This window comes from Leucoraja erinacea, chromosome 18 (genome assembly GCF_028641065.1).
Source record: "Leucoraja erinacea ecotype New England chromosome 18, Leri_hhj_1, whole genome shotgun sequence".
NCBI lineage: Eukaryota > Metazoa > Chordata > Chondrichthyes > Rajiformes > Rajidae > Leucoraja > Leucoraja erinaceus.
In genome coordinates, this window is record NC_073394.1 from 5,991,359 (window position 1) to 6,063,447 (window position 72,089).

The following is a 72,089-nucleotide window of genomic DNA, read 5'->3' on the forward strand; positions in this document are numbered from 1 at the left end:
CAGATTCACCACCCTCTGACTAAAGAAATTTCTCCTTATCTCCTTCCAAAAAGATGGTCCTTTCATTCTGAGGCTATAGCCTCTGGTCCTAGACTCTCCCACAAGTGGAAACATCCTCTCCACATCTACTCTATCCAAGCCTTTCACTATTTTGTATGTTTCGATGAGGTCCCCCCTCATTCTTCTAAACTCGAGCGAGTACAGGCCTAGTGCCGACAAATAGTTTCTCAAAATCAATTTACTTTAGCAATTATTTTTAATTGTTTCTAGGTGTTATCTGTTCTTCAACAACTATTTTAAATGAATTAACTTTTTTACCATGTTTATATGTTACTTCAATAGTACTTGGATGGGAACATACAAGGCAAGGTTAGCAGGTTTGCCGATGATACAAAAGTGGGTGGTTTTGCAGATAGTGAAGATGGTCGTGAAAACTGGCAGCAGGATCTTGATCGATTGGGCTGAGGAATGGTTGATGGAGTTGAATGGAGAAATGTGAGCTGCTGCATTTTGGGAAGTCTAACATGGGCAAGACCGACACAGTGAATGGTAGGCCTCTGGAGAGTGTTGTAGAGCAGAGGGATCTAGGTGTGCAGGTGCACGGTTCCTTGAAGGTGGAGTCGCAGGTAGATAGGGTGGTCAAAAAGGCTTTTTGGCACATTGGCCTTCATCAGACAGAATATTGAGTATCGGAGTTGGGAGGTCATGTTGCAGATGTATAAGACATTGGTGAGCCCCCATTTTCAGTATAGTCTTCAGTTCTGGGCACCATGTTATAGGAAAGATGTTGTCAAGCTGGAAAGGGTTCAGAGAAGATATACAAAGATGTTGCCAGGACTAGAGGGTCTGAGCCTTAGGGTCATAGAATCCAGGATTGATCATTAGTTGAAATCAAGGGTCATAGAATCCAAAATTGATCTATCCATTTAGCATAAGACAGACACAAAAGCTGGAGTAACTCAGCGGGACAGGCAACATCTCGGGAGAGAAGGAATGGGTGACGATTCGGGTCGAGACCCTTCTTAAGACTTCTTTCCAATCCATTTTGCATAGTTGGTTCATCATAATTGCAGCCATTATTTGTTTGCTAGCACTGAATATCTTGCTAATTCTGCACTTTGCCCATTTCTCTCTTAGTTTGGAATATTCTACGACCATTAAACTAAAGGAGGTAGCGATAGATCATCTGTGTTTTTAATGACAGGCTAGACTTGATGGGCTGAATGGCCTAATTCTACTGTTAAAAAAAAAACCTGTTCAAGATGGCCACCAAGTTCCACAAAGGCCTTGATTCTTCTAATTCAGGAGCTGACATTGCAGGCTTAAACGTTACTATATTTTTACAATGCCCACCAGAAGACAGCTATATGAAGCGTGACTACAGTTTACCTGACAATAAGAAGTTACCTTAACCTAAATACCAAAATGGGGTTAATGTAAATATTTCTCTCACGTACATAATAAGGTTTCTCATGGCTTGGAATAGAGAATAAACTGTGCTTCAAACATTGAATTCCACTCTAAGATTAAAGCCAATTTGGAAATTACCCGTCCTTAAGTACAGGTAGTTTTCCCACAGATGGTGTGCCAGACTCATAAATTTAAATAAGGATTAGGTTTTGTTCTCAGATCATTAAATTTTCGTTTAATTTTTTGGACCAAATTTCTTTTGGCCACTTTCAAATTCTTCAAAGATCACCTGAACATTGGTGGGTGTGTAGAAGGAGTTTCTCGCCCACAGATAGGCAGACCACAGATTATCCAGCTTTCTACCCAAACGTTTATTCATTGTTCTTTATCTCTCCACATCACCGTCAGTATCTCCCGTTTCCCTTTCCCAAGCCAGTCTGAAGAAGGGTCTCGACCAGAAACGTCGCCCATTACTTCTCTTCAGAGTTGCTGCCTGTCCCGCTGAGTAACCCAGCTTTTTGTGTCAATCTAGGCCACCATTATCTAAATGGTGGCAGATTGGGAAAGGGGGAGATGCAGCGAGAGACCTGGGTGTCATGGTACACCAGTCATTGAAGGTAGGCATGCAGGTGCAGCAGGCAGTAAAGAAAGCGAATGGTATGTTAGCTTTCATTGCAAAAGGATTTGAGTATAGGAGCAGGGAGGTTCTACTGCAGTTGTACAGGGTCTTGGTGAGACCACACCTGGAGTATTGCGTACAGTTTTGGTCTCCAAATCTGAGGAAGGACATTATTGCCATAGAGGGAATGCAGAGAAGGTTCACCAGACTGATTCCTGGGATGTCAGGACTGTCTTATGAAGAAAGACTGGATAGACTTGGTTTATACTCTCTAGAATTTAGGAGATTGAGAGGGGATCTTATAGAAACTTACAAAATTCTTAAGGGGTTGGACAGGCTAGATGCAGGAAGATTGTTCCCGATGTTAGGGAAGTCCAGGACAAGGGGTCACAGCTTAGGATAAGGGGGAAATCCTTTAAAACCGAGATGAGAAGAACTTTTTTCACACAGAGAGTGGTGAATCTCTGGAACTCTCTGCCACAGAGGGTAGTTGAGGCCAGTTCATTGGCTATATTTAAGAGGGAGTTAGATGTGGCCCTTCTGGCTAAGGGGATCAGAGTGTATGGAGAGAAGGCAGGTACGGGATACTGAGTTGGATAATCAGCCATGATCATATTGAATGGCTGTGCAGGCTCGAAGGGCCGAATGGCCTACTCCAGCACCTAATTTCTATGTTTCTATGTTTCTATCTACGGGATTTTCAACCTGTCGTCTAATGCAAAAAAAACTGCCCTTTGACACATTTCATCATCATCATAGTTAAAAACATCAACAGGCACGGTGCCTTACAATGCCATGTGTGGCAGTGATCGCAACTTCTACTGAAGGTAGACCAAAATGCTGGAGAAACTCAGCGGGCGAGGCAGCATCTATGGAGCGGAGGAATAGGTGACGTTTTGGGTCGAGACCCTTCTTCAGAAACGTCAGCCATTCCTTCGCTCCATAGATTTTTCCAGCATCTGTAGTTGTTTCTTAACCAACGCAACTTCTACTGAAGTGTGGATGGTCGTTGGCTCGCTAGGAGCTCATCCGCCCTTTGTCTTTGTCTTGTCTTTGGTCCTGCTGGGGGTCCACAGCCCCCTCCTCACCTGGCAAACCAGGTGGGGGAGAAGGTTTAGTCGCCGACTATCCGACCATGGAGCGGGTAGCACGGGGTTACATGGTACCCGTGACGGGGGGAACTCACCCTGACCTGATCTTTAGACCGATATTCCTGGAATGCGATTGAGAAACACAGCATTAAGATATCCCATTGTGATAGCCCTGTCCCACGGTACGAGTTCATTCCAAGAGCTCTCCCGAGTTTTAAAAAAAATCAAACTCGTGGTAAGCAAGGAGAATGAACGTAGCAGGTACGTCGGAGCTCGGGGACATCTCGTAACGCTAACGGCAGGTACTCGGGAAGACTCGCTAACTGCAGGTAAGCACGGGAAGACTCGTGAAGATTTCTCAACATGATGAAAAATGTCCACGAGAGCCCCGAGTACCGACGAGTGGCCATTACCGTAAATCACCGAGTTCGAATCAGGGCAAACTCGGGAGAGCTCTTGGAATGAACTCGTACCGTGGGACAGGGTTTAACTGTTACTGGCTTGCCTTGCTGTGCGAGTGATAATATGACAAGTTTATTGGAGGCAATGTGGATGATCTAATAGCAGGGAGCATGATAAGACTTTAGACTTTAGATTTTAGACTTTGGACATACGACGCAGAATGGGACCCTTCCGTCCACCCCTTTATCCTAGCCAATCATTAATCTTGGATTCAATGCGGATGCTGGTTGATACCAAATATAGACACAAAGTGTTGGAGTAACTCAACGGGTTGGGTAGTATCTCTGGAGAAAAAGGATAGTTTGTTCATTAGTTCATATTGTATAGGAGCAGAATTAGGCCATTTTGTCCAACAAGCCTACGCCATTTAATCATCACTGATCTATCTTTCCCTCTAAACCCCATTTTCCTCCCTTCTCCCCGTAAACCCTGACACCCAAGCTAATCAAGAACCTGGCACTCTCCGCCTTAAGAATATCCATTGACTTGGCCTCCACAGCCATCTGTGGCAATGAATTCCATAGATTCACCACCCTGAAGAAACACCTCTTCATCTCCTTTCCAAAGGTTTTTGTTCTGAGGCTGTGCCCTGTGGTCCTGGACTCTCCCACTAGTGGAAGCATCCTCTCCATGTCCACTCTAGCTAGGCGTCTCACCATTTGGTTAATTTCAATGAGGTCTCCTCCCCTCATCCTTGTAAACTCCAGCGGCAACAGGTCCAGAGCCATCAAACGCACATCATATGTGAACACAATAATTCCTGGGATATTTACGTTGCCTCATTCATGACCACAAGGTGACAAAAACTGTCTAGGGTAATAAAGAAAGCTCAAGAATTCAAGGCCTTCTGTAAAATCGTGAGCATGTAGTCTAGGCTGAGCATCAAACAAAGTTGTGCTGCCTCATCGGAAGGGCTACCTGTTGAATGAGGTGTAAACCCAGGTCCCAACTATCCACACAGTGAGTATAAACGGTCCTGTGTCACTAGAATCATTGAGTCCTACAGTGGGGAAACAGGCACTTCGGCCCAGCTCGCCCACACTGACCAACATGTTACATCTACACTACCCTCTTACATCTGCCCTCTTTAGTCCTAGGGTAGTTAGTCTGTGGAATTCATTGCCACAGAGGGCTGCGGAGGCCAAGTCCGTGGATATTTTTAAGGCAGAGATGGACAAATTCGTGATTAGAACGGGTTTCAAGGGTTATGGGGAGAAGGCAGAAAAATAGGAATAGGAGGCAGAGATCAACCATGATTGAATGGCGGAGTAGACTCGATGGGCCGAATGGCTTAATTCTACTCCTGTAACTTGTGAACTTGCAAATTTGCACACTAGTCCCATCTGCCTGTGTCTTTCCCATATCCTTTCAAACCTGTCCTATCTATATACCTGTCCTATCTACTCCACTGCAATATCTCCTCAAGGTATGCCTACTTTGAAGAAGTTCTCCTCCTCTCTCCGACCCCCCATCAGTCTGAAGAAGGGTTTCGGCCCGAAACGTCGCCTATTTCCTTCGCTCCATAGATGTTGCTGCACCCGCTGAGTTTCTCCAGCAATTTTGTGTACCCCCTATCTATGTACCTGATTGCTTTTTTAACGTTGGGATAGTCTCTGCCTCACCGCCTCCTCTGGCAGCTTGTTCCATACACACACCACCCTCTGTGTGTGAAAAAGTTACCCCTCTGGTTCCTATTAAATCTTTCCCCCTTCAGCTTTAACTTATGTCCTCTGGTTCTCGATTCCCCCACTCTGGACAAGAGATTCTGTGTCTTTATCTGATCTATTCCTCTCATGATTTTATACGCCTCTATAAGATCACCCCTCATCCTCCTGCACTCCAAAGAGTCCGAGCCTGCTCAACCTCTCCCTATAGCTCAGACCCTTGAGTCCTGACAACATCCTCACAAATAGAGTCATAGAGTTATAGATTAATACAGTGTGGAAACAGGCCCTTCGGCCCAACTTGCCCACACCAGCCAATAATGTCCCAGCTACCCTAGTCTCACTTGCCTGCGCTTGGTCAATAACCTAAAAAACCTGTCCTATCTATGTACCTGTCCAACTGCTTTTAAACGATGGGATAGTCCCAGCCTCAACTACCTCCTCTGGCAGCTCGTTCCATCCACCCACCACCCTCTGTGTGAAAAATTTTACCCCTCGGATTCCTATTAAATCTTTTACATTTCACCATGATCCTATCACCTCTGGTCCTCGATTCCCCTACTCTGGGCAAGAGACTCCATGCATCTACCCGAACTATTCCCTTCATGTCATGTAATCTTTCTGTACCCTTTCCAACCACTATACACGGTAATGTTTCTGGACTATTGCATTTGGGAGACAGATAATAGACAATAGACAATAGGTGCAGGAGTAGGCCATTCAGCCCTTCGAGCCAGCACCACCATTCAATGTGATCATGGCTGATCATCCCCAATCAGTACCCCGTTCCTGCCTTGTCCCCATATCCCCTGACTCCGCTATCTTTAAGAGCTCTTTCTAAATCTCTCTTGGAAGCATCCAGAGAACCGACCTCCACCGCCCTCTGAGGCAGTGAACACGACTCTGTGTGTGACCCACTGAGTTCCTCCAGCACTTTGGGCTTTGCTCATGATTCCAGCACCTGCAGTTCCTCGATGTCTTCAAGGCAGTCTCTCTGTCTCTCTGTTTACCACATTTTATAACAGGAACAGGTACAGATAACGATAAACATTGGAATTTAATGCGCAATATTATCTCTTGCTGATTTTAAGGCAGTAATTAAATCTCAAGGTTCAGATAACATTAGAAATGGATTTAATTTGCTTGTCCATGACGTAAGGTGCATCTGTTAATTAGTTAAGTGTTTGGTAACGACCCACGTATGTCAATTACTGTCCATTCAATTCACTTAGTGGCATCTGTTACTCTCTCTGCGTCTGGGGAAATGTCTAGTCGGTCATATTAAGTGCGGCAGCAGGTTTCAAGATGCCTGTCTTTCCAGGAACAGGAAGCCAGAGGTACGAGAAAGATGTTGACAACATACTTCATAGTCCCCATCAGCCAAGTTGAGTTTAGCTGCAACTCTACCGCTGCTCCACCATGCCGCCTGTGTGACTGAAACTCAGACATCATCCCACTAGTTCTGAAGCACACACATCCACCAAACTAATATTTCAATAGGTACACAAAAATGCTGGAGAAACTCAGCGGGTGCAGCAGCATCTATGGAGCGAAGGAAATAGGCAACGTTTTGGGCCGAAACCCTTCTTCAGACAATAGACAATAGACAATAGGTGCAGCAGTAGGCCATTCGGCCCTTCGAGCCAGCACCGCCATTCAATGTGATCATGGCTGATCATCCCCAATCAGTACCCCGTTCCTGCCTTCTCCCCATATCCCCTGACTTTTACAAGATACAAGTTATTTGTCATTTGGACCCCTTGAGGTCCAAACGAAATGACGTTTCTGCAGCCATACATTACAAACAAATAGACCCAAGACACAACATAATTTACATAAACATGTAGGCCAAAAAAACGTAAAGAGCCCTATCTATCTCACTCTTGAAAGCATCCAGAGAACCGGCCTCCACCGCCCTCCGAGGCAGAGAATTCCACAGACTCACCACTCTTTGTGAGAAAAAGTGTTTCCTTGTCTCCGTTCTAAAATGGCTTTCTCCTTATTCTTAAACTGTGGCCCCTGTACTATTTCATATTACATTGCAAGGTTTCTTTCAACAGAAGGAAAGGCCAACAGTTCAATCACACGGAAATAATCTGGAAGAAATGAGTTAATCGTATGGCTAGGTACTTTGTACGTAGTAACGTTTTAATGGAAATTTAATGTGGTGCCCGATTAGTGATACTTTGTGGATGATCCCTAAATGTTTCAAGATGTCAAGCCGGCAAAAAAAATTACCAATATTGAAAAACAATTTCTCGGTATTTCCTATATTTTGATTAGTTTAGTTTAGTTTAGGTTAGTTTCGAGATGCAGCACGGAAACAGGCCCTTCGGCCCACTGAATCCGCGCCAACCAGCGGTCCCCATACACTAACACTATCCTACACACACTAGGGACAATTTTTACCTACAAAACCTGTACATCTTTGGACAATAGACAATAGCCAATAGACAATAGGTGCAGGAGTAGGCCATTCAGATCTTCGTGCCAGCACCGCCATTCAATGTGATCATGGCTGATCATCCCCAATCAGTACCCCGTTCCATCCCATGACTCTGCTATTTTTAAGAGCCCTATCTAGCTCTCTCTTGAACCCGCCTCCACTGCCCTCTGAGGCAGAGAATTCCACAGACTCACCACTCTCTGCGACAAAAAGTGTTTCCTCATTTCCTCGTCTCTGTTCTAAATGGCTTACCCCTTATTCTTAATCTTGGAGTGTGGGAGGAAACCGGGGCACCCGTTGAAAACCCACGCAGGTCACGGGAAGAAGGTACAAGCTCCGTACAGACAGCACCTGTAGTCAGGATCGAACCCGGGTCTCTGGCACTGTGAGGCAGCAACTCTACCGCTGCGCCACAGTGTCGCATATGGCTGTGCGACACGAGATATCTTTTTAATGTCACTTTAATATTTGCTTAGCATTACAGAGAAAGCTAAGACAAAGCAATTTGAACTGATTCCACAAAGTAGAAATTGAAATGACCTCACAAACTCCAGGAAAATGGTTTCAGTTCAGAACTTCGTTATTATTTGTCTGCGCTGTTTTTGTTGATTTTATCTTTGAATTTCTTTATGGAGCAGGCAATTTGCAAGCGGAAAAATATTGGTTTACATTGACATCGTTGAGATGAAATTCAGATCCTTTGTCAACAGAAAGACTTCCAGGGAATTGAATTATTCAAATTAGATGCCCATCAAGATAGCATTGGGCAGCGGTTACTGAAAGAAGTCCAACTGCATCCGACTAAATATTTTTTTCCCCCTTTTCCCTTCCTGTTCAATTGATTTTCTGGGAATGCGGATAACACAATTTTTCTGAGTCCCATGACTTCATGCAGAAGACACCGTGTGCATCTCAGTAATAGTCAGATGTACAACGGTTTCATTGCTAAGTGCAGAAAGAAAGAACTGCAGATGCTGGTTCATACACACTGGAGTAACTCAGGTGCTAGAGTGCTGGAGTAACTCAGGTGAGGTGGCATCTCTGGAGACCATGGATATCCTTTTTCCAGCTTTCTTCTTCACCCCCCTCCCCCTCCACTATGCTCAGTAAAAAGGTCATAAGTGATAGGAGTAGGATTAGGCCGTTTGGCCCGTCAAGTCTACTCTGCCATTCTATCTCTCCCCTCTAACCCCATTCTCCTGCCTTCTCCCCACAACCTCTGACACCCATACTAATCAAGAATCTATCTATCTCTGCCTTAAAAATATCCACTGACTTGGCCTCCACAGCCTTCTGTGGCAAAGGATTCCACAGATTCACCACTCTCTGCCTAAAGACATTTCTCCTCATCTCCTTCCTAAAAGAACGTTCTCTAATTCTGAGGCTATGGCCTCCAGTCTTCTTAACTCCAGCGAGTACAGGCCCAGTGCTGACGAACGTTCATCAAAGGTTCACCTACTCATTCTGGGATCATTCTTGAAAACCTCCTCTGGACCCTCTCCACAGAGCCAGCACATCCTTCCTCAGGTATGGTGCCCAGTCCGAGGAAGGGTCTCGACCAGAAACGTCAGCTATCTATAAGATAGACCCAAACTGCTGGAGTAACTCAGCAGGTCAGGCAGCAGGTCAGGCAGCATCTCTGCAGAAAGACTGAAGAAGGGCATCGACCCAAAATGGACCAAGAGCAGGCAGGTGGGACTAGTCCAGCTGGTACATGTTGGGCGGGTAGGCCAACGGGCCTGTTTCCACACTGTATCACTCTATGACTCTATGGCCTGCTGCGTTAGGCCCGTATCCCTCCAGACCTGTCCTGTCCACGTACCTGTTCGACTGTTTCTTAAACGTTGGGATAGTCCCAGCCTCAACTACCACCTCTGGCAGCTCGTTCCATACACCCACCACCCTTTGTGTGAAAAAGTTACCCTTCAAGTTCCTATTAAATCTTTTCCCCTTCACCTTAAAACCTATGTCCTCTGGTCCTCGATTCACCTACTCTGTGCCCAGAGTCCAAGCGTAAAGATAGGCTGAGCATTCGCCATTTATCCTTTGCTGCTATTGTTAATTGCAACTTAAATGTGGAGGTTTCACAAGGGTGTGTTCCCAGCGACAAAGGTGTTTACAGGCAAACAATCTCCAGATAAGCCATGAAATGTGAAAATAAAAAGATCTAGTGAAAAATCCGGATTGGCGACTTCAAAATACTTGTGCAAAAGCCAGTGCAATGTTACCTTATTGTATTAGTTTTAATACATTCTTTTGAAGTTAAAATAAGCTAGAGGAGGTACAATCAGATCTGTCTGAGAAAGCCTCCAGAGAAAGGTCAATTCGAAGTTGTTGCCATGGATTTACAGCAGGAATTTTGGATCATTCATGTATAATTGTAAAAACAACCCATATTATTAAAACAGTAACACCACGGAACCTCACGACCAAAGGAAGCATTTGGAAAGGGCTCATGTTGATGGTCTGACAATCTTTAGTTTAGTTTAGACACAAAATGCTGGAGTAACTCAGTGGGACAGGCAGCGTCTCCGGAGAGAAGGAATGGGTGACGTTTCGTCAGTCTCGACCTGAGACGTCTCCCATTCCTTCTATCCAGAGCTGCTGCCTGTCCCGCTGAGCATTTTGTGCCTATCTTCAGTAAAAGCCAGCATCTGCAGTTCCTTCCTACACATTTAGTTTAATTCAGAGATACAGTGTGAAAACCAGCAATCCCCGCACGTTAACACTATCCTACACACACACACGCACGCACAAGGGAATTTTTTACATTTATACCAATGCCAATTAACCTACAAACATGTGCATCTTTGGAGGGTGGGAGGAAACTGGAGTACCCGGAGAAAACCCACGCTGGTCACGGGGAGAACGTACAAACTCCATAAAGACAGCACCCGTAGTCAAGATCGAATCCGGGTCTCGGCTCTGTAAGGAAGCAACTCTACCACTGCGCCACCACGCACCCATATTGTTAAAACCATATTTAATAAACAGGAGTTTACACTCGATGGAATATAGCTTTCCTTTAAGTCGTTGTATCAGAGTACAGCGTTCCCTTAAATATATATATGTAGGAAGGAACTGCAGATGCTGGTTTAAACCAAAGATAGACACAAAGTGTCGGAGTAACTCAGCGGGACAGGCAGTATCTCTGGAGAGTACAGAGGAGATTTACTAGAATGTTGCCTGGGTTTCAGCGACTAAGTTACAGAGAAAGGTTGAACAAGTTAGGTCTTTATTCTTTGGAGCGCAGAAGGTTAAGGGGGGACTTGATAGAGGTCTTTAAAATGATGAGAGGAATAGACAGAGTTGACGTGGATAAGCTTTTCCCATTGAGAGTAGGGAAGATTCAAACAAGGGGACATGACTTGAGAATTAAGGGACAGAAGTTTAGGGGTAACATGAGGGGGAACTTCTTTACTCAGAGAGTGGTAGCTGTGTGGAATGAGCTTCCAGTGGAAGTGGTGGAGGCAGGTTTGATTTTATCATTTAAAAATAAATTGGATACGTATATGGATGGGAAGTGAATGGAGGGTTATAGTCTGAGTGCAGGTAGATGGGACTAGGGGAAAATTAGTGTTCGGCACGGACTTGAAGGGCCGAGATGGCCTGTTTCCGTGCTGTCATTGTTATATGGTCATTATATGGTTATAAGGAATGGGTGACGTTTTGGGTCGAGACCCTTCTTCTCACCCTTAAATCAATGGTAGTTCCAGCTTTATTCCGCACACACTGCATGTGTGAGGGTTGCTGGCTGCAAGCTGGAGACTGAAGAATTTAGAATGAAACATTTGTGTGCCGATCCCTATATAACTCAAGTGTGAGCAGTATACAAATCTGCTGTGCTCTTGTTCTGGTTTTCTTTTCTTCCTCTGCATTGACTTTGCTGAACTGAAGTCTTGTGTTTTTGTGTCTGCAATTATATATCGACTGGAGTAAAATCTCTTGCCGCTGATTCTGCAGAGTTTTGCCAGTGGTTCTGCACCAGGTTGTTTTTTTCAACACAAGCTCTGCTGAGACTCGGGGCATCAGAGCAACAGGAAATTCCGCGAGGCGCTGCCATTTACATCGATAATGTTTCATTATTAACGTTTAATGTTTTATGTGCCATTCCTAACTATCACTGTATGTCATGTTGTCACTTGCGGGTGGAGCACCAAGGCAAATTCCTTGTATGTGAATGCTTGGCCAATAAACTTATTCATTCATTCATTCATTTCCAGCCTGTGTTTCACCACTGGAATCATCATGGCGGAGTGGGAACATGCTGGTGCTTCCCAGCAGAGAGTCATACAGCATAGAAGCGGGCCGAGTGGCCTGATACTTCCGCCACAACCATCAACCACCCATTTACACCAATCTCCCCAGCCGCTAACCATTCTTTGATTAGTGTGGGTGTAAGGGCTTAAGAGGGAGAAGGCAAAATAATGGGGTTGAGAGGATAAGACAAGCAGGTGGGACATGTGTAGATGGTGCAAGTTGGTCGGCAAGGGCAAGCTCGGTCAAAGGACCTGTTTGTACGCTGTATGACTCTATGTGAGAGCAGATGGTATAGTGGCTCAATGCGATGGTTACCTGATGTATGGGCGCAGGGGAACAGGGGAACACTATCCACTATCTACCTCTTTGATGTCACTCGGACTGTCCTTGACCAGACATGTCTGGCTTTACCTTGCACCAAACGTTATTCCCTTATCATGTATCTATAACTGTAAATGGCTCGATTGTAATCATGTATCAGAACTAGGGGTCACAGTTTAAGGATAAAGGGTAAATCTTTTAGGACCGAGATGAGAAAATCATTTTTTACACAGAGAGTGGTGAATCTGTGGAATTCTCTGCCACAGAAGGTGGTTGAGGCCACAGTTCATTGGCTATATTTAAGAGGGAGTTAGATGTGGCCCTTGTGGCTAAAGGGATCAGGGGGGTATGGAGAGAAGTCAGGTACAGGATACTGAGTTGGATGATCAGCCATGATCATATTGAACGGCGGTGCAGGCTCAAAGGGCCGAATGGCCTATTCCTGCACCTATTTTCTATGTTTTTATGTATTATCTCTCCGCCGACTGGTTAGCACGCGACAAAAAGCTTCTCACCGTACCTCGGTACATGTAGCAATAAACTAAACTAAGTATGGCAGGGTTACCAGGTTTGGAAACTTCCAACTATAAGGCTAAGTCGTGTAGGTTGGTGTGTCATCTTTGAAACACTGAGGGAAGATTTAAGTGAAGTGTATGAAAGGCTAACAGGCAGAGTAAGCAGATTTTTACTTCCCTTAGCAATGAGGTCAAGTATTTCTGTGGTTAGATGTGAGGCAATTGGCAAAGGGAGAAAAGGGAGAAAGCAATCACAGAGTCATAGAGTCATACGTGGTGGGAGTCTAGAACCGAATGGGTGGCAAGATCTTCCATTTATGAGTCAAGGGTCAAGAGTCAATAGTGTTTTATTGTCATGTGTCCCAGATAGAACAATGAAATTCTTACTTGCTGCAGCACAACAGAATATGTAAACATAGTACACTGTAAACAATTTAATAAATGACAGAGAAAAGTTCAGTGTGTGTATATATACACGTACTCACAAATACACATATATATACATGTGGGCCTAACTCAACGAAACACCAAAGAAGGGAGGTGCCTACTTGATAACCCCAATTATATACTTGCATCTACACGATTCTTAATATGCAGGTAGCTGTTTTTTTTTCATGCATACAGAGTTATTTATTGTAAGTTGGTATATTAGGTTAGATGGTTAGATAATAATTTGGCTTTAGGCTTGCTTTTCTTAGTTGAGTGCAGATCCTGGAGTTATAGCACAAGTACTTTGTGTTTTAATAGTAATATATTCACACACGCACACATGTGTACAGACAAAAAAACAAACACACAATGAATAATCAGCATGTGAGGAGGCATAATCTGTCAGGTTGTGGATGAAGGGAGGGGTAGCGGGATTAACCTGGTCTACATTTTGACCAGCACACACATGATGGGCCCAATGGCCTCCATTGGTGTTCTAAATCTCTATACGCGGCGAAAATCCTGGAGGAGAGGGGAAATATGGAGAAGGGAGGTCCTGTAAGGATTTTTAAAACATGAAATGTGGTCTCCATCCAAGAAATTGCAACGAATTGCGGACGCAGCCCAGCCCATCACACAAACCAACCTCCCTTCCATTGAAGGTAGAATTGCTGCCACAGCAAATGCAGCGCCGGAGACCCGGGTTCGATCCCAACTAGGGGGTGCTGTCTGTACGAAGTTTGGACGTTCTCCCCGTGACCTGGGTGGGTTTTTTCCAAGATCTTCAGTTTCCTCCCACACTCCAAAGACGTGCAGGTTTGTAGGCTAATTGGCTTTGTAAATGAAAAATTGTTCCTAGTGAGTGTAGGATAGTGTTACCGTGCGGGGATCACTAGTCGGCGCGGACCCGGTGGGCTGAAGGGCCTGTTTCCGCGCAGTATCTCTAAACTCTAAAAAATGCTGGAGTAATTCAGCGGGACAGGCAGCATCTCCGGAGAGAAGGAATGGGTGATGTTTCGGGTGGAGACCCTTCTTCAGACTGATATCAGGGGAGGGGGCGGGACTGAGATAGAATGGAGTCAGGGACAGTAAGACTGGTGGGAGAACTGGGATGGGGGAGGGGATGGAGAGAGAGGGAAAGCAAAGGTTATTTGAAGTTAGAGAAGTCAATGTTCATACCGCTGGGGTGTAAACTACCCAAGCGAAATATGAGGTGCTGTACCTCCAATTTGCGCTGGGCCTCACTCTGACAATGGAGGAGGCCCAGGACAGAAATGACAGATTGGGAATGGGAGGGGGAGTTGAAGTGCTGAGCAACCGGGAGATCAGGTAGGTTAAGACGGACTGAGCGGAGGTGCTCACCGAAACGATCGCCGAGTCTGCGCTTGGTCTGGCCGTCGTACAGAAGTTGACATCTGGAACAGCGGATACAGTAGATGAGGTTGGAGGAGATGCAAGTGAACCTCTGCCTCAACTGAAAATACTGTCGGGGTCTTTGGATAGAGTCAAGGGGGGAGGGAAAGGGACCCGTGTTGCATCTCCTGCGGTTGCAGGGCACAGTACCTGGGGAGGGGGTGGTTTGGGTGGGAAGGGACGAGTTGACCAGGGAGTTGCGGAGGGGAACAGTCTCTGTGGAAAGCAGAAAGGGGTGGAGATTGGAAGATGTGGCCAGTAGTGGGATCCCGTTGGAGGTGGCGAAAGTGTTGGAGGATTATATGTTGTATCCTCTCTCCTCCCTTCCATTGACTGCATTTACACCTCCCGCTGCCTCGGCAAGGCCAGCAGCATAACCAAGGACGAGTCTCACCCTGGCCACTCCCTCTTCTCCCCTCTTCCATTGGGCTAAAGGTACTGAAGTGTGAAAACACACACCTCCAGATTCAGGGACAGTTTCTTCCCAGATGTGATCAGGCAACTGAACATTCCCACCACAACTAGAGAGTGGTCCTGAACTACTATCCACCTCATTGGTGACCCTCGGACTATCCATAATCGGACTTCACTGGCTTTACCTTGCACTAAACGTTATTCCATTTATCACGTATCTGTACACTGTGGATGGCTCGATTGTAATCATGTATTGTAGTGTGTGGGTCTCAAAATGAGGCAAGTAGTCCGAAGTTTGAGAAGCACTTTTCTTTAATTCCTCCCGGTTCAGGGGAAGACGAAACCAGGGAAAGATGGCACCCAAACCCTGCCTTTTATACCCTCCGGCTAAGGACCGCCTCCGGACTGCACCACTCCTGTGCCGAGGGGTTCGGCAGTGTAATGGGACGACCCTTAGGAGCCGCCACAGTATTGTCTTTCCGCTGACTGGTTAGCACGCAACAAAAGCTTTTCACTGCGACTCAGTATACGTGACAATAAACTAAACTGAAACTGAACTGAACATAGAAACCTTGAAACATAGAAACATAAAAACATAGAAACATAGAGAATAGGTGCAGGAGTAGGCCATTCGGCCCTTCGAGATTACAAGACCTACACCAAACCCAAATCTATTAGGAGCAGACAAGGGCATTCGATCCAATTTGTGATCCCAGCTACAAAGACAGATGTGTACAGCAATTCGTTCTTCCCCCGCACAATTAAAGCATGGAATAATCTCCACCCTACTATAGTTACCCAACCAGATGCAACTAAATTTAAAGTAGCTCTTTCTTCCCAATAACCCTTTCTGGCTTAATCCCTCCCTTCACCACCTCCAGTTTAAATTCCATTTGGAATATTTTGGAGGACCAAGAAACCAAGAACCAAGAACCGCCATTCAATATGATCATGGCTGATCATCCAACTCAGTATCCTGTACCTGCCTTCTCTCCATACCCCCTGATCCCTTTAGCCACAAGGGCCACATTTAACTCCCTCTTAAATATAGCCAATGAACTGGCCTCAACTACCTTCTGTGGCAGAGAATTCCAGAGATTCACTGCTCTCTGTGTGAAAAATGTTTTTCTAATCTCGGTCCTAAAGGATTTCCCCTTTATCCTTAAACTGTGGCCCCTTGTTCTGGACTTCCCCAACATCGGGAATAAACTTCCTGCATCTAACCTGTCCAACCCTTTAAGAATTTTGTAAATTTCTATAAGAACCCCCCTCAATCTTCTAAATTCTAGCGAGTACAAGCCGAGTCTATCCAGTCTTTCTTCATAAGAAAGTCCTGACATCCCAGGAATCAGTCTGGTGAACCTTCTCTGTACTCCCTTTATGGCAAGAATGTCTTTCCTCAGATTTGGAGACCAAAACTGTATGCAATACTCCAGGTGTGGTCTCACCAAGACCCTGTACAACTTTCTTCACTACCTGCTTCACCTGCATGCCAACATAGTCTGAAGAAGGGTTTCGGTCCGAAACGTTGCCTATTTCCTTCGCTCCATAGATGCTGCTGCACCTGCTGAGTTTCTCCAGCATTTTTGTGTACCTGCCTACTTTCAATGGCTGATGTACCATGACACCCAGGTATAAATGAGAATTGTACAACGTACCGTCTTGGGGTGCCCATGTGTTAAAATTCCTAAAGGCCTTAAAAAGTTAATCATATCCGAGATGACCTCTCGATTAAGCACACTATTGCTTTGTTGTTTTGAAAGCTGGAACCTTTCAATTTTCATGAGCTTGCATTAATTGCCATTGGAATTGGATGACTTGACTATCCTCGTTGCGTTTAGGTTAGAGTCAACGTTTTGTGTTCAATGGATGGTTTTTAGCAGCTGTTTGTGAGCCAAACACCCCCAAAAGTCACCTGAGGACACAGAATCTCACGGCAAGATTGAAAATGATGCATTACAATGCTGAACATCAAAGTTAATATGGATGAGCTGTGAATAGTTTTGTGAAATGTTTGCAAAGGATGGGGTTGCATGAAGGAATGTCATTACAAGGGGCAGAACTACTGCAGAACATGGAAGAAGGAAAAGTGATTTTTGTCAAAACAAGTCTGAGGGATGGATGACAGGAGAGAGGTTTAGTTTAATTTAGTTTAGAGATACAGCAGTTTCTGCCCCAGCCAGTCCAGGCTGGCCATCACTCTCCAGTTCACACTAGTTCTGCGTTATCCCACTTTCTCATCCAATCCCTAGACTTTAGGGGGAGTTTTACAGAAGCCAATTAATCCGCAAACCCGCACGTCTTTGGGATGTGGGAGGAAACCAGAGCACCCGGAGGAAGCCCACGCAGTCACGATGGTGAACAATAGACAATGGACACTAGGTGCAGGAGTAGGCCATTCGGCCCTTCGAGCCAGCACCGCCATTCAATGTGATCATGGCTGATCATCCCCAATCAGTACCCCGTTCCTGCCTTCTTCCCATTTCCCCTGTCTTTAAGAGCCTTATCTAGCTCTCTCTTGAAAGTATCCAGCTTGTCCTGTGCTCGACCTGATCCGACCATCCCGACCATCGGGCCGTCCATAGCGGCGACTACGGAGGGTCAAGGCCCCGACCACGGCTGAACAGGGAGGAGGAGGAGGACTGTGTGAACTGTATTGCCTTCCACCACAGTGAAGAATGCTGTGGTGGATGTCTGTGTTGAATTGTGTTGTGTGTTGTGTCCTTTTGAATTGTAACGCTGCATGGTAAATTCATTTCACTGCACCTTATGGTGCATGTGACAAATACATTTGAACCTTTAAACCTTTTTGCTGTTCCTTTTTTAGTTTACTCCTTCGGGGTGGGAGATTGCAACCTTCACGTGGTCCGCCCTGTTTCGACAAATGCAATCAACCCAGCGTGCAAAATGAAATAAGATCAAATAGAACAAGCTGTCCGACAACATTAGGCTGTGCACGCCATATGCAAGAAGAAGAAGAAGTTTACTCCTTCCTTCCCGAAACTCATCCAGGGATGCACTTGATCCCAGCTGCCTTTACCTGTCCCATGCATCCTTCTTGTTTTTGACTAATGTCTCGATTTCCCTTGTCAGCCGATCTTCCTTCAGTATCTGCAGTTCTTTCCTACATACTTCAAAGATCATGACCGCTACTGTAGCCTGGTGGTCAAATGAATGGATGAATGAATGATGAATGATTGAGACATTGTTGTCACAATGATATTCTTTGATTCGCATTGCCCAAGGTATGTAAAGAGTTACCACATAAAGGGCACAAACAAAATTACAAATGATCCCGAGCCAGCTCCTCCTTTGTTTTTGCCCCCTCATTTCTTCTCCCCCCCACCTCCCAATAGACAATAGACAATAGACAATAGACATTAGTTGCAGAAGAAGGCCATTCGGCCCTTCGAACCAGCACCGCCATTCAATGTGATCATCCCCAATCAGTACCCTGTTCCCCCACACTGGGCGCCTATGTATCTGGAGGTTTCAAGCGCATCATTCCAGTTGACCATCCAAATGCAGTAGTGAAGTGCTGCCACACTGCCACAAACATCAGTTGTTGAAGGGTCTTGACCCGAAACGTCGCCTATTTCCTTCGCTCCATAGATGCTTCCTCACCCGCTGAGTATCTCCAGTATTTTTCTTTCTACTTTAGATTTTCCAGCATCTGCAGTTCCTTCTTAAAAAGTTGTTGGGATGAGCGTTTTCTTCCAAAGCTCCCCCATGCCTTCTGTAGGGAAACTCTACAGACTAGAGTCTTCGGGCCCAACTTGCCCACGCCAACCAACATGTCCCACCTTCTGCGTTTGGCCCATGTCCCTCACAACCTGTCCCATGCATGTATCAGTCTAATTGCTTCCTATGAGCCAACAATTACCTGTACACTTGTTCTATGATCTCCCTATTTTGCTTCCTACACTCTATCCCAGTGGTTCCCAACGTGGGGCGTACGCCCCACAGGGGGGCAATTTGATTTTTAAGGGGGGCAATTGAGCGCGACTGAGGAGGTCTGGGTCCAAATTTTCGATTTTTTTTTTTTTGGATTTTCCATCAGGTAAACATATGCAGTTTATGTTTCAGATGTTATTTTGAGTAAATATTTTTTTTGGGGTAAAAAAGGTCTTTATTGTGTAGTTATTACATAATCGCCGCGCCATCGCTCTTCATGCACGTCGCACGAAGCGCGCGAGGTCATGGGAGAACCTTATTTATTGAATTGGATTTAGAAATGCGATTCAAAGAGCTTTTGCTAAGTTACCCTTATAATATCTATTTCCTCCGTTTTCTCTCAAGGGAAAGCAAGGGGGGGGGGGGGGGGCATCAGGATTTTAGAGGTGATTAGGTGGGGCATGGCCAAAAAAATGTTGGGAACCACTGCTCTAGAGGCAATTTACAGAAGCCAATTAGTCTACAAACTGAAGATGGACACAGAAAGCTGGAGTAACTCAGCGGGGCAGGCAGCATCTCTGGAGATAATGGAATGGGTGTCGTTTGGGGTCGAGGCCCTTCTTCAGACTGGTCTTTGGGTTATGGAAGGCAACTGGAGCACCAAACTGGAATATGAAAGTAACATGGAGTTACTTTGAAACTTTGTCCGTGAGTGGCCGCTATTTTTGTAGCTTGGGTATGCAAGCAAAGAATTTCACTGTGCCTAGTCACATGTGGCAGTAATGTATTCCATTCCTATTCTGTGCCACCTGGAGGAAACCCACGCGGTAACAGGGGAGTATGTTCAGCCTCCGTGTAGGCAGCACCTGTAGTTGGGATCGAACCCGGGTCTCTGGCGCTGCAGAGCATGCGCACTGCCGCTGTACCACCGTGCCACCACCTGCACCACAGTGCCACCACTGCCATAATCCTCCTCCATTTCCATGGGCCAGTAATCCACGGGTTGGTTGATTTTCGCGCAGTATTCGTGGGTAATGAAGTAGAGTTTCAAAGTCTACAGAGAGATTTATGCCAGTTGGAAGAGTGGGCTGAAAGATGGCAGATGGAGTTTAATGCTGATAAGTGTGAGTGCTACATCTTGGCAGGACAAATCAAAATAGGACGTACATGGTAAATGGTAGGGAATTGAAGAATGTAGGTGAACAGAGGGATCTGGGAATAACTGTGCACAGTTTCCTGAAAGTGGAATCTCATGTAGATAGGGTGGTAAAGAAAGCTTTTGGTGTGCTGGCCTTTATAAATCAGAGCATTGAGTATAGAAGTTGGGATGTAATGTTAAAATTGTACAAGGCATTGGTGAGGCCAATTCTGGAGTATGGTGTACAATTTTGGTTGCCTAATTATAGGAAGGATGTCAACAAAATAGAGAGAGTACAGAAGAGATTTACTAGAATGTTGCCTGGGTTTCAGCAACTAAGTTACAGAGAAAGGTTGAACAAGTTAGGGCTTTATTCTTTGGAGCACAGAAGGTTAAGGGGGGACTTGATAGAGGTTTTTAAAATGATGAGAGGGATAGACAGAGTTGACGTGGAAAAGCTTTTCCCACTGAGAGTAGGGAAGATTCAAACAAGGGGACATGACTTGAGAATTAAGGGACTGAAGTTTAGGGGTAACATGAGGGGGAACTTCTTTACTCAGAGAGTGGTAGCTGTGTGGAATGAGCTTCCAGCGAAGGTGGTGGAGGCAGGTTCGTTTTTATCATTTAAAAATAAATTGGATAGTTATATGGATGGGAAGGGAATGGAGGGTTATGGTCTGAGCGCAGGTATATGGGACTAGGGGAGATTATGTGTTCGGCACGGACTAGAAGGGTCGAGATGGCCTGTTTCCATGTTGTAATTGTTATATGGTTATATGTTATATGGTTATATGGTATCTCTAAGGTCTGAAGCCAGCGTTTTCTGCTTCCTTGGCACCTCCACAGAATTTGATCCACTGCTTCATTCTTAAACCATAAGTCGTTGTGCCTTGGTGTTTGCGATCCGCTTCGACCACAAGGAGTTTGAAGCCAACTTGTCCTCAGTGAGTTTATCCAATAACTAGCGGCCCCAATACTGAAACAGAAAGTCCCTGATTTGAGCCTCGGAATGTGCTGACTCTGTTTATTGCTTTGATGGTAAACCTCCACCCTCGGTCTGAAGTTTCAGTCTTGGCCTCAGCAGCCTCAGCTCCATCCAGAACCGCAAGAAATTGCAAGGTCATTCCAAAGACTTAGAGCCCTGTAGGTTAATTGGCTTTGTGTGTCCGTGTACATTGTCCCTTGAGTGTGTAGGGCAGAGTTAATGTGCGGGGATCGCTGGTCGGCGCGGACTCGGTGGGCCGAAGGGCCTGTTTCCAGGCTGTATCTCTAAACTGAACTAAATTGCAACGAAATGCCACACAAACCAACTATCAGTCTGAAGAAGGGTCTCGACCCTGTTCCTTTTCGCCAGAGATGCAGTCTGACCTGCAGAATTACTCCAGCTTTTTGTGTCCATATTGAGTTCAAACCAGCATCTGCAGTTTTTTCCTACACTCATTTATTGATATCCTTCTATGACACAAAGTAATTTTGGTCTGATAATAATACTTCATTGGGATCATGATGAAAATCTATTCAAACCCATTGTAAATGTTGCTGCATGCATTACTTCTTAAGACACACACACAGTGCTGGTGGAACTCAACGGGTCAGGCAGCATCTATGGAGGGAATGGGCAGGCGGCATTTTTGGGTTGAGACCCATCCTAAACGTCGCTGTTCTATTCCCACCACAGGTGCTGCCTGACCCGCAGGTGTGGAAGGAATGGACGGGCGACATCTTGGGTCAGGACCCTTCGAAGGTGTTCTCTCCACAGATGCTGCCTGACCTGCTGAGTTCCGCCAGCAATTTGTGTTTTGCTCAAGATTCCAACTTCCATGTTCCTTGTGTCTCAATTATTCCTAAAAATGAATCATTCTGAAGGGCGGCACGGTGGCACAATGCTAGAGTTGCAGCTCCAGAAGCCCAGGTTCGATCCTGACTACGGGTGCTGTCTGTATGGAGTTTGTACGTTCTCCCTGTGACTGCGTGGGTTTTCTCCAGGTGATCCGGTTTCCTCCCATACTCCAAAGATGTAACGGTTTGTAGGTTAATTTGTTTTTAAGAAGGAACTGCAGATGCTATAAAATCGAAGGTAGACAAAAGTGCTGGAGAAACTCAGCGGGTGCAGCAGCATCTATGATGCTTTCGGCCCGAAACGTTGCCTACCCGCTGAGTTTCTCCAGCACTTTTGTCTACCTTGTAGGTTAATTCGCTAGGTATAAATGTAAATTGTCCCAAGTGGACTAATGCATTTCGCTGTCTCTGTACTGTACACTGACAATGACAATTAAAGTTGAATCTGAATCTGAATCTGAATCTGAATCTGAATCGGATGTAGGATAGTGTTAGTGTGCGGAGATCGCTGGTACACACATACTCAGTGGGCCGAAGGGCCTGCTTCCACCCTGTATCTCTAAACTAAACTAAAAATTGTTTCCCAGTTCTAACGAATGGCTCTGGGGCCCGAAATGTTAACTCTTTTTAAATGTTTCCCTTTTTGGAGATACTGCCCAGTCCGCTGAGTGCTTCCAACATTTTTCAATTTAGATTTTAAGACACCCTCATCATAAATGAAAAGGAAAATAGACGAGCCCTGCTAGCAACTGTGGAATTATCATTTGGCAAGGAGTCTGGAAAGATGGAAAGTGGAAAACTATTTGTCCAGAGAATTACCGAAAATTGTCGATCATTTAATAATGATGAATCGTTTGCCAGGATCTGACTAGGAGGAAAAACTATCTTCGGAGTGCGGAAAAATCCAAGTACATTTGACTGGTTTCAACTTGCACGTGGCTGCTGTCTTTGTTTCCACTGGTGGGAAGTGTCACCATGGTCCAAAGAGCGTTTAGTAGTTCAACTGGTGTTTCAAGCGGAAATTGACTAGGTTCTTGATTAGTACGGGTGTCAAAGGTTACAGGGAGAAGGCAGGAGAATGGAGTTGAGAGGGAAAAGATAGATAAACTGGGATTAGGATGGAATCTGGGATATGTTGGCCGGTGTGGGCAAGTTGGGCCGAAGGGCCTGTTCCCACGCTGTATCATTCGATGACTCTATGACTATCAGCCATGATTGAATGGTGGAGTAGACTCAATGTTTAGAAGGTTAGAAATGTTTGAATGCTGCACTGACTGGCTGACATTTTAAATTTCGTTGTACATGGCCCATGTTACAATGACAATAAAGAAACTATTCTATTCTATGTGCCGAATAGCCTAATTGGATGTGAGGAGGATGCTTTCCACTAGCGGGAGAGTCTAGGACTAGTCACAGCCTCAGAAATAAAGGACACTCTTTTAGGAAGGAGATGAGGAGAGATTTATTTCATCAGAGCACGAAGAACTTTTTTCACACGGAGAGTGGTGAATCTCTGGAACTCTCTGCCGCAGAGGGTAGTCGAGGCCAGTTCATTGGCTATATTTAAGAGGGAGTTAGATGTGGCCCTTGTGGCTAAGGGGATCAGAGGGTATGGAGAGAAGGCAGGTACGGGATACTGAGTTGGATGATCAGCCATGATCATATTGAATGGCGGTACAGGCTCGAAGGGCCGAATGGCCTACTCCTGCACCTAATTTCTATGTTTCCATGTTTCTATGTTAATCTGTGGAATTCTTTGCCACAGAAGGCTGTGGAGGCCAGGTCAGTGGACAATTTAAGGCGGAAACAGATAGATTCTTGATTAATACGGGTGTCAGAGGTTGTGGGAAGAAGACAGGAGAATGGGGTTAGGAGGGAGAGATAGATCAGCCATGATGAATGGTAGAGGAAACTTGATGGGACGAATGGCCTAATCTACTCCTATTCCTTACATAGAAACATAGAAATTAGGTGCAGGAGTAGGTCATTCGGCCCTTCGAGCCTGCACCGCCATTCAATATGATCATGGCTGATCATCCAACTCAGTATCCTGTACCTGCCTTTGTTCCATACCCCCTGATCCCTTTAGCCACAAGGGCAACATCTAACTCCCTCTTAAATATAGCCAATGAACTGGCCTCAACTACCTTCTGTGGCAGAGAATTCCAGAGATTCACCATTCTCTGTGTGAAAAATGTTTTTCTCATCTCGGTCCTAAGAGATTTCCCCCTTATCCTTAAACTGTGACCCCTTTTTCTGGATTTCCCCAACATCGGGAACAATCTTCCTGCATCTAGCCTGTCCAACCCCTTTAGGGTTTTGTAAGTTTCTATAAGATCCCCCCTCAATCTCCTAAATTCGAGCAATCTTAATTCTGCTCCAATGACATGAACTTATGTAAACATGTACAGAAGGTACTTCAAAAACACAGCATCCGTTAGAAAAAATAGTTGCGTAAACACACAAGGACAGAAAGTGCTGGAGTAACTCAGCAGGCCGGACATCATCCCTGGAGAACATGGATTGGTGATGTTTCGGGTCGAGATGGGCCTTTATTTGTTTCTTCAGGAGTGGAGGAACAAAGGCTGTGGTCCTTCAGCCTTTGATGTCTGACCTCCTTTGAAATTCACGCCAGTCTTGGTTGGTAACACAAGTTTGGGCATGGACACTAAAATACATTAACACTCCAGTGTGGGATCCTGCACTGTGTTAAAAGAGGTCACTTAAATACACTCTATCTTTGAGTGTGAGATGACGGTATTTAACACTACACCCATCTTTAATTCAAAAATACCAACAAATGAACTGCTGCTTGCTGAGTTGGTGTTGCATCAGGCAGTTACTTTTACCTGCCGAATTTTGCTTTTAGTTTTTTTTTGAGATAGTCCACACTGACCAGCGATCCCCGCACATTAACACTATCCTGCACACACTTGGGGCAATTTTACATTTTGCCAATTAACCTACATACCCGCACGTCTTTGGAGTGTGGGAGGAAACCGAAGATCTCGGAGAAAATCCCACGCAGGTCGCGGGGAGAACGTGCAAACTCCATGCAGACAGCACCCGTAGTCGGGATCGAACCCTGCACCACCGTGGCTGCCCTTGACAGGTCTCAAAATGGACAGTTTCTTCACTCAAGATCAGGGAGAGTGTAGTCTCTCTTTACTGTGTGGTCACTGAAGGCCATTTGTCACAATGCAGCATCTCCGGCCCCTGATCTCCAGCGTGGTAATACAGATAGACAGGCTGCAAAATGTAGCAAGGAAGTGCAGATGCTGGTTTAAACTAAGATAGACACAAAATGCCGGAGTAACTCAGCGGGTCGGACAGCATCTTTGGAGAGAAGGAATAGTTGACGTTTCGGGCCGAGACCCTTCTTCAGACAATTCTTCAGCATGAAGAAGGGTCTCGACCCGAAACGTCACCTATTCCTTCTCTCCACAGATGCTGCCTCACCCGCTGAGTTTCTCCAGCATTATGTGTCTACCTTCGATTTTTTTAGCATCTGCTGTTCTTTCTTAAATATAATATCATAAGATCATAAGATCGCAAGATCATGTGTGATGGGAGAAGAATTTGGCCATTTGGCCCATCAAGTCTACTCCGCCATTCAATCAAGGCTGATCTATCTCTCCCTCCTAATCCCATTCTCCTGCCTTCTCCCCACAACCTCTGACACCCGTATTTCAAATATTGTCACTTAACTTAATCAAGTTCAAGTTCAAGTGAGTTTATTCTCATGTGTCCCTGTATAGGACAATGAAATTCTTGCTTTGCTTCAGCACACAGAAAATAGTAGGTATTTACTACAAAACAGATCAGTGTGTCCATATACCATGATATAAATATATACACACATTAATAAATAAACTGATAAAGTGCAAATAGCAGAAAGTGGTTATTAATAATCAGAGTTTTGTCTGTCAGGTTTAATAGCCTGATGGCTGTGGGGAAGTAGCTATTCCTGAACCTGGTTGTTGCAGTCTTCAGGCTCCTGTACCTTCTACCTGAAGGTAGCAGGGAGATGAGCGTGTGGCCAGGATGGTGTGGGTCTTTGATGATGCTGCCAGCCTTTTTGAGGCAGCGACTGCGATAAATCCCCTCGATGGAAGGAAGGTCAGAGCCGATGATGGACTGGGCAGTGTTTACTACTTTTTGTAGTCTTTTCCTCTCCAGGGCGCTCAAGTTGCCGAACCAAGCCACGATGCAACCGGTCAGCATGCTCTTTACTGTGCACCTGTAGAAGTTAGAGAGAGTCTTCCTTGACAAACCGACTCTCCGTAATCTTCTCAGGAAGTAGAGGTGCTTAATCACTTAACCAACTAATATCGAAGCTTCCAATGCAAATTGATTATCACACCCAACAGAACCAGGGAGGGAAGGGTTAATGTCAGTTTCTCAACCCATGTGATGATCAGGAAATATGGATAAATAGGTCGTTTGTTTAAAAAGAAATTACAGATAATACTGAAAGTAAAAACCAGTACATGCACTACCCCTGTTCCAGATCACTCAACCCTGTGCTAACAATGCTCTGAGTTCCCAAAGCTGCCGTAACCTAAGATGAAAAGATTTGTATACACCTTCCTGATGGCAAGTGAAAATTCGTGGCATACCTGTGGCTGCCTTAAGCCAGGGAGTGAGACATTATCAGGCCATGGGAACGCTGAGTTTCCACATCCTTCACCACTCCTACTTTCTTCCCATCTATGAATAGAAGCAATCTCCATCCAAATGTCTGAAGTATTTCAGATTATCATAATTTGCATGGCAGGCTTGCTGGAGCTAGTCTTACATTTTGGAACTCCCTTTTCCTGCCAGTGTTCGAAAAGTTTCACCTTTGTTGTTGATCCACAAGACTTTTCTTTTCTCCAAAAAAAAGCAAGTAAACGATATGACTGAAGTGGTTACTTTCTTTTACATTGAACCTCACATGGTGAACGATGAATGATAGATTCATTGTTCCTCCTGCGAAGCGATTTTACATGCCAAGTGCCCAATAAACACCCAAAATAAATGATGTGTCGGAAGGAACTGCAGATGCTGGTTTTCACCGAAGATAGAAACAAAGTGCTGGAGTAACTTAGCAGGTCAGGCAGCATCGCTGAGGGGCGGAAAGGAATAGAAACATAGAAAATAGGTGCAGGAGGAGGCCATTTGGCCCTTCGAGCCAGCACCGCTATTCATTGTGATCATGGCAACCCCTGACACCTGTACTAATCTAAAAGAAACTGCACTTGAAATTGGTGGCCTTGCACCCTGCTTGCAATGGGATTTCAAGGAATAGCCGCGAGTCAACTGCTAGCCCACCAGCCGTGAGTGAGTGAGCTGCCAGCACAACATTCAGGATTGAGTGACTGAGCTGCCACCCCAAGAAACAATTTGGCCCACAATGTCCATACTAGCCCTCTGGATACCAGTCTCTTCAGCCCACAATCCCCATACTAGCGCTCCAGAACCCCTCCCCCCCCCCCCTTCCCCCCACCCCACTGGCCACCAATATTGGAATTGTGGAGAGGTGGAATATTGCGTTGGGGGACCAGCCCTCCCAGGTCCCCCATTGCAATATTCCACCTCTCCACCAATATATATATATATATATATATATTTTTTTATATATTTTTTTTTTTTAAATCCCTACATAATGAACAGCACCTACCACACAATGGTGTGGCTGGTAGAGTTGCTGCCTCGTAGCGCCAGGGACCCCCGGGTTTGATCCTGACCTAGGGTGCTGTCTGTGTGGAGTTTACATGTTCTCCCTGTGACCTCCGGGCGACCCGGTTTCCTCCCACATCCCAAAGACGTGCGGGTTTGTAGGTTAGTTGGCCCCTGTGAAATTGACCCTCTTAACGAAGGGCGAGAAAGGGGGATTACATAGAACTGGTGAGAGCAGGTGAACGATGGTCGCCGTGGACTCGGCGTGCCAAAGGACCTGTTTCTATGCTGGGTTTTTTTCTGAATTAATAGAAAATAAACAAAAACTATTTAGCTCGCATGCTCGATCTGTAACCGAGTGGGTTTCCTCCAGGTGCTCCGGTTTCCTCCCACATCCCGAAGACGTGGGGGTTTGTTGGTGAATCAGCTTCTGCAAGTTGCCCCTCGTGTGTTCTAGGGCGTGGATGAGAAAGTGGAGCAACATAGAACTAGTGCGAACGGGTGATCAATGGGCGGTGTGTATATCGACCCGAAACGTCACCTGTTCCTTTTCTCCAGAGATGCTGCCCGACCCACTGAGTAACTCCGGCGTTTTGTATCTATCTTGATCCATGATCAAAAAAAGCATGGTCTCTTCTCCCTCCACACCAATGACTGCACCTCCACTGATTCCTTTATCAAGCTTCTCAAGTTTGCAGACGACACAGCCCTGATTGGACTGATCCAGGATGGGGAAGAATCTGCCTACAGACAGGAAATGTCACAGCTGGCGTCCTGGTGCCATTGCAACAACCTGGAGCTCAATGCTCTTAAGACAGTGGAATTGATTGTAGACTAGGAGAGCTCCTCCTCCCCTCACCCCACTCACCATCAGCAACACCACAATCACATCTGTGGAGTCTTTTAAGTTCCTTGGAACCATCATCTCCAAGGACCTTAAATAGGGGGCTGCCATCGACTCCACAGTCAAAGTGGCCCAACAAAGGATGTACTTCCTACGGCAGCTGATGAAACACAATCTGCCACAGGCAATGATGGTCCAATTCTACACGGCCATCGTAGAGTCTGTCCTCACCTTCTCCATCATGGTCTGGTTTGGCTCGGCCACCCAGCACGACATCCGGAGGCTGCAGCGAATTCGTCAGAGAGCGGTGAATCTCTGGAACTCTCTCCCACAGAGGGTAGTTGAGGCCAGTTCATTGGCTATACTTAAGAGGGAGTTAGATGTGGCCCTTGTGGCTAAGGGGATCAGGGGGTGTGGAGAGAAGGCAGGTACGGGATACTGAGTTGGATGATCAGCCATGATCATATTGAATGGCGAATGGTGCAGGCTCGAAGGGCCGAATGGCCTACTCCTGCACCTAATTTCTATGTTTCTATGTTTCTATGTCCGATCAGCTGAGAAGGTCATTGGCTGCAACCTTCCTCACCATTGATGAACTGTACACTGCAAGGGCCAGGAAGCGAGCGGGCAAGATCATCTTTGACCCCTCTCACCCCGGGCCACAAACTCTTTGAATCACTTCCCACTGGAAGGCGACTCCGGACTGTCAAAGCCGCCACAGCCAGACATAAAAACAGTTTTTATCCACGAGTAGTTGCTCTACTCAACAGCCAAAAACCTGTAGCCTCCTTTTGCTCTGGTATTTTGTTTAATTCACATGTTTAACCGATAATGTTTTATTATTAATGTTTGATGTTTTATGTGTCATTCCTAACTGTCACTGTGTGTCATGTCGTCACTTGCGGGCGGAGCACCGAGGCAAATTCCTTGTATGTGACTACTTGGCCAATAAACTTATTTATTAACGGAACCCGGTGGGCCGAAAGTCCTGTTTCCATGCTTTTTTTTTGCTCATGAATGAAAGAATAAAGCAATTAATTAATAAATGACTTAATTAATTAATTGATTGCTTCATTCAAGAGCAAAAAAAGCATGGAAACAGGCCCTTCGGCCCACCGAGTCCGTACCAGAAAGAGTTGACGTCAGTGGATATATTTAAGGCAGAGATAGATAGATTCTTGATTAGTGCGGGTGTCAGAGGTTAGAAACATAGAAACATAGAAAATAGGTGCAGGAGTAGGCCATTCGGCCCTTCGAGCCTGCACCGCCATTCAATATGATCATGGCTGATCATCCAACTCAGTATAGCCTGTACCTGCCTTCTCTCCATACCCCCTGATCCCTTTAGCCACAAGGGCCACATCTAACTCCCTCTTAAATATAGCCAATGAACTGTGGCCTCAACTACCTTCCATAGCAGAGAATTCCAGAGATTCACCACTCTCTGTGTGAAAAATGTTTTCCTCATCTCGGTCCTAAAAGATTTCCCCCTTATCCTTAAACTGTGACCCCTTGTTCTGGACTTCCCCAACATCGGGAACAATCTTCCTGCCTGTTTCCATGCTTCCCCCCTGATTAAATAAAAAACTAAACCCAACTATCTGTTTGGATAAAAATGCTGGAGAAACTCGGTGGGTGAGGCAGCATCCCAGCATTTCTTTCTACCATCGATTTTTCCAGCACCTGCAGTTCCTTCTTCAACTATCCGCTTGCACGCTCTGCCTCAACCAAACTATCTTAACCATATAACCATATAACCATTACAGCACGGAAACAGGCCATCTCGACCCTTCTAGTCCGTGCCGAACACATATTCTCCCCTAGTCCCATATACCTGCGCTCAGACCATAACCCTCCATTCCTTTCCCATCCATATAACTATCCAATTTATTTTTAAATGATAAAAACGAACCTGCCTCCACCACCTTCACTGGAAGCTCATTGCACACAGCTACCACTCTCTGAGTAAAGAAGATCCCCCTCATGTTACCCCTAAACTTCAGTCCCTTAATTCTCAAGTCATGTCCCCTTGTTTGAATCTTCCCTACTCTCAGTGGGAAAAGCTTTTCCACGTCAACTCTGTCTATCCCTCTCATCATTTTAAAAACCTCTATCAAGTCCCCCCTTAACCTTCTGCGCTCCAAAGAATAAAGCCCTAACTTGTTCAACCTTTCTCTGTAACTAAATTTTAAAGTCTTAAATACCATTGCCGAAACCCGGGATTGAACAAGGGACCTTTAGATCTTCAGTCTAACGCTCTCCCAATTGAGCTATTTCGGCTACATCTTGTGGGAAAAATATCTGTCGAGGCTTGGTAAGAAGAAAGCCGACATTGTTATCCTTATCTCTTGGTAAACACAGGGAATGCTTTCTATCTAGAGGGAAACGTGTGACCCAGTCTTTGGACGCACAGCGAGAGAGGGAATGTGCCAAGCCGGTGTCCTCCCGCACATCAGTCCTGAACGTTGCCAGTACAAGGTCTTCCCCGACATACCACGGATGCACAGAAATGAAAGGGAATACCACAGCAGCAACAGGTGTTTATCGGGGAACATTTTACGCTACAACAGTGTTGCTGGATAAGCGCTTTGGAAAGGGCAGAATGTTTCTCTTTCAGCAGAAATTCCTTCCTTCCGATAAATTCTGACTTTGATAGCCAGCGGATACAAGGGAATTTGGAGGAAAACTGCAGCGGAGGAACTGCACATGCAAGGTTTAAAACCGTAGATAGACACAAAATTTGGAAGGTTGAGAGGGGAAATCTAAAGGGCGTCAAGTTGGGAAAAGGGGAAGTACAACGGGATCTGGGGGGTCCTTGCTCATCAGTCTATGAAAGTAAGCATGCAGGTACAGCAGGCAGTGAGGAAAGCGAATGGCATGTTGGCCTTCATAACAAGAGGAATCGAAAATAGGAGCAAAGAGGTCCTTCTGCAGTTGTACAGAGCCCTAGTGAGACCACACCTGGCGTATTGTGTGCAGTTTTGGGCCCCTAATTTGAGGAAGGACATTATTGCTATTGAGGGAGTGCAGCGTAGGTTTACAAAATAAATTCCCGGGATGGCGGGACTGTCATATGCTGAGAGAATGGAGCAGCTGGGCTTGTACACTCTGGAGTTTAGAAGGATGAGAGGGTTTCTCATTGAAACATATAAGATTGTTAAGGGCTTGGACACACTAGAGGCAGGAAACATGTTCCCGATGTTGGGGGAGTCCAGAACCAGGGGCCACAGTTTAAGCATAAGGAGTAAGCCATTTAGAACGGAGACGAGGAAACTTTTTCTCACAGAGAGTGGTGAGTCTGTGGAATTCTCTGCCTCAGAGGGCGGTGGAGGCAGGTTCTCCGGATGCTTTCAAGAGAGAGCGAGATAGGGCTCTTAAAAATAGCGGAGTCAGGGGATATGGGGAGAAGGCAAAGTTTTACTGATTGCATCCTATAAACCTGATGAACCACTGATAATCAGATCAAAACTGAAACCGATTGCAGGCGAGCCTGGTGAATTGTTACCGACAAGGGTGAGTTGTGTAGATTGCAGACTTTAAATTTGATAACTTCTATGTGCTGTAAATTCATTCTCGATTCAACACTTTAATCTCAAACGGGCGTGGAACAAGAGCTGTAAATTGTAATCAAACACATAAAACAATTTGTTTCCTCCCAGCTCAGCACAGCCAAACTTGTCTCTGCGCTTTAAGATTAAAAAAAGGCAGACTGTACAGGATTATTGACCATAAACTCAGTGCCGCTCAAGCCCACGTGCCCCCTCTACGCCAAGATTGTCCTGTTGCCTGCATCACATGTCCTGTTCACATTGCTGCTCCATCTTGTAACTGTCGAAATCCTCATCTCAGCGCATGTCAGTGGATATATTTAAGGCAGAGATAGATAGATTCTTGATTAGTGCGGGTGTCAGAGGTTAGAAACATAGAAACATAGAAAATAGGTGCAGGAGTAGGCCATTCGGCCCTTCGAGCCTGCACCGCCATTCAATATGATCATGGCTGATCATCCAACTCAGTATAGCCTGTACCTGCCTTCTCTCCATACCCCCTGACCCCTTTAGACACAAGGGCCACATCTAACTCCCTCTTAAATATAACCAATGAACTGTGGCCACAACTACCTTCCGTGGCAGAGAATTCCAGAGATTAACCACTCTGTGTGAAAAATGTTTTCCTCATCTCGTTCCTAAAAGATTTCCCCCTTATCGTTAAACTGTGACCCCTTGTTCTGGACTTCCCCAACATCGGGAACAATCTTCCTGCATCTAGCCTGTCCAACCCCTTAAGAATTTTGTAAGTTTCTATAAGATCCCCCCTCAATCTTCTATGAGGTTATGGAGAGAAGGCAGGAAAATGGGGTTTTGGAGGGAGAGGTAGATCAGCCATGATTGCAAGAGGTAAAACTAAGCACAACCAACAGATGAGATCCCAGAAGGTAGACATAAAATGCTGGAGTAACTAATGTACTGAAGAGTAACTGAATGTCCTAATTTGAGGAAGGACATTCTTGCTATTGAGGGGGTGCAGCGTAGGTTCACAAGGTTAATACCCGGGATGGCGGGACTGGCATATGCTGAGAGAATAGAGCAGCTGGGCTTGTACACTCTGGAGATTAGGAGGGTGAGAGGGTTTCTCATTGAAACATATAAGATTGTTAAGGGCTTGGACACACTAGAGGCAGGAAACATGTTCCCGATGTTGGGGGAGTCCAGAACCAGGGGCCACAGTTTAAGCATAAGGAGTAAGCCATTTAGAACGGAGACGAGGAAACTTTTTCTCACAGAGAGTGGTGAGTCTGTGGAATTCTCTGCCTCAGAGGGCGGTGGAGGCAGGTTCTCTGGATGCTTTCAAGAGAGAGCAAGATAGGGCTCTTAAAAATAGCGGAGTCAGGGGATATGGGGAGAAGGCAAAGTTTTACTGATTGCATCCTATAAACCTGATGAACCACTGATAATCAGATCAAAACTGAATCCGATTGCAGGCGAGCCTGGTGAATTGTTACCGACAAGGGTGAGTTGTGTAGATTGCAGACTTTAAATTTGATAACTTCTATGTGCTGTAAATTCATTCTCGATTCAACACTTTAATCTCAAACAGGCGTGGAACAAGAGCTGTAAATTGTAATCAAACACATAAAACAATTTGTTTCCTCCCAGCTCAGCACAGCCAAACTTGCCTCTGCGCTTTAAGATTAAAAAAAGGCAGACTGTACAGGATTATTGACCATAAACTCAGTGGCGCTCAAGCCCACGTGCCCCCTCTACGCCAAGATTGTCCTGTTGCTTGCATCACATGTCCTGTTCACATTGCTGCTCCATCTTGTAACTGTCGAAATCAGATCAAAACTGAAACCAATTGCAGGCGAGTCAAGGGTGAGTGGTAGATATTTTAAATTTGAGATAGATAGATTCTTGATTTTAGTGGGCGGGAACAAGAGCTGTAAATCAAACAGGTTAGACAGCCAAACTTGTCTCTGCGCTTTAAGATAAAAAAATGTAGGATTATTGACCATAAACTCAGTGCCGCTCAAGCCCACGTGCCCCCTCTACGAGCCTGTTGCACATCACATGTCCACATTGCTGCTCCATCTTGTATGTCGAAATCATCATCTCAGCGCTGTCAGTCAGAGATCGGGTGTCAGAGGTTAGAAACATAGAAACATAGAAAATAGGTGCAGGAGTAGGCCATTCGGCCCTTCCAGCCTGCACCGCCATTCAATATGATCATGGCTGATCATCCAACTCAGTATCCTGTACCTGCCTTCTCTCCATCCCTTTAGCCACAAGGGCCACATCTAACTCCCTCTTAAATATAGCCAATGAACTGGGCCTCAACTACCTTCCGTGGCAGAGAATTCCAGAGATTCACCACTCTCTGTGTGAAAAATGTTTTCCTCATCTCGGTCCTAAAAGATTTCCCCCTTATCCTTAAACTGTGACCCCTTGTTCTGGACTTCCCCAACATCGGGAACAATCTTCCTGCATCTAGCCTGTCCAACCCCTTAAGAATTTTGTAAGTTTCTATAAGATCCCCCCTCAATCTTCTATGAGGTTATGGAGAGAAGGCAGGAAAATGGGGTTTTGGAGGGAGAGGTAGATCAGCCATGATTGCAAGAGGTAAAACTAAGCACAACCAACAGATGAGATCCCAGAAGGTAGACATAAAATGCTGGAGTAACTAATGTACTGAAGAGTAACTGAATGTCCTAATTTGAGGAAGGACATTCTTGCTATTGAGGGGGTGCAGCGTAGGTTCACAAGGTTAATTCCCGGGATGGCGGGACTGTCATAAGATGAAAGAATGGAGCGACTGGACTTGTATTCATTGGAATTTAAAAGGGTGAGAGGAGGATCTCATAGGAACAGATAAAATTATTAAGGGATTGGACACGCTGGTGGCAGGAAACATGTTCCCGTGGTTGGGGGAGTCCAGAACCAGGGGCCACAGGTTAAGAATAAGGAGTAGCCTATTGTGAACTGAGATGTGGAAAAACTTTTTCACCCAGTGAGTTGTGAATTTGTGGAATTCTCTGCCTCAGAGGGCGGTGGAGGCAGGTTCTCTGGATGCTTTCAAAAGAGAGTTAGATAGATCTCTTAGGTCTAACGGAATCCAGGGGTGTGGGGAGAAGTCAAGAACGGGGTACTGATTGTGGATGGTCAGTAATGATCACATTGAACAGCGGTGCTGGCTCGAAGGGCCGAATGGCCTACTCCTACACCTATTGTCCATGTATCTATGTATCTATGTATGAATGGCGGAGTAGACTTGATGAGCCGAATGGCCTAATTGTACTGCTATTCCTTATGATATTTGGTCATTGTAAGCATGACTATTCCAATATTAGGCGGCATGGTGGCATAGTGATAGAGCTACTGCCTTACAGTGCCAGAGACCTGGGGGGCCCAGAGACTCGGGATCAATCCTGACCACAGGTGCTTGTCTGTACGGAGCTTGTACGTTCTCCATGAGACCTGTGTGGGAAGGAGCTGCAGTGCTGGTTTGCACCGAAGATCGACGCAAACTGCTGGAGTAACGGCAGGTCAGGCAGCATCTCTGGAGAAAAGGAAGTGGTGACATTTTGGGGGGTCAAGACCCTTCTTCAGACTGAGAGAGGGTGTTGCAGAACTCTCATCGGAGCGAGGAGGAGATACCTTGAGGCATGCCTTGTGGAGATTTCACAGTGGAGCAGACAAAATGTGTAGGAAGAAGCTGCTTTTGCTGGTTTGCACTGAAGATAGACACAAACTGCTGGAGTAACAGTGGGTCAGGCAGCATCTCTGGAGAAAGGGAACAGGAGACCTTTCTTCAGTCGGGTTTCGACCCAAAATGTCGCCTATTCCTTCTCTCCAGAGATGCTGCCTGACCCGTTGAGTTACTCCAGCATATTGTGTCAGGTACAGAGGGCTTCCTCTTGAGAAAGTTACGATAAACACTCTTGTTCGTAAATTCTCTTGTCCTATTGTTGGAAGTAATGGGGCTGTCCCACTCTACGAGCTAATTCAAGAGTTCTCCCGAGTTTCCTCTGATTCGAACTGGGCGAATTACGGTAATGGCCGCTCGTAGGTACTCGGGGCTCTCGTGGACATTTTTCAACATGTTGCAGAATCTTCACGAGTCTTCACAAGCTTACCGCGTTTCCCGAGTACCTGCCGTTAGCGTTACGAGCCGCTAAGAGACGTCCCCGAGCTCGGACCTACCCGCTACGTACATTCTACGTGCTTATCACGAGTTTGATTTTTTTTTTAACTCGGGAGAGCTCTTGAATTACCTCGTACAGTGGGATAGACCCTTAATGCTCACCAACTCCAACTGCAACCAAGCTTCACCTGATGGTACATTGCAATGTAATTGAATTGGGCCAGACTAAAGGAAGCCAATTGATGCCTTGTGTTTTCGCTGCATCTTTTAAAGGCAGCTCAATTAGTCATACTGCGCTACTCGTTCCATGTGGCTTCGCAATGTTTTCCCTTTCCAAGTCCACATCCAATTCCCTTTTGCAATAGATGAGCAGATGTTTCCTCTAATTAAGTCGTGGGAAGACCAAGACCATTGTCTTCAAGCATCAGAACAAATTCCGATGCATTGAACATTTAGTCCTGCCGCTCCCGTGGTAAACAACTGAGAATGAAAAACATGGATCATAAACTTTTACTGAGCTCGCTGACTTCCAACTAAGCTTGCAATCATACTTCCACTTCTATCCTTAATGGTATTCCATTATACCCAGCTCATATCTTCCATCACTCAATGATCCCGCTGTTTTGTTTTTTGTGTACGTATGTGTGCGTATGTATGTGTATGTCTATATATAGATATATATATAGATATAGATATAGATATAGATATAGATATAGATATAGATATAGAGATCATATATATATATATATATAGATATAGATATATATATATATATATATATATATATATATATATATATATATAGATATATATATATAGATCATATATAGATCATATATATATATAGATCGTATATATAGATCATATATATATATATATATATATATATATATATATATGTGTGTGTATGTGTGTGTGTGTGTGTGTAGTTGTGAGTGTGTATATATATTTTTTTCTCTCTCTTGTTTATTATATTGTTGATAGTGTACTATGTTTACATATTGTGTTGTGCTGCACTAAGTAGGAATTTCATTGTCCTATCTGGGACACACGACAATAAAACACTCTTGACTCTCATGACTCTTTTTCCACGTTGAATCCTCTTCTGGGAAACCTTCAATTTTCAAACCCTCATTCCTCGCCACCGCTTTGACCTCCTCCAGCTCCACAACACTTTAGTTTAGTTTAGTTTAGTTTAGTTTAGTTTAGTTTAGTTTAGTTTAGTTTAGTTTAGAGAAACAGGCCCTTCGGCCCAACGAGTCCGCGCTGACTCCGGGCAGCACGGTGGCGCAGCGGCAGAGTTGCTGCCTTACAGCGACGGAGATCCGGGTTCCATCCCGACTACGGGTGCTGTCTGGACAGAGTTTGTACGTTCTGTAGGATAATTGGTATCTTTGTAAATTGTCCCTAGTGTATGTAGGACAGTGTTAATGTGCGGGGATCGGTAGGCGGTGCAGAGTCAGTAGGCCAAAGGGCCTGTTTCCGCGTTGTATCTCTAAACTAAACTAAACTAAACTGACCAGCGATCCCTGCACTTGTGACCTCTACATCTACAATGGGCAACCTATGTCAGAAAGGTAAGGGTAAAATTAATAAGGGTAACACTCATCTTAGTGAAATGCCGGAAGCACTCACGAGTCAAGATTCATTTTATTGTCCTATGTACAGAAGGGGAACAATGAAATCCTTACTTGCGGTGGCACCACAGGTTTGTAAACATAGTACACAGTAGATAATAAAATAAACTAACTAAAAAAAAGTTCAATAAATAAAAAAACTTAAAATGGTGCAAAAACAAAACTAAAGACCAAATCCCTTGTGCAACCAAGGCAGTTTGTAGTACAAACATAGACACAAAATGCTGGAGTAACTCAGCGGGACAGGCAGCATGGAGAGAAGGAATGGGTGACGTTTCAGGTCGAGACCCTTCTTCAGATCCGAAACGTCACCCATCCAAAAGCATGCACCACCAGATTCAGGAACAGCTCAGTCAGGGGTTATGGGGAGGAGGCAGGAGAATGGGGTTAGGAGGGAGAGATAGACCAGCCATGATTGAATGGCGGAATAGACTCAATGGGCCTAATGGCCTAATTCTACTCCCATCACTTATGAATTTATGAACATGAGCTTTTTCCCCTCATGAATGGTCCTCTCATAAGCTAAAGGTGTAATCTCGATCTCTCAACCTACCTCATTCCGGCCCTTGAACTTTTTTTAATATCTGCACTTTCACAGTAACTGTAACACTATAACATTATAACACTGCTATCTGCATGCTGGTATACAGTTCTTATCATAACATGTGGTACTTTATTTGATTATATTCATGCATTGCACAAATTGAATGGGTGGAATGCATCAAAGTTTTTCACTTTGACTTGGTGCACATGACAATAATAAATCGATACCAATACCATTACTAATACCAGCGATCTAACAGCACAAACAGCAACTGTCTTTGTACCTTGAATACAATCCTCCATATGATGCAAATCTAAATTAAAAAACAGAAAAGTGTGAAAAAAAACTTAGCAAATCAGACAGCAATTGTCAAAAGAGAAACAAGTTGAAGCCTTTAAGAAGGAACTGCAGATGCTGGAAAATCGAAGGTAGACAGAAATGCTGGAGAAAGTCAGCGGGTGTGGCAGCATCTATGTGTGAAGGAAATAGGCAACGTTTTGGGCCGAAACGTTGCCTATTTCCTTCGCTCCATAGATGTTGCTGCACCCGCTGAGTTTCCCCAGCATTTTTGTGTACCAACAATTTGAAGCCCCTTTGTTAGGCTTTAGGTTTTGGAGATAGAGCGTGGCAACAGGCACTTCGGCCCACCGAGTCCGCGCCGACCAGCGATCACCCATCCAACTGCACCATCTCGCATACGAGGGGCTATTTACAATTTTACCGACTGACCTACAAAACCAGCGCCTCTTTGGCATTTGGGAGGGAACCGGAGCTCCCGGAGAAAACCAACGCAGGTCACGGGGAGAACGTACAAACTCCGTACAGACAACATCCATAGTCAGGATCGAACTTAGGTCTTCAACGCTGTAAGGCAGCAACTCTACCGCTGCGCCACTGTGCCTCTCCAGACATCTTCAACCTGATAGTCGCTAGAATTTAGTAGATTGAGGGGGGATCTTATAGAACCTTACAAAATTCTTAAGGGGTTGGACAGGCTAGATGCAAGAAGATTGTTCCCGATGTTGGGGAAGTCCAGAACAAGGGTTCACAGTTTAAGGATAAGGGGGAAATCTTTTAGGACCGAGATGAGAAAAACATTTTTCGCACAGAGAGTGGTGAATCTCTGGAATTCTCTGCCACAGAAAGTAGTTGAGGCCACAGTTCATTGGCTATATTTAAGAGAGAGTTAGATGTGGCCCTTGTGGCTAAAGGGATCAGGGGGTATGGAGAGAAGGCAGGTACAGGATACTGAGTCGGATGATCAGCCATGATGATATTGAATGGCGGTGCAGGCTCGAAGGGCCGAATGGCCTACTCCTGCACCTATTTTCTATGTTTCTATGTATCTATGATATTCTCTGTTTCCCTTTCAACAGATACAGCCAGTCTCTCGGTTATTTTTCATCCCACAAAGCTATTTAATGCCATCATATCTCAATTGAAGTTGCCCTAAATAGCTGTCAACTGTCCGGGAAGAGATTAAGTATTCTACCATTTTAATAAAGGCCTCAAGTTAATACCATAATGGAGCAAAGATCTGAGCCAGTGGGCATGGATAATTGTTTGATGTAGCTCATAACTGTGAGAATGAGAAATCGAAAGCATCTTTACCCTTCATAAGTGAAAAGCCCTTGGAGGCAATTTCTTCTTGAATGAAAACCTTGCTGCCTTAACAGATGGTGTCTCCGTACAATCTAAGAATGGATTTCCAGAGCAGAACATAACTGAATGAAATCGCCCCGTCGTACATCCACCTTGCAGTTCATCGGACAGAGGTCAACAGTGTTATGTAACAAGACGTGATTTGTCTGCAGGTTTGAAGTCACCGTTTGAAGTCCACCTCACGATGGAGGCAGTAAAGAAATAAAGCTGAGTTTTATTTTTGTTTTAATCAAGAACAATTAAAGTAAGAAACAATAGCAATGTTTCAAAAGACTGTCTCAAGTCGGGTGTTGGGTATATGGGGGGAGCTGCCATAGGAGATAGTGGAGGCAGGTATTATCACAACATTTGAAAGACATTTGGACAGGTACATGGATAGGAAAGGTTTAGAGCAGTGGTTCCCAACGTGGGGTGTACGCCCCACAGGGGGGCAATTTGATTTTTAAGGGGGGAAATTGAGCGCGACTGAGGAGGTCTGGGTCCAAATTTTTGATTTTGATTTTTTTGGATTTTCCATCAGGTAAACATATGTAGTTTATGTTTCAGATGTTATTTTGAGTAAATAATTTTTTGGGGGTAAAAAAGGTCTTTATTGTGTAGTTATTACATAATCACCGCGCCATCGCTCTTCATGCACGTCGCACGAAGCGCGCGAGGTCATGGGAGAACCTTATTTATTGAATTGGATTTAGAAATGCGATTCAAAGAGCTTTTGCTAAGTTACCCTTATAATATCTATTTCCTCCGTTTTCTCTCAAGGGCAAGGGGGGGGGGCATCAGGATTTTAGAGGTGATTAGGTGGGGCATGGCCAAAAATAGTTTGGGAACCACTGGTTTAGAGGAATATGGGCCAAGTGTGGGCAGGTCGGTCTAGAGTAGATTGGGCATCTTGGTCAGCGTGGGCAATTTGGGAAGAGGGGTCTGTTTGGAGGCCCATATGACTCGGTTTATTTTAACATATTCTTATCCCGTAGATGGCCATTTGCCCCATGGAGTCTATGCAGATTTTAGAGCAAGACCATCAGTCCTATTGCTCCACCTATATCCATGTAAACTGTTTTCTCTCACATGTCGTAAATTCAGGTTATAAGAACAGAATTAGGCCATTCGGCCCATCAAGTTTACTTCGCCATTCAATCGTGGCTGGTTTATCTATCCCTCTCAATCGCATTCTCCTGCCTTCTCCCCATAACCCCCAGCACCCATTCTAATCAAGAATCTGTCAATCTCCTCTTCCACGATGTATCTCTAAAATAAAACTAAATTAAATATATATTTAATATTCACATCTAAATATATTCATATTTAATTTTCAATATATAAATATTCATATTTAATATTTAATATTTAATGACTGGCACGGTGGCACAGTGGTAGAGTTGTTGCCTTACAGCCCTCGCGGCCCAGAGACCTGGATTCGCTCCTGACTACGGGTGCTGTCTTTACGGAGTTTGTGCGTTCTCCCTGTGACCACGTGAGTTTTCTCTGAGATCTTCGCTTTCCTCCCACACTCCAAAGACGTGCAGGTTTATAGGTTAGTTGGCTTGGTGTAAGCGTAAATTGTCCCTAGCGTGTGTAGGGGTGGCGTTAATTTGCATGGAACGCTGGTCGGCGCGGACTCGGTGGGCCGAAGGGCCTGTATCGACTCTGTATCTCTAAACTAAACTAAATTAATACCGGGCAAAGGAACGATAGGCAAATGACTTCCTTCTGTTGGTTCAGTTAGAATGAGTAACCAGATTTACAGCTTTCTGTTTCCAGGGCCACTGTTTAGCCGACCAACGCCTCTATTTCCTTGGAAGGCTTAGGAAGATCGGCATGTCCCCAACAACTCGCATCAACTTCTGCAGATGTGCCGTAAAAGCCATTTTACAGGAACAGCTCCATCCAAGACGGCAAGAAATTGCAGAGAATTGCGGACACAACCCAGACCATCACATAAACCAACCTCCCTACATTGACTCCATCTACACCTCACGCTGCCTCGGCAAGGCCAGCAGCACAATCAAGGACGAGTCGCACCCCGGCCACTCCCTCTTCTCCCCTCTCCCGTCAAGCCAAAGGTATAGAAATGTGAAAACGCACACCTCCAGATTCAGGGACAGTTTCTTTCCAGTTGGTATCAAGCAATTGAACCATCCTCCACAACCAGAGAGCAGTCCTGGACTACTACCTACCTCAGCGGAGATCCTCAGACTATCTTTGATTGGACTATTTATCTTGCACTAAATGTTATTCACATTATTCCCTTTATCATGTGTCTGTACACTGCGGATGGCTCGATTGTAATCATGTATTGCCTTTCTGCTGACTGGTTAGCACGCAACAAAAGCTTTTCACTGCATCTCGATACACGTGACAATAAATTAAACTAAACTAAACTGGTACTGAAGCCTCCTCCCTCAATGACACTGAATCAGGAGAACTCTGTTCAGCCCTTGAAACCTGCAGCACAGGCCAATTCTAATCACTGACCTGTCCAGCATATAGTCAAAAGGGGCAAAGAAAATCTCGGGTATAATTTTACTTAGTACCCCACCAATTGTAATTCCAAGCCATATGTTCAAGATTTTTGTCCAGTGTGAAAATCAAAGCAAAGGTAACAGCTGGGTTGTTGCCATGGTAATTGGTGACTCAGGTAGGCAAAGGTTTAACTGGGCCTTATCTGTCGTTATGGTGAACAGCTGCCTTTGGTTAAGGATTTTGATCATGATTCGTAATACTCTTGATTTTACCCATTTAAAGTAAGCTCATAAAGAAATGATCATTTGATCCTGTTGGTCTACACACCAAAAGTATGTAAATTTGGACATTCCGATGATGTCTGTGTATTCGGTACTTTGTGTAGCTAACTACACATGATCTGTGCCAATGTAAAGGGCCCTCCCCACTCTACGAGGTCATTCAAGAGTTTTCCCCTGATTCGAACTCGGAGAATGTCCGTAGCGGGTCCGTGAGAGTTCGTGGATGTCAAGTAGAAACATAGAAACATAGAAACATAGAAATTAGGTGCAGGAGTAGAGGCCATTCGGCCCTTCGAGCCTGCACCGCCATTCGATATGATCATGGCTGATCATCCAACTCAGTATCCCGTACCTGCCTTCTCTCCATACCCCCTGATCCCCTTAGCCACAAGGGCCACATCTAACTCCCTCTTAAATATAGCCAATGAGCTGGCCTCGTAGCGGCTCGTACGAGTAACGGTAGGTAATTGGGAAATCCGGTAAACTCGTGACGTTTTTTCAACATTGTGAAAAATGTCCACGACTAAAATAAAACTTGTGATGAAAAATATTGTTGCTTTTTACTCGTACGAGCCGCTACGAGAAATACACGAACTCCTACGGACCCGCTACAGACATTCTACGAGTTCGAAACAGGTGAAAATATAAAAACATAGAAAATAGGTGCAGGAGTAGGCCATTCGGCCCTTCGAGCCTGCACCGCCATTCGATATGATCATGGCTGATCATCCAACTCAGTATCCTGTACCTGCCTTCTCTCCATACCCCCTGTTCCCTTTAGCCACAAGGGCCACATCTAACTCCCTCTTAAATATAGCCAATGAACTGTGGTCTCAACTACCTTCTGTGGAAGAGAATTCCACAGATTCACCACTGTGTAAAAAATGTTTTCCTCATCTCGGTCCTAAAAGATTTCCCCCTTATCCTTAAACTGTGACCTCTAGTTCTGGACTTCCCCAACATCGGGAATAATCTTCCTGCATCTAGCTCGTCCAACCGCTTAAGAATTTTGTACGTTTCTATAAGATCTATAAAATCTCGGGAGAACTCTTGAATTACCTCGTACAGTGGGTCAGGCCCATAAGTCAGTAAATAACATTCATAAGACATTGGTGCTGAATTATGCCATTTGGGCCTTCGAGTCATTCGATTCGATTATGGCTGATCTATTTTTCCCTCTCAACCTTATTCTCCTGCCTTCAACCTGCCATCTTTGGCGCAGCGCCAGATACACAATAGACAATAGGTGCAGGAGTAGGCCATTCGGCCCTTCATGCCAGCAGCGCCATTCAATGTGATCATGGCTGCCCCGGGTTCAATCCTGACTACGGGTGCTTGATTCATGGAGTTTGTAAGTTCTATGTTCTGGGACCATGCGGGTTTTCATTAGGTGCTCCGGTTCCGTTCCACACTCCAAAGACGTACAGGTTTGTAGGTTAATTGACTTTGTATAATTGTAAATTGTCCCCAGTGTGTAGGATAGTGATAGTGTGCGGGGATCACTAGTCGGGGCAGACTCGTTGGGCCGAAGAGCGTGTTTCCGCGTTGTATCTCTAGCCCTTTCAAAATTAAGAAGAAAATTATTGTTCAGAAACAGAATGGTCAATAACATGGCATAGTGGACAATGAAATAGGTTGAAGAAGGGTTGAGATCGGTCTGAGGAAGGGTCTCGACATCAAAACGTCACCCATTCCTTCTCTCCAGAGATGCTGCCTGTCCCGCTGAGTTACTCCAGCATTTTGTGAGAGATTCCGACATATATTTCCTGCTCGTCTAATGGGTAAACCCATACTTTTTCAACAAATCAACATGATTTTATCTTGATAAGAGGCTTGCTATGACCCATCAGATATGACCAGGACCAGGTATGGTCCAGAACCAGGGGCCACAGTTTAAGAATAAGGAGTAAGCCATTTAGAACGGAGACGAGGAAACACATTTTCTCACAGAGAGTTGTGAGTCTGTGGAATTCTCTGCCTCAGAGGGCGGTGGAGGCAGGTTCTCTGGATGCTTTCAAGTGAGAGCTAGATAAAAATAGCGGAGTCAGAGGATATGGGGAGAAGGCAGGAACGGGGTACTGATTGGGGATGATCAGCCATTGAATGGCGGTGCTGGCTTGAAGGGCCGAATGGCCTACTCCTGCAGCCTATTGTCTATTGTCTATTGTCTATTGAGCCAGCTGTTATCAGGCAACTGAAGCATCCTACCACAACCAGAGGCGAGTGCTGAACTACTATCTACCTCTATGGTGACCATCGGACTATCTTTGATCGGACTGTGCTGGCACTAAACGTTATTTCCTTATCATGTATCTACATACTGTAAATGGCTCGATTGTCTTTTCGGCGACTGGTCAGCACGCAACAAAGGCTTTTCACTGTACCTCGGTACACGTGACAATAAACTGGACTGAGACTGAAACTGAAGTGAAACTGAACACAGCGCAACACGGAACCTCAACTATGAATGTCTGCGGACTGTCTTTGCACTGACCTCGGGCTTTTCTGCGATGAGCGAGGATAGTTGCAGAATGAGAGTGCAACCAAAGAGATGTAAAACAGCAATGGAGCATGCCCAGAAGGTCACACTGTCCCAATGAAGTAAAAGGAAACTGACCTAATATCAAAGGGAGATAACTCACACAGCAGAATGGTCAGTTCTGATACTGACAAAATGGGCAACTCGGCAGATGTCAAATGTGATCATGAGCCCCTGAAGCTGCACGTCGAGTCCGCGCAGGCCAGCGATCACCCCGTACACCAGCTCAGTCTAGCACCCCAGGGACAATTTTACAGAGGCCAATTAACCTGCAAACCTGCAAGTCTTTGGAATGTGGGAGGAAACCGGAGCTTCCCGGAGAAAACCCACGCGGTCACGGGGAGAACGTACAAGCTCCGTTGTTAGAATCGAACCCTGATTTCCAGCACCGTGAGGCCGCAACTCTTTCGCTACGCCACCGTGCTGCCTAGATGTTGATTAAAATTTAATTCTCTGACCTATGTATCAGTCCTAGATTCCTCCGCGGGATAAGTGGCAAGGCAAAGATGCAAGATGAACATAACTTTATGACAATGTTTTCTATAAATATTGGTTGATTAATGTGCGAGAATCCCCCCCAAAGGTTCAGTCACTTAATCCATTGTATGCCGGATTTCGCCACTGTCATGGTACATCAGTCATGGCTCGAAGGGCCGAATGGCCTACTCCCGCACCTATTGTCCATTCACTATTGTCCATCTGATTTGGCCATGGTCTAGAGGTAGGAAGAGGCCAGAACAAACCAGGGCCGGCAAAAGATGACCAAGGACAGGTGCAGCCCATAATAGCCCATTGTTTCCGCTGCTGGAGAAGTCATAGACTACGTGGGGTGGCACGGTGGCACAGCAGTAGAGTTCATGCCTTACAGCAACAGAAACCCAGGTTCAATCCTGTCTATGGATGCTGAAAGGAAAAAAGTTTGTACATTCTCCCTGTGACATTGTGGGTTTTCTCCGGGTGCTCTGGTCTCTTCCCACATGTTTGCAGGTTAATTGTCTTTGGTCATCAGGTCATAAGGAATAGGAGTAGAATCAGGCCATTCGGCCCATCAAGTCCACTCTGCCATTCAATCATGGCTGGTCTATCTCTCCCTCCTAACCCCATTCCACTGCCTTCTTTCATAACCCCTGATGCCCGTACTAATCAAGAATCCATCTACCTGGTAAAGATTGTCCCTACTGTGTGGGATGGAACTAGTGTACGGAAATCGGGCTTAGTTGGCCAAAGGGTCTGTTTCCTGGCTGCACCTCTAAACATTCTCCTACAGATGCAAAACAGGCTCCACATGGCTATCGCCACAGTGCCGTGGGGTGAAACCTACAAACGCATGTCGCTCTGCAAAGTTCCTTGACCTGGCAAGAAACTTGCTGTGTCACCAGGCTCTGTTTACTTAAACCTCAAACAGCGCTCCCGAGCTGGCAGTGAAGCAGTGGGCGCAAGGATGAATGGCACCCTGGTGCTGCCTGCCCTTCAACGAGCCAAGCCCAACAAAATCCCAAAGTCCATTTGTTTATCTCAAAGATGTGAGGACTCAGAGACATTTGTTTTGTGGATGGAATTAAAGCAGCTTCTTCACCATGGAAAATAATTCTCTGGAGGTTGCACTATGATTCTTTGTAGCACAGGGATAGAAACATAGAAACATAGAAAATAGGTGCAGGAGTAGGCCATTCGGCCCTTCGAGCCTGCACCGCCATTCAATATGATCATGGCAGATCATCCAACTCAGTATAGCCTGTACCTGCCTTCTCTCCATACCCCCTGACCCCTTTAGCCACAAGGGCCACATCTAACTCCCTCTTAAATATAGCCAATGAACTGTGGCCACAACTACTTTCTGTGGCAGAGAGTTCCAGAGATTCACCACTCTCTGTGTGAAAAATGTTTTCCTCATCTTGGTCCTAAAAGATTTCCCCCTTATCCTTAAACTGTGAGCCCCTTGTTCTGGACTTCCCCAACATCGGGAACAATCTTCCTGCATCTAGCCTGTCCAACACCTTAAGAATTTTGTAAGTTTCTATAAGATCCCCCCTCAATCTTCTATAAGGTTATGGAGAGAAGGCAGGAAAATTAGGTTTTGGAGGGAGAGGTAGATCAGCCATGATTGCAAGAGGTAAAACTAAGCACAACCAACAGATGAGATCCCAGAAGGTAGACATAAAATGCTGGAGTAACTAATGTACTGAAGAGTAACTGAATGTCCTAATTTGAGGAAGGACTTTCCCCCTTATCTTTAAACTGTGACTCCTTGTCCTGGACTTCCCCAACATCAGGAACAATCTTCCTGCATCTAACCTGTCCAATCCCTTAAGAATTTTGTAATTATGATGCATTATGCCGCAATGAATCTTCATCATGGACTCGGTGGGCCGAGGTATCTCTAAACTAACCTAAACTAAAAAAAATGAAGCTGAGATAGGTTTAGTCGATAGCTGAGTCACATGTTACTGGTCAGCAGATATTTCTGCTAGTTTAGTTTAGTTTAGAGATACCGCTTGAAGACTGGTCCTGCGGCCCGCCGACCAACAATCACTCTGTACACTAGTTCTATCCCACACACTAGGGTCTATTTCAACATAGAAACATAGAAATTAGTTGCAGGAGTAGGCCATTTGGCCCTTCGAGCCTGCACCGCCATTCAATATGATCATGGCTGATCATCCAACTCAGTATCCCGTACCTGCCTTCTCTCCATACCCTCTGATCCCCTTGGCCACAAGGGCCACATCTAACTCCCTCTTAAATATAGCCAATGAACTGGCCTCAACTACCCTCTGTGGCAGAGAGTTCCAGAGATTCACCACTCTCTGTGTGAAAAAAGTTCTCCTCATCTCGGTTTTAAAGGATTTCCCCCTTTATCCTTAAGCTGCGACCCCTTGTCCTGGACTTCCCCAGTATCGGGAACAATCTTCCCGCATCTAGCCTGTCCTACCCCTTAAGAATTTTGTACGTTTCTATAAGATCCCCTCTCAATCTCTTAAATTTTAGCGAGTACAAGCCGAGTCTATCCAGTCTTTCTTTATATGAAAGTCTTGACATCCCACGAATCAGTCTGGCGAACCTTCTCTGCACTCCCTCTATGGCAATAATGTCCTTCCACAGATTTGGAGACCAAAACTGTACGCAATACTCCAGGTGTGGTCTCACCAAGAGATTATTATGCGTTAATTTACGCATGCCAATTAACCTACAAACCTGCACGTCTTTGGAATGTGGGAGGAAAACCTGGAGCACCCGGAGAAAACCCACGCGGTCACGGGGAGAACGTACAAACTCCAGGCAGACAGCACACCCGTAGTCAGGATCGAACCCGGGGCTCTGGCGCTGTGAGGCAGCAGCTCTACCGCTGCGCCACCGTGCCGGACGTATAACTGCCTGTGCAGGGGATTTCGAGTTCCAGGAGCAAGTCAGTAGAAAGCTGATGAACCCTTGCCCACAACTGCAGACTGCAAATGAGGAAGAAAAAAAACCTCAAATTCTAAAGTATGTTCCTTTTAATGGATAGGAAAGGTTTAGAGGGATCTGGGCCAAACATGGGGCTGGCTGGAAATGGATTATGTGCATGCAGATGAGAGTAGGTCTTGGCATCTTGAAGGGCCGAATGGCCTACTCCTGCACCTATTGTCTATTGTATATCATGTTCGGCACAGACATTGTGGGCCGAAGGGCCTTTCCCTATTCTCTGTAGTTTTCTGTAGAACATAGACACAAAGTGCTGGAGTAACTCAGCGGGTCAGGCAGAATCTCTGGAGTAAAAGGATGGGTGACGTTTTGGGTTGGAACCCTTCTTCAGGCTTTCTATGGCCCATTAACAAAATAATCAGATGTTACAGTTGGAGAATTCAACGGGGTTTAAATCAAGTCGGAAATCCAGGAAAAATAAGTTAGAACTGCTTCGTGAAGCATTCGGGCGAAGTGCTATGGAGGTGGATTATTCAACCAAAGTGCAAATATCCACAGCAAATAAAAGTTGCAATAATATTTGGGTCTGCCGCCCTGTTGCCGGGCAAACGACGCATCGAAACGCAAGCAGAAAAAATTCATGCCTATTGTAAAACATTTCTGGGAAGGAGATGAAAGGCTTTGCGGGCCCTGTGATCGGTGGTAAACGGCGCACTTTGAACCGAGTTATCAGGTCTACAGTTCAAATCAATAATGTTGACAGCAGGGTGATTAAGTAGTGCAGGTACATCAGAGCCACCGAGACCCGTGAGTCAATATATACCTCGAATCTGCTGAGTAAGCTCAAGAGACACAGAAGTTGGACCACTTAGACAGTGGACCCGTCACCTGGGTCCAACAGCAAGCCGTGACGTATGTAGCAGTCGCTCCACCTGGGTATTTGTTGGTCTCCTGTTTTAGCAAAAAAAAAGAGGTGTTTTGAAAGCCGGCAAGCGGGCATTTGACTTCTTTGTTTTTTTTTTAAACTCTCAGCATGGATCACACCGTCAGTGGCTATGTTTGCCATTGGGTTTGTGTAGCTCATCTGGACAAGAAGTGGGAAGTAGCAATTGAACTTTTCTTTAGTTTAAGGCTGACACAAAAATGCTGGAGCAATGCCCCGTCCCACTTAGGAAACCCGAACGGAAACCTCTGCGGACTTTATACTCCCGCCCAAGGTTTCCGAGCGGTTCCCGGAGGTTTTTGTCAGTCTCCCTACCTGCTTCCACTACCTGCAACCTCCGGCAACCACCTGCAACCTCCGGGAACTGCACGGAAACCTTGGGTGGGGCGCAAAGTCTCCAGAGGTTTCCGTTCAGGTTTCCTAAGTGGGACACGGGGCATTATTACTCAGCGGCTCAGGCGGCATCTCTGGAGAGAAGGAGTAGGTGACGTTTCGCTTCGAGACCCTTCTTCAGACTGAGAGTCAGGGGGTGAGGGAGAGCTTAGTGTGGTTCGTTCAGTTTTTTGTCCCGCGTGCCGAATTACGGCGGAAATCTTTTGTCACATGCTAACCAGTCTGAAGGAAGACTATACATGATTACAATTGAGCTGGCCCCAGTGTACACACACACACACACATGATCAAGGAAATAATGTTTAGTGCAAGTCAAAGCCCAGATTGAAGACAGTCGGAGAGTTTCTAATGAGGTAGTTAGTAGTTCAGGACCCCTCTCTAGTTGTTGATAAGATCATAAGGTCATAGAAATATAGAAACATAGAAATTAGGTGCAGGAGTAGGCCATTCGGCCCTTCGAGCCTGCACCGCCATTCAATATGATCATGGCTGATCATCCAACTCAGTATCCCGTACCTGCCTTCTCTCCATACCCCCTGATCCCCTTAGCCACAAGGGCCACATCTAACTCCCTCTTAAATATAGCCAATGAACTGGCCTCAACTACCCTCTGTGGCAGAGAGTTCCAGAGATTCACCACTCTCTGTGTGAAAAAAGTTCTTCTCATCTCGGTTTTAAAGGATTTCCCCTTTATCCTTAAGCTGTGACCCCTTGTCCTGGACTTCCCTTAGGTCATAGGTCATAGTTCATTTAGGTCATAGGTCATACATAAGTGATAGGAGTAGAATTAGGCCATTCGGCCCATCAAGTCTACTCCGCCATCCAATCATGGCTGATTTACGTCTCCCTCCTAACTCCATTCTCCTGCCTTCTTCCCGTAACCACTGACTCCCGTACTAATCTATCTATCTCTGCCTTAAAAAATATCCCCTGACTTGGCCTCCCCGGCCTTCTGCGGCAGAGAATTCCACAGATTCACCACCCTCTGACTAAAGAAATGTCTTTGCATCTCCTTCCTAAAAGAACATGGAGTTTTCACTGGAGTTTAGAAGGATGAGTGGGTATCTCATAGAAACATATAAAATTATAAAAGGACGGGACAAGCTAGATGCAGGAAAAATGTTCCCAATATTGGGCGAGTCCAGAACCAGGGGCCACAGTCATAGAAAAAAGGGGAAGTCATTTAAGACTGAGGAGAGAAAAAAACTTTTCACCCAGAGAGTTGTGAGGGCAGGCACGGGTTATTGATAGGGGATGATCAGCCATGATCACACTGAATGGCGGTGCTGGCTCGAAGGGCCGAAGGGCCGAAGGGCCGAATGGCCTCCTCCTGCACCTATTTTCCATGTTTCTATGTTTCTAACATCCTTTAATTCTGAAGATGGCTGATAACTGCTGCTGGGAAGAAACTGTCCCTGAATCTGGAGGTGTGCTTTTTCACACTTCTATACCTTTTGCCTGATGGGAGAGGGGAGAAGAGGGTGCAACTCGTCCTTGTTTATGCGGGTGGCCTTGCCAGTTTGTCAGTGAATCAGGGGAGGGAATTGATGGGAATTTGGGGAGAATAAAGTGAGATTGGTGCAAAGTGTAAGTGACTGCTGGATGGGTCAATGGGCTGAAGGGCCTGTTTGTATCTACATAGAAACATAGAAAGTAGGTGTAGGAGTAGGTCATTCAGCCCTTCGAGCCAGCTGATCATGGCTGATCATCCAGAATCAACACCCTGTTCCTGCTTTCTCCTCATATCACTTGGTTCCGTTAGCCCTAAGAGATAAATCTAACTCTCTCTTGAAAACATCCAGTGAATTGGCCTCCACTGCCTTCTGCAGTAGAGAATTTCACAGATTCCAAATCTCTGGCTGAAAACGTTTTTTCCTCATCTCAGTCCTAAACGGCCTACCCCTTATTCTTAAAGTATGACCCCTGGTTCTGGACTCCCCCAACATTTTTCCTGCATCTAGCCTGTCCCATCCCTTAAGAATGTTATACGTTTCTATAAAATATCCTTTCATCCTTCTAAATTCCAGTGACCATAACCCCAGTCCAGCCATTCTTTCCTCATTTGTCAGTCCCGCCATCACGGGAATTAACCTGGTGAACCTACGCTGCACTGCCTCAATAGCAAGAATGTCCTTCCCCAAACTAGGAGGCCAAAACTCCACATTAAGTGATTTTATGATTCTGTGAATTTATGACTCTGGGAAGCCCACAAAGTTATTGCATGTTTAATCTTGCTTGAAAACCCACGATGAAGGGCGGAATCACAGAACGAGATCAATGCAAGATTGCCAAGAGTGAAAAAAACAAGGTAGCAAAGGTTACTTGATGTCAACCATGTGTTTATATATGTATATCATTCATTCATTGTTCTTTATCTCCCAACATCGCTGTCGATATCTCTTGTTTCCCTTATCCCTGACCAACCTGAAACGTCACCCATTCCTTCTCTCCAGAGATGCTGCCTGTCCCGCTGAGTTACTCCAGCATTTTGTGTCTATCTTCAGTCCAAACCAGCATCTGCAGTTGCTTCTTACTCATGAGTTTCAAAGACATTGGGATGTTGACGGAAGTAAAATGAATGGTATCGTTTCGGATCAGGGACGAGAAGATAGGGATGAGAAAAGTCCCGACTCAAAACGCCACCCCATTCTTTGTCTCCAGAGATGTTGCCGGACCCGCTGAGTTACTCCCACACCTTGTGTCTCTCGTAGAAATAAAGCAGCTGCTTTCTACACATTTGGTACATTATGGCGGTCGAATAAGCAACGCATGCGTGGTGAATCAAAGAGATCTTTATTAGACAATAAACAATAGACAATAGACAATAGGTGCAGGAGTAGGCCATTAGGCCCTTCGAGTCAATGTGATCATGGCTGATCATCCCCAATCAGTACCCCGTTCCTGCCTTCACCCCATATCCCCTGACTCCGCTATTTTTAAGAGCCCTATCTAGCTCTCTCTTGAAAGCATCCAGAGAATCTGCCTGCACCGCCCTCTGAGGCAGAGAATTCCACAGACTCACCACTCCCTGTGAGAAAACGTGTTTCCTCGTCTCTGTTCTAAATGGCTTACTCCTTATTCATAAAATGCGGCCCCTGGTTCTGGACTCCCCCAACATCGGGAACATGTTTCCTGCCTCTAGGAATCAGGCAGGCAGGAGTATTGTTGAAGTAAATAGGGCAATGCACATGCGAATGGGGGAAGGCTCACCTGGAGCTCAATACTTACACTAGGGCACACCCGTAAACCCCGTTATAACTCCTTTCCGCCATTTCCCAGTCATGTGACCCTACCGAGGGTCTGCCGAGGGTTCGCATAGTAAGTGACCTAACCACTGGGTGGTGCCAGAATATTATGGTTCATTTTAGAAACATAGAAACATAGAAATTAGGTGCAGGAGTAGGCCATTCGGCCCTTCGAGCCTGCACCGCCATTCAATATGATCATGGCTGATCATCCAACTCAGTATCCTGTACCTGCCTTCTCTCCATACCCCCTGATCCCCTTAGCCACAAGGGCCACATCTAACTCCCTCTTAAATATAGCCAATGAACTGGCCTCAACTACCCTCTGTGGCAGAGAGTTCCAGAGATTCACCACTCTCTGTGTGAAAAAAGTTCTTCTCATCTCAGTTTTAAAGGATTTCCCCCCTTATCCTTAAGCTGTGACCCCTTGTCCTGGACTTTTTTGGATTAGCAATGACTAATGGTGGGATGCCACAATAATGAATGTTTCATAGAACAGTGGGCATTGTCTTAAGGAGGGTTCTGATCCATGTTCACCAGTCTGGTGAAGGTTCACCACACTGATTCCTGGGTTGTCAAGACTTTCATATGAAGAAAGACTGGATAGACTCGACTAGAATTTAGAAGATTGAGGGGGGATCTTATAGTAACGAACAAAATTCTTAAGGGGTTGGACAGGCTACATGCAGGAAGATTGTTCCAGATGTTGGGGAAGTCCAGAACAAGGGAGGTCACAGTTTAAGGATGAGGGGGAAATCTTTTAAGACCGAGATGAGAAAAACATTTTTCACACAAAGAGTGGTGAATCTGTGGAATTCTCTGTCATAGAATGTAGTTGAGGCCAGTTCATTGGCTATATTTAAGAGGGACTTAGATGTGGCCCTTGTGGCTAAAGGGATCGGGGGTATGGAGAGAAGGCAGGGACGGGATACTGAGTTGGATGATCAGCCATGATCATATTGAATGGCGGTGCAGGGCCGAATGGCCTACTCCTGCACCTATTATTTGTATGGTTCTATGTTTCTATGTTCTACAGAGAGGCTGCCTGACCCCCTAAGTTCCTTGAGCATTTTGTGTTTATCTTTCTTACTTGCTGTAGCTTCTTCTTCTTCTTTGAGTTCACACACAAACCAGAGATGAACGCACTTCTCGCCAACTGTACACGATGGTGTCTGCCTTGTCACTTCTTGTGCGTGGTGGTGGATAGGTTGGGAGAAACAGGGCCACAACATGAAGGCTCTTTCATTGACCCCACTTGCCATAGCCTATTGGCACATTAAATGCAACAGTACAATAAATAACTATAAAATAAATAAATTATTAGTTATTTGTGGTAAACCACACTTTGATAGTGAAAGCCAAAGACAACAGCAGTTCACAGTGGTTCATTGCTGAGGTAGGGTTGTGGCTAGGGTTGTTCAAGGGCCTGATAGTTGATGGCAAAGGGCTTTTCTTCAACCTGGAGGAAACAGACCTCAAGATCCTGTATCTTCTCCCACGGCGGCACTGTGGCGCATCGGCTGAGTTGCATGCCTTACGTGAGCCAGAGAACCGGGTTCGACACTGACTACGGGTGCTGTCTGCATGGAGTCTCTACGTTCTCCCTGTGACCCCGTGGGTTTTCTCCGGGTGCTCCGGTTTCCTCCCACATTCTGAAGACGTACAGGTTTGTAGGCTAAATGTCTTCTGAAAATATTGTCCCTAGTGTGTAGGATCGTGCTTGTGAACAGGATGATCGCTGGGCAACACGGACTCGGCGGGACGAAGGGACTGCTTCCACCCTGTATCTCTAACCTTAGTGCCAAGTCCACAGTGGTTCATTGTTGAGGGAGGGTTGTGGTTAGGGTTCAATTCAATTTAATGATTCAATGGTTCAACGATACTTTATGGTAGGCAAAAATGCTGGAGAAACTCAGTGGTTGAGGCAGCATCTGTGGAGCGATGGAATAGACTTCTCCCCGCTCCGTTCTTCTCCCCCTTATCCAATACCCCCTCCCCTCACATCCCCTTCTCCCCCTCTCCCTTCCTTCTCCCATTCTCCACCTCCACACCCCCCGAATTTCCCCAACGCCCCCCCATTTGTGGACCCAGCCTATGACCAGCGAGGACACTATCCCACACACGCTAGGGACAATATATACAAACCTGTGCGCCTTTGGAGTGCGGGAGGAAACCCTAACCCTAACCCTAACCCCAACACTAGCTCTAACCCTAACCCTAGCTTCTGCCACTACTCTAACCCTAAACTGTTGGCCCACCCTGTTGTTAGTGGGATCTAGCCCCAACACTTGGGTCCACACAATGGGCGTAACCCCCCCCTAACCCTAACTCTCCCCTCCACTCTTCCCTCCCCCTTATCCACTACCCCCCTCCCTCACATCCCCTTCTCCCCCTCTCCCTCCCTATCCCATTCTCCAACCCCCCCATCCCCCACTTTCCCCGACTCCCCATTTGTGGACCCAGCCTGTGACAGCTAGATCCCAACTAAACTACTGCACAAAGGCCCCATCATTGTTTTAGTAACCATTGTTCTATGGGATAAATGCAGACTTTGGGAACACACCCCCCATCCACGATCCCCCCCCCTTCCCCCCAATGGTCTTGCTTCAAAATGGGTGGTGGGCATTTAGACCCAGTGGGCCGGAGCAGGTGGGTGGCACTGGTACACTGACAACTAAATTGCCCCAACCCAGTTTGAAAAGCCCGCTGCTCTGGGGGGGGGGAGAGACCATTGGAAGAGAGATCTTCCTCTGGGAAAACTCGTGGCCAACGGTTTAATTCCCATGCGGCGCAGGCAGAAAATTGGGGGTTCGAGACCAAACCCTCGGGCCCCTGGGTCACATTTAGTTCAGAGAAGCAGTGCCATTCGCCCCATCGAGTCCCCACCGACCAGCGATCCCCCCCAATATCCCACACATGCCAGGGACAATTTATACTTATACCAAGCCTATCAACCTTAGAGTTAGGGCTGGGGTTAGGGTTAGGGTTAGGGCTGGGGTTAGGGTTAGAGCTAGTGTTGGGGTTAGGATTAGGACTGGGGCTAGGGTTAGGGCTAGGGTTTCCTCCCGCACTCCAAAGGCGCACAGATTTGTATAAATTGTCCCTAGCGTGTGTGGGATAGTGTGCGGAGGATCGCTTTTCGCAGGCTGGGTCCACAAATGGGGGGGGGGCGTTGGGGAAAGGGGGGTGGGGGGGGAGATGGAGAAGGGTAGCAGGGAGGGAGAGGGGTAGAAGGGGATGTGAGGGGAGGGTAGTGGATAAGGGGGAGAAGAGCGGAGCGGGGGAAAGGGAGGAAGAGAGGGGAAGGGAAGAAGGGGGGGGAGAGGGAGGGGAGAAGGGGAGGGGGGGGAGTGGAGAAACATAGAAACATAGAAACATAGAAAATAAGTGCAGGAGTAGGCCATTCGGCCCTTCGAGCCTGCACCGCCATTCAATATGATCATGGCTGATCATCCAACTCAGTATCCTGTACCTGCTTTCTCTCCATACCCCCTGATCCCTTTGGCTACAAGGGCCATATCTAACTCCGTCTCAAATATAGCCAATGAACTGGCCAATGAAGGAGGGATGGGGGCAGGAGGGGGGAAGAGGGGAGAGTGGAGTTCAGTCTACACTCACTGAGTCCATCCCTGTGAAAAGAGAAGGTGATCGGATCTGGAAGCGGGCCAATACATCTAGAAATAAAACGGAACAAATTGATATTATTGGATTAATTTTAATATATTAATGTTTAAAATCCATGCATTGAAGGAAGAATATTTTACAGCCTATCTGTGGTCCCTAACCCTAACCCTAACCCTAAGGACAGCGTCACCCACAGGACAGCATACGCCAGCGTTTGACAGGGCACACGACATTATGAGACCAAAATGTCGCACCAGGATTTTAGAAAGTTCAAAATCCTGGGGCGACGGTGAAGCGTTGCGTGTTACCGCTCGTCACTGCCATGCGTCATCACGCCTCACCACGCGTCACGTGCGTGTCACGATGCACCAACCTATTTTTAGCCTGTCGGGCAAATGACGCGCAAATGTCGCCCAAGTGGGACAGGCCCTTCAGTATGTACATCTTTGTTTCATTGACTTGGAAGTCAAAGCAGCCAGGTTGTTCCAACTCCCTGAGGCAGACAGCGTTTAAGAAGACAACAGCTCATCAGTAGTATTAATGGGCTTAAATATTCTATTTTCAGGTTAACACTCCATTAATGTAAATTCACGCAGAGTCCCATCTTAACAATGGAAACTAAAAGCCTTTTGTGGCTGAGGGGCAAGCAAAGAGCGAGAAATGTACACAGTAAAGGGCCTGGCCCACTGGGTGATGTGTTCAAGAAGGAACTGCAGATGCTGGAAAATCGAAGGTAGACAAAAATGCTGGAGAAACTCAGCGAGTGCGGCAACATCTATGGAGCGAAGGAAATAGGCGACGTTTCGGGTCGAAACCCTTCTTCAGACTGAAAAATGAATGGTGGTTTTTTTGGCGACTGCCAGCATCATTGACTAACGTATCAGGTCACCGAAAAATTTGCGGCGTGGTGTGGCGTGATGTGGCGTGATGTGGCGTGATGAAGTATTGACGCACGGTGTTTCCTCAAGTGCCGCAACATTTTTCTTGTCGCCGCTGGATTTTGAAATGTTCAAAATCTTTTGGCGACCCTGATATGACGCCGGCAATCGCTGAAAAAATCGCCAAGCGGGACAGCCCCAATACCGTTAATTTATTTATTTAAGATATAAGTTTAGTTTAAGTTTTGTTTGGAGATACAGCACGGAAACAGGCCCTTCGGCCCACCAAAGCCGCACTGACCAATGATCCCGGCACATTAACACTACCCCACACATACACAAGGGACAATTTACATTAATCCACCCAAAATGTCACCCATTCCTTCTATCAGAGATGCTGCCTGTTCTGCTGAGTTACTCCAGCATTTTGTGTCTATTTTTCATATGCCTATTCATGTTCTCCAGAGATACCACCTGACCAGTTGAGTTACTCCAGCTCCTGATCTTTATTTGCTCAAGATTCCAGCATTTGCAGTTTGTTGCGTTTAGTTTAGTTTAGTTTAGTTTAGTTTAGTTTAGTTTAGTTTAGTTTAGTTTAGTTTAGTTTAGTTTAGTTTAGGAAACTGACCCTTCGGCCCACCGAGTCCGCCCCGACCAGTGATCCCTTGCACACTAACACTATGCTACACACATTGGCAGCAATTTTACATTGACACCAAGTCAATTATCCTACAAACCTGTACATCTTTGGAGTGTGGGAAGAAACCGAAGATCTCGGGGAAAACCCACACAGGTCACAGGGAGAACGTACCAACTCCGCACAGCCAACACCCGTTGTCAGGATCGAACCCGGGTCTCTGGTGCTGTAAGGCAGCAACTCTACCACTGCACCACCATGCCACACACACATATATACAAAGTGCTGGAGTAACTCTATGGGTGCCACTCAGGATCAAATGAACCAAATGGTGCCAAGCCTTGTAGATAAAGCATGCAGGAAGGAACTGCAGATGCTGGTGTATAGACACAGAAAGCTGGAGTAACTCAGTGGGTCACAGCATCTCTGGAGCAAAGGAATAGGTGACGTTTTAGGTCAAGACTGAGACTGAAGAAGGGTCTCCACCCGAAACGACACCCATTCCTTTCCTCCCGAGATGCTGCCTGACCCGCTGAGTTACTCCAGCTTTTTGTGTCTACCTTCGTGTAAATAAAGGCCCCAAATTAGCATTCCCTGGGTAAAGTGGCAAAAGTCAATGAGCGATAGCAAGCACAAAGCGCCGGTGTTGACTCATGCTACAAAGCGTTGGCCTCTTCATCACCTCTGTGTGACAGACGGGGAGTGCATGAGGGTGTTTGACAAGTCAGTGCAAATTGCCGGAATGCCTGGACCAAAGGGAAGCCGATAGACCGGTGCCAGCAGGTGTGACATCTATCACCACTCTTTCCCCTCGGAAGGTAAACCATGAATGAAAAACGGGGCTGCTGGCTGTTACTGTGATAGCGGATCGCATTCCACTCAGCTCAGGAGTCTTCAAGCGAGCACCAGCTCTCAATCCATTCATTGTGTTTTCGCGGGAGTGAATCTGGAGAACTGATAGTCATCACGCTAGCTACAACATCACAGGAGCGGCAGGAAACGAAACCTGCCCTCGCTGCAGATGCCTTCGAAGCGAAATCCCTTTTGTGATGAAATCGTTCTCATTCCATCGTCTTCCCCCCTTATTCCTTGCGAGGTTTGCGAAATAATACTACATCAACGTGACATGAAGCAACAGGAGTCTGCATCAGGAGTCAAGAGTGTTTTATTGTCATGTGTCCCAGATAGAACAATGAAATTCTTACTTGCTGCAGCACAACAGAATATGTAAACATAGTACATAAACAAGAGAAAAAAAGTTCAGTGTATATATATACACATACACACATACTCAAAAAACAAACAAATATTGTGCAATAATAATAATAATCTGTATACACACATACTCACATACACACATATATATATATATACATATATACACACACATATATATATATACACATATATACATATATATATATGTATACATATATATATATATATATATATATATATATATATATATATATATATATATATATATATATGTGTGTGTGTGTGTGTGTGTGTGTGTGTGTGTGTGTGTGTGTGTGTGTGTGTGTGTGTGTGTGTGTGTGTGTGTGTGTGTGTGTGTGTGTGTGTGTGTGTGTGTGTGTGTGTGTGTGTGTGTGTGTGTGTGTGTGTATATATATATCTATGTATATATATATATTTTTTTTTGTGTCTATATATATATATGACATAAAATGCTGGAGTAACTCAGCATTAAAGCACTAATTCTGATGAAGTGTCTCGACCCGGAACATCACCCATTCCTTCTCTCCAGAGATGCTGCCCGTCCCGCTGAGTTACTCCGGCATTTTGTGTCTAGCTTCGGGTTAAACCAGCATCTGCAGTTCCTTCTAATACATATACACACACACATTGCCACACATAAACACTCACATAAATATATATATACTCAAGTACACGTACAAAACAAACAATAACAGTGCAATAATAACCAAATTAGTCCATGTAGTTCAGAGCTTCTTGTAGTGTTTAATAGCCTGATGGCTGTGGGGAATAAGCCGTTCCTAAATCTGGACGTCACAGTTTTCAGGTTCCTGTTCCTTCACACACAACATAAACATTTTGTCTTTCTGTCCTCACTTATACAAGAGTTGTGTGATCAGGAGCCATGGGCTTCTGGTAGACAGTAGCCTGTCAGACATAGCACATAGTTGATTGAAAGCTCTGAATGTAAACAAAGATCTTCAGATATTACTCAGGCGGCATTTCCCTTCTAGTAGATTAACACCAATTTTCTTTCCCATTCACAAGCAGCAAATTTATAGTTCATGCGGATTATCTTTTGAGACATTCCCTCCTGATTGACAAGAAATACTGGTGTAACTCAGCGAGACAGGCAGCACAAGTTCACAAGTGACAGGAGTAGAATTAGACCATTTGGCCCATCAAGTCTACTCCGCCATTCAATCATGACTGATCTATCTCACCCTCCTAACCCCATTCTCCTGCCTTCTCCCCCATAACCTCTGACATAAATCTTGACCTTGGCCGCTGGCTATGTGGAGTTTGCACGTTCTCCTTGTGACTGCGTGAGTTTCCCCCGACCATTCTAAAAATCAGGGCAATTCACTGTTTATTTTGGCATTTTTTGTTGCTTTGGGATGCCCTTTCAGTTCAGATTCAGATTCAGATTCAGATTCAATTTTAATTGTCATTGTCAGTGTACAGTACAGAGACAATGAAATGCATTTAGCATCTCCCTGGAAGAGCGACATAGCAAATGATTTGGATAAATAATGATAAGTGTCCGGGGGAGGGTGGTGATTGGCAGTCACCGAGGTGCATTGTTGAGTAGAGTGACAGCCGCCGGGAAGAAGCTGTTCCTCGACCTGCTGGTTCGGCAACGGAGAGACCTGTAGCTCCTCCCGGATGGTAGGAGGGTAAACAGTCCATGGTTGGGGTGAGAGCGGTCCTTGGCGATGCTGAGCGCCCTCCGCAGACAACGCTTGCTTTGGACAGACTCAATGGAGGGGAGCGAGGAACCGGTGATGCGTTGGGCAATTTTCACCACCCTCTGCAATGCCTTCCGGTCGGAGACAGAGCAGTTGCCATACCATACTGTGGTGCAGTTGGTAAGGATGCTCTCGATGGTGCAGCGGTAGAAGTTTACTGTTTTGCCTTTGTTTTGAAGTCATTCTCATAGCTAAAGAGACAAACTGTAGAAACCAACATCACACACTATTCTCAAGAGTCAAGAGTGAGTTCATTGTCATATGCGGTGACAATGTTTGAACAACTTCAACAGTAAAACTGTTGCTGGCAGCAGCTTAGCAGGACCCTAAATTCAATACACATAAATAATATATAATACTTTTTCAAGAGTTCCGTAAACTAATAACTGTAATACTAACGGCAAAAAAAATCTAAATCTTTGTGTAAAATGCTGGAGTAACTCAGCATCGAAGCACTAACTCTGAAGAAGGGACTCATACCGAAACATCACCCATTCATTCTCTCCAGCGGGTCAGGCAGCATAGGTTCATAAGTTCTAGGAGTAGAATAAGGCCATTTGGCCCATCAAGTCTACTCCTGGCTGATCTATCGTTCCCTCTCAACCCCATTCTCCTGCCTTCTACCCGTAACCCCTGGCAAATCAAGAATCGGTCCATCGCTGCCTTAAAAATAGCCATTGCCATCTGTGGCAATGAATTCCACAGATTCACCACCCTCAGACTGAAGAAACTCCTCCTCATCTCCTTTCTAAATGTACGTTGTGCCATTCTCAGGCAATTGACTCTGATCCTGGACTCTCCCACTAGTGGAAAACATTCTCTCCACATCCACTCTATCCGAGCCTTTCACTATTCGGTAAGTTTCAATGAGGTTCCCCCTCATCCTTCTAAACTCCATCGAGTACACTCACACTTGTATACTTCTATCAGGTCTCACCTCAACTTCCACCGTTTCAGGGAAGAACAATCCAAGTTAATCTGGGCTCAGGTGGACAAAAGTGCTGGAGAAACTCAGCGGGTGCAGCAGCATCTATGGAGCGAGGGAAATAGGCAACGTTTCGTCCCGAAACGTTGCCTATTTCCTTCGCTCCATAGATGCTGCTGCACCCGCTGAGTTTCTCCAGCGCTTTTGTCTAAATCCAAGTTAGATGATCTGGATAGAACGTCGTATGCAGTGGACATAAACCGGAGAACATACTTGCTTTATTCAATTGGACATGCAGGCGCAGCTATGAATTCCTACTCAACCCTTGGCTTGGTGAAGAAACAACCTATATTTCTTAACAAAAATCGCCTCACGAATCTGATGTGTAACTACATTCAGATGCAGAACAGTGATATATATTCAAATGAAAACAAACTGGAAAACGAGCAGTCCTTTGCATAATGAACCCTTACTTCTAACACAAATGATGACTGTGTCCCTTATGCGGGGAGGTGAGGGGTCACACCAGTGAATGGATTTGCCAAGACTGCAACTTCCTATTTGCCCCACGTCCTGAAACCCGAAACGCTTCATAGGAAAAGGATTAAGGATGAAAATGGCCGGCACAGCCAACTCTGACTGAAATCTGCCTTTGGATCTGGGCTTGAGACAGTGTCAGTCTCCACCCTGCATCACTCTCAGTCCTGCATCCTTTCACCCTCACTAATCAGGAAATTCACTGCTTCCTTCTGTAGGGTTCTCACAGTGTTGTGCATTCATCCCACACACTTGGTTCGCATGCCACTGAATACACGTGTAGTTCGGTTCAGTCTCAGTTCAGTTTATTGTCACGTGTGCCGAGGTACAGCGAAAAGCTTTTTGGTGCGTGCTAACCAGTCAGCGTAAAGGCAGTACATGATTACAATCGAGCCGTGATGCTCGATTGATTCAGATACATGATGAGGGAATAACATTTAATGCAAGATGAAGCCAGTAAAGTCCGAGAGTCTGGACCCGAAACGTCGCCTTTCTTCTCTCCATAGATGATGCCGCAACCGCTGAGTTTCTCCAGCATTTTTGTCTACCCAAGATAGTCCGAAAGTCACCAAAGAGGTAGATCATAGTTCAGGACAGCTCTCTGGTTGTGGTAGAATGGTTCAGTTGTCTGATAACAGCTGGGAAGAAACTGTCGTGAATTATAACTACATGATTACAATCCAGCTATTTACAGTGTATAGATACATTCAGTTTAGTTTAGAGATGCAAGATTCAAGAGAGTTTATTGACATGTGCCCCTGATAGGACAATGAAATTCGTGCTTGCTGCACACAGAACATAGTAGACATTGACTACAAAACAGATCAGTGTGTCCATATACCATTACATAAATAGATACACACATGAATAAATAAACTGATAAAGTGCAAATAACAGATAGTGGGCTATTAATGTTCAGAGTTTTGTCCGAGCCAAGTTTAATGCAGCACGGAAACAGGCCGTGACGGGTCTGAAGAAGGCTTTCGGCCCGAAACGTTACCTATTTCTTTCGCTCCATAGATGCTGCTGCACCCGCTGAGTTTCTCCAGCAGTTTTGTGTACCTCCGGAAACAGGCCCTTTGGGACACCGATTCCACACCGACCAGCGATCCCCGCACATTAACACCACCCTACACACACTAGCAACATTTTTGTGTGATTCCTCAGTAAGTGTCTACATTAAGTTTCTGGAAATTAAATTTTTGCAACTTTGAATGTTGTTTCACATAGATGAATGACATAAAATATTACATTTACACCAAGCCAATTAACCTACAAACCTGTGCTTCTTTGGAGACGTGATAAGGGACTAACATTTCGTGCAAGGTAAAGGGAAGGATGGATAGATCTGAAAGGAATTTAAGAAGATCATAGTTTAAGTAACAAATGTTGCTGTAGGTGCAGATATTTAAGTGTGTGGAGCGATTGTAATATGTGACTGTAAATCTGCTTCTGTGGCCAGCACGCAAATAGCCGCCTGAGTTGGGCACCATCTGCGCAGTGTTAAACAGGAAGGAGTTGAACTTAATCCCACCTCATAGTTTCCGGGTACAATTATGGGTCCTATATTATTAGCTCGTGCTCCTGGAGAACGGTTTCCTCCTTCTATATATCACTGGCGCACTAATCACATTCAGCAAATTTGCCCTTTGCTGGTTCCTTCTTCAGATATTATTTCCTCAACGTTTACTCACACTCCCTGTTCTCCGCATGAACTCCTTGTTGGGACGTCGGCTACAGATGGCCGTCCAGCTTTAGTGTAATGTCCAATAATCACGTTAAGAAAAATGAAACACTAATTGCTGGAGTAACTCTGGAGAACGTGAATGGGTGATGTTTCGGCCGTTCAGTTGCCTGATAGCAGCTGGGTAGAAACTGGTCCCTGAATCTGGACGAATGCCTAGTCATGTGTGGGAAGGAACTGCAGATGCTGCTTTACACTGAAGATAGACACAAAATGCTGGAGTAACTCAGCAGAACAGGCAGCATCTTTGGATAGAAGGAATGTGTGACATTTCGGGTCGGGACACTTCTTCTGAACCCTTTGGGAAGAAGGGTCTCGACCCAAAATGTCACCCATTCCTTCTATCCAGAGATGCTGCCTGTTCCGCTGAGTTACTCCAGCATTTTGTGTCCATGTATTGTACGCCTATTCATGTTCTCCAGAGATACTGCCTGACAAGTTGAGTTACTCCAGCTCCTGGTCTTTTTTTTGCTTGAGATTCCAGCATTTACAGTTTTGTTCTGTTTAGTTTTGTTTAGATTGGAGATACAGCATGGAAACAGACCCTTCGGCCCACCGAGTCCATACCGACCAGTGATCCCCACACATTACTACATACACTTGGGGGCAATTTTACATTGATACCAAGCCAATGCACCTACAAACCTGTATGGCTTCGGAGTGTGGGAGGAAACCGAAGATCTCAGAGAAAACCCACGCGGTCACAGGGAGAACGTGCAAACTCCGTACAGACAGCAGCCGTAGTCAAGATCGAACCCGGTAAGGCAGCAACTCAACTATTAATTAATAAAATTAAAAATAAAATTATTATTTATTTATTATAATAATAAATAATAAATGTATTATTTAAGAAAAATTAATGCACTGAGCTTTATGCCATTTATTTTCAATGCAATTTACAACCAATCCGCCCAGAGTCCAAGGCTCTGTGTATCATTCTAAATTTTATCTTTTGACCATTTTCATCTATCGTATCAATTGGAATAATACCAAAATTCGATTGCCATTATAAAATATTATACTGCAACACTATGGAATACAACAAATGATCTTATGGACCCATTTATTCATCAGCACTGGCTCCAAGTAGTGTAGCTCCCTCTGCAAGGTATTTCACCGCATTGCAATGATGCTAACCACTGCAACGATCATATCTGGGTCAATTAGCCCAGGACCATGAATGTCATCCTTGCCACCTGCACCCATATCTAGCAAATGCATGGAATAAGTCTACCTGGCCTAGCTTGTAATTTACTGCCGCCAATACTAAATTCATCTATGGGGAGAAGGAATGGGTGACACTTCATAGAAAACATAGACATATAAAATAGATACAGTAGTAGGCCATTCGACCCTTCGAGCCAGCATTGCCATTCAATATGATCATGGCTGATCATCCGAAATCGGTACCTCGTTCCTGTTTTTTCCTCACATCCCTTGATTCCGTTAGCCCCAAGAGGTAAATCTAACTCTCTCTTGAATACATATTGGGTTTCAGGTCGAGACCCTTCTTCAAACCGAAATGTCACCCATTCCTTCACTCCGGAGATGCTGCCTTTCCCGCTGAGTTACTACTCCAGCGTTTTGTGTCTATCTTTGGTTTAAACCAGCATCTGCACTTCCTTCCTACACATACTAAATTTGTCTAAATTGTTCTTTGCACAGATCATTGGCAATTAAATGTTATTTTGCAAGATGTACAGAAACGGACAACATCAAACCCAGGAATAGCATCTTCCCCTCTGCTATCGGGATTCTAAACGGTCCTTCCACAAGCTATAGTGGTATCCATTTCACCTCTATCTCATTACAGACCTTGGACTTGTCTTTGGAACAGTTGTGCTACAATGCTGAGAATTATCTTCTGCAATTTATCGTTTCCTTAGCCTGAACTATGGTTCTTGAGTTTGGCTCGATAGTATAGGATAGGATAGGATAGAATAGTATAGTATAGTCATAAAGTCATGAGCAGAATTAGGCGATTTAGCCCATCAAGTCTACTCCGCCATTCAATCATGGCTGATCTATCTCTGCTTCCTAACTCCATTCTCCTGCCCTCTCCACATAACCCCTGGCATCCACTAATCAATAATCTATCGATCTCTGCCTTGATCTCTGCCTTAAAGATATCCATTGACAGCCTCCACAGTCTTCTATGGCAAAGAATTTAACAGATTCACCACCCTCTGACTAAAAGAAATTCTGCTAATTTCCTTCCTAAAGGAAATTCCTTTAATTCCAATTCTGAGGTCCTAGTCCTTGACTTTCCCATTAGCGGAAACATCCACTAGTATAGTATAGTATAGCATAGTGTAGTATAGTATAGTATAATATAATCTGATTAATTAGATAGCATGCAAATCAAAGCTTTTCACTGTACCTCATTACACCTAACTTAATAAACCTAAACCTAAACCTTTGTTGAGAGAGCCTTTACTTGTATTTTTTTTACAGAAATAAATCAGGTTAAAAATAAAATAATTTTCAGTTTGTCCTCTGATTTTGTTTCCTTTCTTTCAGAGAGAAATATACGTCATGTGGGGATTTGGTGTCGTGTGGTGATAAGTCTGGTCCCTTCTGGTGCAGGAGGGACTATGATCATTGTCATACAGGTTGCCAAGTCTACCTGGAAACACACCTGGAGACATGAACCACCATGACCAGGTACACTGTGCCATGATACTCCCATTGGTGATTTAACACACCAAGCGGGATAGTGGCACAGCGGTAGAGTTGCCACCTTACAGCGCTTACAGCGCCGGAGACCTGGGTTCAATCCCGACTACGGGTGCTGTCTGTACGGAGTTTGCACGTTCTCCCCGTGACCTGCGTGCGTTTCCTCCAAGATCTTCGGTTTCCTCCCGCCCGCCAAAGACGTACAGCTTGACAACAGGTTAATTGCCTTGATATAAAATGTAAATTGGCCCTAGTGTGCGTAGGATAGTGTTAATGAGGTGGAGATCGCTGGTTGATGCAGACTTGGTGGGCCGAAGGGCCTGTTTCTGCATAGTATCTCTAAACTAAACAAAACTGAATTAAGCTAAATTAACTTTGAATGAATTTGTCTTCCTAGAAAATCCTATGTCACTGTTAGGACTTGTTTCCATTCCAGTTTTGTGCTTCTTGGATTGGGTGATGACAGGTGCAGAAGATAAACAGGGTGAACAAGGTTTGTGCCAGTCTGAAGAAAGGTCTCGACCCAAAACATCACCTATTCCTTCCCTCCAGAGATGTTGCCTGTCCCGCTGAGTTACTCCAGCATTTTTTGCTATCTTCGGCGTAAACCAGCATCTGCAGTTCCTTCCTACCCATTTTGCCAGCTTGTTTTGGTGCTGAATCTCGAAACCAAACTAAACTAGACGCAAAGGTAGACAAAAATGCCTTCTGCAATTTATCGTTTAAGAGAAAACTCAGCGGGTGCAGCAGCATCTATGGAGCGAAGGAAATAGGCAACGTTTCGGGCCGAATCCCTTCTTCAGACTGATGAGGGGTGACGGGGAGAAGAAAGGAAAAAGGAGGAGGAGGAGCCCGAGGTTCTTCTTGGTTTCTTGGTCCTCCAAAATATTCCAAATGGAATTTAAACTGGAGGTGGGCTGAGGGATGGGAGGAGACAGCCCGAGGGCTGAGGGAGAGATAGGAAGGGGAGGAGACAGCAAGGGCTAACAAATTTGGGAGAATTCAATGTTCATGCCGCTAGGGTGCAGACTACCCAAGCGGAATATGAGGTGCTGCTCCTCCAATTTCCGGTGTTGCCCACTCTGGCCATGGACGAGACCCAGGACAGAGAGGTCGGATTGGGAATGGGAGGGGGAGTTGAAGTGCTGAGCCACCGGGAGGTCAGGTAGGTTCTTGCGGAACGAGCGGAGGTGTTGGGCGAAACGATCGCCCAGCCTCCGCTTGGTCTCACCGCTGTGAGACTAAACTCATCCTCCCGACTATTTATACCAGTTCTGGATTAAGTATCTTCTGCAAAGTTTAAAACGATGCTGATTTTCTCCAATCTGGCCCTTTGCCAAAAATCAAAAATTGCAATGGTTTTAGTATCGACCCCTAGGGGACATCATTGCACATTTCCCTCCAGTGTGGGAAAAAAATCACTTCTGCTGTCTGTTCCTGTGCCAATTGTGTTTAGTTTACTTCAGAGATAGAGGCCGTTCGGTCCACCGAGTCCGTGCCAACCAGCGATCACCCGTACATTAGTTCAACCCAACACACCAGGGACAATTTGCAGAAACATTGAAACATAGAAATTAGGTGCAGGAGTAGGCCATTCGGCCCTTCGAGCCTGCACCGCCATTCAATATGATCATGGCTGATCATCCTACTCAGTATCCTGTACCTGCCTACTCTCCATACCCCCTGATACCTTTAGCCACAAGGGCCACATCTAACTCCCTCTTAAATATAGCCAATGAACTGTCCTCAACTACCTTCTGTGGCAGAGAATTCCAGAGATTCACCACTCTCTGTGTGAAAAATGTTTTTCACATCTCGGTCCTAAAAGATTTCCACCTTATCCTTAAACTGTGACCCCATGTTCTGGACTTCCCCAACATCGGGAACAATCTTCCTGCATCTAGCCTGTCCAACCACTTAAGAATTTTGTAAGTTTCTATAAGATCCCCCCTCAATCTTCTATGAGGTTATGGAGAGAAGGCATGAAAATTAGGTAGATCAATTTTCAGAAGCCACTTAACCTATAATTCCTGCATGTCTTTGGAGTGTAGGAGGAAGCCGGAGCATCCGGAGAAACCCACGCGGTTACAGATAGAAGATACAAAGTTCGTACAGACGGCAACGGTAGTCGAAGATCGAACCCGGGTCTCTATCTCTTGCAGACCCTGCCCTACTGCAGATGCTGGTTTACAGAGTGCTGGAGTAACTCAGCAGGTCAGGCAACGTCTCTGGAGGGAAGGAATAGGTGATGTCTTTAGTTTAATTCAGATTATCCTTTCAACAACTAAGTTACAGTGATAGGTTGAATAAGTTAGGTCTTTATTCTCTGGAGCACAGAAGGTTAAGGGGGGACTTGATAGAGGTCTTTAAAATGATGAGAGGGATAGACAGAGTTGATGTGGGCAAGCTTTTCCCTTTGAGAATAGGGAAGATTCAAACAAGAGGACATGACTTCAGAATTAAGGGACAGAAGTTTAGGGGTAACATGAGGGGGAACTTCTTTACTCAGAGAGTGGTAGTGGTGTGGAATGAGATTCCAGTGGAACTGGTGGCGGCATTTTCGTTGGTATCATTTAAAAATAAATTGGATAGGCATATGGATGAGAAGAGAATGGAGGGTTATGGTATGAGTGCAGGCAGGTGGGACTAAGGGAAAAAAAAGTTGTTCGGCACGGACTTGTAGGGCCGAGATGGCCTGTTTCCGTGCTGTAATTGTTATATGGTTACATGTTATATGATTAGAGATACAGTGCGGAAACAAGTATATCGGCACACCTAGGCCATTCTAACCAGGGATCCCCACACACTAATGGCCCTGTCCCACGGTGCGATTCATTCCAAGAGGTCTCCCGAGTTTGACCTGATTCGAACTTGGAGATGTACGGTAATGGCCGCTCGCCGGTACTCGGGGCTCTCGTGGGCATTTTTCAACATGTTGAAAAATCTTCACCAGTCTTCCCGAGCTTACCTGCCGTTAGCGAGTCTTCCCGAGTACCTGCCGTTAGCGTTACGAGCCGCTAAGAGACGTCCCCGAGCTCCGACATACCCGCTACGTTCATTCTCCGTGCTTACCACGAGTTTGATTTTTTTTAAACTCGGGAGAGCTCTTGGAATGAACTTGTACCGTGGGACAGGGCCGTAACACTATCCTACAAACACTAGGGACAATTTATAATTTACAATTACGAGCCAATTTACCTACATACCTGTACGTCTTGTGAGGAAACTGAAGATCTCGGGGAAAGCCCACACAGGTCACCTGAAGATCGTACAAACTCCGAACAGACAGCACCAGTAGTCGGGATGGAACCCGGATCTCTGACGCTGCAAACGCTGTAAGGCAGCAACTCTACCGCTGCGCCACCGTGCCGCTCTTTTTGAAGGGTTTCAACCCAGAACGCCACCGATCATTGATGTTTCGGGTCAAAACCCTTCTTCAAATTCCAGAGATGCTGCCTGACCCACTGAGCTACTCCAGCAATTCCCGTCTCTCTCTGGAAAACATTGACAGGTAATGTTCTGGGTCGGGAACCCTTCTTCACCCTGAAACCTTCTTCATTCACGAAAGGAGGTTTTGGCTTCAAAGACATTTGTAAAGAAAGAAGCATTAGTTGACTTAACAGAAGCTCTCATTATAATACTGAGTTAATTTGTCTACATTCATTTATAATTAGTATGGGAAGGAACTGCAGATGCTGGTTTACACTGAAGATAGACACTAATCAGTGTTACTATATGCTGGTTCGGCAGTTATTGAACAAAATGCTGGAATAACTCAGTGGGTCAAGCAGCATCTCTGGAGAAAAGGAATAGGTGACATTTCGGGTTGAGACCCTTGGAGTCATAGAGTCATAGACTTTGGCCAAACTTCCCAAACCGGCCAACACATCTCAGCTACACTAGTCCCACCTGCCTGCATTTGGTCCATATCCCTCTAATCATGTCCTATCCATGTACCTTTCTAACTAATTCTTAAATGTTGGGATAGTCCCTGACTCAACTACTTCCTCTGGCAGCTCATTCTATACACCCACCACACTTTGTGTGAAAAAGTCACCCCTGAGATTCGTCATCAATGTTTTCCCCTTCACCTTAAACCTATGTCCTCTGGTCCTCAATTACCCTTCTCTGGGCAAGAGACTCGGTGCACCTACCCGATCTATTCCTCTCATGATTTTATACCCATCCTCAGACTTCTTACGTAGGTCTATAGATGCAATGGCCACTGTCTCTGTAAAGTCGACGGGATCCAAAAATTGTCTCTTGCGTCCTAACCTGTGCCAAGTTCCATACAACTCCCACACCTGCTTGCACACATTTAGACTACCTAGAAAGGGATGCAGTGATCCTTGTCGGAGTTTGGCCGAGCAGCTGTGGAACACAGGGCTCTGTTCTTTGCCGACTGTTCCCAGGCAGACAGGCTGAGCCAAGCAGCGACTGGTGCTGGAAAAGAGTGAGCGACACGCCTTGGTCAGCGCAGGCCCAGCGGGTCGTACAGCGTGAGGAACACAAGTGCTGCCGACCACAACATCCCATGGTATAGGAGTACATGCTGAGGGACGTGTGTGTGTGTGTGTGTGTGTGTGTGTGTGTGTGTTTATATATGTGTGTGTGTGTGTTTATATATGTGTGTGCGTGTGCGTGTGCGTGTGCGTGTGTGTGTGTGTGTGTGTGTGTGTGTGTGTGTGTGTTTATATATGTGTGTGTGTGTGTATTATATAGGACTATAAAACCCCGGATGCCTGGACGTGAGTCAGTCACTCTGGAAGATCGCGACGGAGAGGCCACAACTGTGATTCTAAGCTGTGAATCAACTGAACTGTGAGTCTGCAATGTACTTGCAATAAATGATTTGTTAGCCCTAAATGGAAATGAAATGAGCTGTTTGGCCTGCCCTGTGTTTGAAACTGCTATGGAAATGGAAATGGAAATGAA

General features: G+C 45.4%; 1 non-coding gene across 1 annotated transcript; it reads right to left on the bottom strand.

Annotated features, from left to right (window-relative positions):
* Positions 1-30,627: 30,627 nt before the first annotated feature.
* Positions 30,628-30,700, bottom strand: trnaf-gaa (transfer RNA phenylalanine (anticodon GAA)). The gene has a single exon. It is a non-coding gene; the product is annotated as a tRNA-Phe (tRNA).
* Between the last annotated feature and the right edge of the window lie 41,389 nt (positions 30,701-72,089).